This window comes from Grammomys surdaster, unplaced genomic scaffold (genome assembly GCF_004785775.1).
Source record: "Grammomys surdaster isolate TR1022 unplaced genomic scaffold, NIH_TR_1.0 100, whole genome shotgun sequence".
NCBI classification, from domain to species: Eukaryota; Metazoa; Chordata; class Mammalia; order Rodentia; family Muridae; genus Grammomys; species Grammomys surdaster.
In genome coordinates, this window is record NW_021604579.1 from 1,284,520 (window position 1) to 1,348,495 (window position 63,976).

At 43.2% G+C, this 63,976-nt stretch overlaps 1 protein-coding gene, 1 long non-coding RNA gene and 2 pseudogenes across 3 annotated transcripts in view; 3 read left to right on the plus strand and 1 right to left on the minus strand.

Annotated features, from left to right (window-relative positions):
• LOC114637207 overlaps window positions 1–2,121 on the plus strand; it is a 2,612-nt pseudogene extending 491 nt beyond the window's left edge.
• Window positions 1–21,649, minus strand: part of Scmh1 (Scm polycomb group protein homolog 1) — a 112,247-nt gene extending 90,598 nt beyond the window's left edge. The window contains exon 1 of one of the 2 annotated variants that reach the window (XM_028784709.1): window positions 21,561–21,649. The gene's annotated coding sequence lies outside the window, so the exon portion shown is untranslated. The remainder of the gene's footprint in view (window positions 1–21,560) is intronic. The other variant, XM_028784711.1, reaches the window with a different exon arrangement.
• On the plus strand, window positions 2,868–3,192 carry LOC114636678 (annotated as a pseudogene).
• Window positions 21,650–26,925: 5,276 nt separating the features above from the next.
• Window positions 26,926–60,739, plus strand: LOC114636685. Its single transcript, XR_003713658.1, has 2 exons — window positions 26,926–27,458; window positions 60,396–60,739. It is a non-coding gene; the product is annotated as an uncharacterized LOC114636685 (long non-coding RNA).
• The last annotated feature ends 3,237 nt before the right edge of the window (window positions 60,740–63,976 follow it).

The window sequence follows — 63,976 nt, forward strand, 5'->3', positions numbered from 1 at the left end:
CTCTCAGCAAATTAAGATCATTGAAGACAGGAGACCAAGAACCATTTACTTATGCAACCAAGCCAAGCTCAGCCAGACCTCCAGAGTTCATTGAGTCCTATTTATACTCCCTCCAAACATCAAGTGTCCTCCATGGGTCTTGCCTCAGCAAGTGAGTATGTCTCAGCTGACATCACTCTGCCAATCAGCCTGAAGAAGCCGCAGCATACTACCAGAAATTTTTGGTTTCTCTCTATGCCGTCCTGACAAACAGAGCTCAACTGTTTGCGGACCAATACATGCGTGTCCTCGTTAGCAAAGAATCCTTCATCAAGTGTCCTTTCACGTGCTTGCTTTAGCAGAACATCCTTTCACCTGTGTCCTTCACGAGTCTGCCTGAGCCTTTTACCTGTGTCCACTTCAGTGAAATGTTCCTTCACATGTTTGCCCCAGAAAAACACCATCTGACACAACTGACTTTCCAAAGAATCCTTAAGTTTCCACTTCAAAAGGGACTAGACTTACACCTTTTGAAGTCCTTTCCAAATTTGATACTCTAAATCTAAGTCCTAGTTTTAACTATATGCAATACTGTACAACTTGAAGTTATGCACATATATGTGTACAGATTTGTGATTTGTTGTGGGTTGACTCTGCCCTTCTCAAGGATCTGACTTTGCATAGCACCACCAGCTATACCAAATAGAAAATTATTCTTCCTTAGAAAACTGTGAAGCATCTGGAAGCAAAAACATGTACAGAGAGAAAATAGAAAAGTGAAGTAATGTAGATTAAGGGAGACGTGGTAAACTTAGGTTTCTAAACACAGAAGTCATCAGACTGGGTATCCAGACAGACCTTCCCAAGAGCAACACTTTGGTTAGGATTTCAGTTTCTAGGATTCTTCCCTTAGTTTTACGGACTCTAAATATTAACTCTATTCAAAAATAGATTTTTTTATGAATAAAATCATACGTTTGCTCACAATAACAACAGGAACTAGCATAATAATTTATTTCTTAAAAAAGGCCAACCATCCTAAAATTTTCAATGGCCAGGACTGTTCAGTTTAACAATGCATCTATGTCAAATCAACATGAAAAACAGAAGAGTCTTGGGCAGAGTAGAACCAGTTGAGACAGTGACACAGCTTTTCTGTAAAATGTTAGCGGGATCTAGAGAAATGGCTCAGTAGTTAAGAACACTGGCTGCTTTTGCAGAGACCCTGGGTTTGGTTCCCAACCTTCTGGCATGCCAATTCCAGGGGATCTGAAGTCCTCTTTTGGTCTTCAAGGGCATTTGCCCACACGTGGTACACTTATATGCCAGAAAAATATGCATATAAATAAAATAAAACTTTAAAAATCTTTTTAAAATGTTAATACTTTTAGTTTGATGAGCCATGTAGTATCTGCTGAAACACTTCAGTTCTTTTATTGTAGTATGAAAGCAGCTACAAGCAGCACAAAAATTATAAGGCTCTTCTACGACACGGATATGAGCTGTTTTTGCAAGAGCTGTGCCTCTTTCTAAGCCGGCACTCTGAAAAGACGAAGCCATCTTCAGCCCGAGCTCCAGGATTGTGAAACCCAATGGTGAGAAGCCAGACAAGTTTGAGTCTGGCATCTCTCAGGTGCTGCTCGAGCTGGAGATGAGCTCAGATCTCAAGGTGCAGCTGCAGGAACTCAATTATCACCGCGGCCAAGGAAATTGAAATTGTTGGTGGTCGAAAAGCTTCATAATTTTTGTACCAGTTCCTCAGCTGAAATCTTTCCAGAATATCCAAGTCCTGCTAGTTCATGAATTGGAGAAAAAGTTTAGGGTGAAGCATGCAGTCTTCATTGCTCAGAGGAGGATTCTGCCCAAACCAATCCAGAAAAGCCGCATGAAAAATAAGTAAAAGCACTCCAGAAGCTGCACCCTGACAGCAGGGCAGGACCCCATCCTTGGGGATTTGGTCTTCCTAAGTGAAATTGTGGGTAAAAGGATCCGAGTGAAACTGGATGGCAACCGGTTTATGAAAGTTCATTTAGACAAAGCACAGCAGAACAACATGGAGCACAAGGTCGAAACTTTTCTGGAGTGTACAAGAAGCTCACAGGTACGGATGTTAATTTTGAATTCCCAGAGTTTCAGTTGTAAGGAAAATGACTGAGTAAAGTATCATTCATAGTAAAAAGAAAAAAAAAAGAAAAAAAATTAATGGCCATGGTTGTGTTCCAATATTTTAATTCAAAAACAGGTAACAGACCATATACTTATTAACAGAATCTCATTAACAAAACACTAGCAAACAAAATGTAGCCACATGGTCTGAGGATTATTACATACAAATATTAGAAAAAATTATTTCCAGAATGCAAAGATGGTTCACCATATGAAAACCAAACAATGCAATGTATGCCATAAACAGAGAAAGATTTTAAAAAGGGCAAAATTTTTGAAAAACAAATCTCAATTGATGTTAAAAAAGCATTTAACAAGCTTTAACACTTTCATAATAAGACACTAGACAAAGAATATCATTAACGGGGCTGGAGAGATGGCTCAGTGGTTAAGAGCACTGATTGTTCTTCCAGAGGTCCTGAGTTCAATTTCCAGCAACCACATGGTGGCTCACAATCATCTGCAATGGGGTCCAATGCCCTCTTCTGGTGTGTCTGAAGAGAGCAATGGTGTACTTATATACATAAAATAAATAAATCATTTTTTTTTAAAAAAGGAAGTTGTTTAAAACAAACAAAAAAAAAGAATATCATTTACGAGGGCAGTGGTTTCCACAGCTCGAAGCCGGCTCCCTACCTGGCTCTGCTACCTCCGTGATGGAAGCACCTTCCCTCAGGACATCAATACAAGCCTGAAGAAAAAGTCATTGCTTCCTTTAAGCCATGGCTTATCAGTTATACAGAAATACAACTTTGGGGAACAGTCTTCAAGAGAACCTTGATGAGCTCATAGAGTCAACAGACCCCTCCCCCCATCTTGTCCTTCAAGTTCTACTGCAGTTTGAGAAAGCTATAAATTCAGCACTGGCTCAGAGTCAGGAACAGAGTCAATTTCAGGGGCTCTCTAAATACATCCAGGTTCTGCGATAATGACTGGACTTTTGTATTGAACGATATTGAATTCAGAGAGCTTACAGAACTTATAAAAGTGGATAAAGTGAAATCAGCCTGTGATAGTAGAAATACTGGCTCCAATACTATGGAATGAGTAGAGAAATGTGGCTTTTTGATGCCACCTTCTGTTATTTTCATCGCTTTTTAAAGAGAAACATGGTCCTTTTTTTAAAGGATGCAGCAGATAGAGTGCTCCTGTGAGGAACCCACAGTAAGGGCTGATTCTGCTCAAGTCTATCCAGGGCAATCAATTAGGGATGAAAAAGTAATTAAAGGCATCCAGATCCGAAAGGAAGCAGCAAAACAATCTTTGCAGCTGACAGAGCAATACAGTAAAGACAGAATACTTGATTTTACTTACTAGAAAATGCAATCTTTTGCATATGAGAGGCTCTCAGTATTGACCATTTCATAGAATCCTGTCTGGATTGATTATATATTAATGTAAGTTAGATCATACCACTCTCATTTAAAATCTTTTCAAGGCTAAAAGCTCCTTCCCATGGCCTACACAGTGCAATGGGATCTGGCCCTGAGCTACCTGCTCTCTTTAACCCATCCCCTAGCTCCCACCATTCACTCCATGCTCCAGCCTCTATCAAGAGGCCAAGGATCTTTGCAGTACTAGAATGTTTCATCCTTCTATTCACTTGGCTAACTTTTTATTTTCCAGGCCTCCCTCACTTTAAATGTAAGCCCCACAGAGAAACCTTTCCTAACCTCTCACTCAAAAGTTGCAATTCAAATCTTCTCTATATTATTCTTTAGTTATCTACATAGTAATCAGCACCATTAAATATTTTCTACATCTATTTATATGTACCTTTCCCAGCACGGCCTTGTCTTTGATATTCAGCGCTAGATCTCAACATCTGTAATACGCCTAGCACAGAGGAAACAGCATTTATGTATTAAATGAAAGTACTTTAATAACTGGGAAAAAATAGTACACATTTTTTAAAAATCAGGTAAGAAAGAACACAGTAGTCACAATTGAATTTTTAAATTTTTTCTTGGAAGGATTTTTAATTAGACCCATGAGTAGATTTCTGAGAGAAAAATAATCAATGAAAACTGTTGAAGATTGGTTCTAATGTTTTGAATTAATCTGGCCCTCTAAATCAGGAATGTGTGTGTGTGTGTGTGTGTGTGTGTGTGTGTGTGTGTGTGTGTGTCTTTCATTCGAAAATCCAGATAGCTCTCAGGCAGGTGCCCACATGTGACTTGTTGGTAGCACAAAGCAGTTTAGCTAATTAATTAAACAGAAAACCTCCTAAAATTAAACAAAACTAAGCTGAACACTTTAATATTTACCTGTAAGTCACTGTAACTTGATAGGGTCATTGTTTAAAGATACCTTCAAGATGGAAGGGATTGAATAACATAATGATTAGAATTCAGCTTTACAAAGACTTCTGAATATAGTTTGCACAACTTATTGACACCAATGCAAATTCTAGCTAATTAAAATCCATTTAAAAGCCATGCATTCGCCGGGTGGTGGTGGCACACGCCTTTCTTTAATCCCCAGCACTTGGGAGGCAGAGGCAGGCGGATTTCTGAGTTCGAGGCCAGCCTGGTCTACAGAGTGAGTTCCAGGGACAGCCAGGGCTACACAGAGAAACCTTGTCTTGAAAAACCAAAAAAAAAAAAAAAAAAAGCCATGCATTCAAATAGCAAAAGATTTTTAAAATACACTATACAGCTACTTACAGCACTGGAAAAAGAGAAGAGTGTCACCAAAGAGCCAGAAACTTGAAAGAATTTTTGTAATATAAAACATAAGCAGAGCTTTTTGGAGAAAATCATTCAAAGCTGAGCATCTCTCTGAACATAGTAAACATATCCTACAAACCCTGTTTATAGCTTGGATACACTACAAGGTCTAGTTTTCCTGAGAGAGGATGGGGAGAACTAGATTCTAAGCTCCATGTTAACACCCTATTCTGTGCATGAAAGTTACGCTGCTGAGTTGGACTTGAGGCTACTAGGTCCAAATTGTGCAGTGCTGTTTTTATTCATTGTAAAAGTTCTTTAAAGGGGGAAAGGCAAAGACTAGAATTTAAAATACCCATTCTAAGTGAGACAGCCCCAACAGACCAGCTAAAAGTATTCTACAGATTCTACAGAAAGTACAATCATTTCAGTACCAAGATTCAAAAACAATTTTATTTATTTATTTATTTATTTATTTATTTATTTATTTATTTATTTATTGGTTTTTCGAGACAAGGTTTCTCTGTGTAGTTCTGGCTGTCCAGGAACTCACTCTGTAGACCAGGCTGGCCTTGAACTCAGAAATCCGCCTGCCTCTGCCTCCCAAGTGCTGGGATTAAAGGCGTGCGCCACCACCGCCCGGCTTTTGTTTTTTTTTTATTGGATATTTTATTTATTTACATTTCAGATGTTATCCCCTTTCCTTATTTCCCCACCCAGAAACTCCCATCCTATCCCCCCCCTTTTTGTTTTTATACCATTTTAATTACACGAAAGTATTGAGGTCAATTCTAGGTTAAGGAACTAGCAATACAATAGATACAAATAATCAAGGAATAAGCAAAACAATAAACACAAATAGTCAAAGAACAAGCAAGACAATAAACAATGTCCCGTGATCACTCCTGTGATCACTGTTTCAAAGGGCTTAGCAGGATGATCAAAATATCTGAGCCTACTTCCCTGTCCTAGTCCAAAGTCATTTTCATGCCTGAAGCCTACTTCTTTGCTCTAGCCTAAGATTTAGTTAGATTCCTAGGGTTTCTTTATGTAGGCCTGGCTGTCCTTGAACTTGGTCTGTGAACCAACCTGGCCTTGAACTCAGAGCTCCTCCTGCTTCTGCCTTCTGAGTACTGGGATTAAAGGCATGTATCGCCATCACCTGGCTCCATAAATACTGTACGGTGAAAGACTAAGAGAAAGCAGCAGGAGCCACTCTCACATTCCCATTCTTTTCCTCAAAGCTGGTCATAAGAACTGAGGAAGGTTTTCTCACTTTGCCTCAACACAAGTCCTAAGCCCCTCAGAGTAAAAGTTACCTCCTACACCAGGAGGTAAGTAGTCAAAGGCAAAGACGCCAGGAAAAATCTGAACAACCTGTCTGGCCCTAATTGCTGAAGCCCCTAAGTTAGGACCACTATACCCATCCCCTTTGCTTAATTCTATTTCTCCCTGACTTCTTCACCAAACCTGGCATAAAGATACACAAACAAATGAATATCCTGTCCTTACAAAGGCTCAGGTGTCAGTCAGGGTAAAACTTACATGGGTTAAATGAGTGCTTTTCTCTTGTCTTTCATTATGTGGAGATATGCAGTGAGCTATGATAAGGACGGTGAGTACACTAAAAATAGTTTGAATGTTTTACGGAAGCTGCTACCATAAGGCTTACTGAAGGACATCAATAGTGCCAGGGTCTGGTCTTCAGGCAGAGTTGAAGGAGAGAACAGGCACTTGCCTGAGAGCATGCTTTGACTCATCTGCCACACACTGAATACATCTCGATAACTTACAACTCATTCTTTACAATTTAACTGAAAATCGGCGAAAGCCCTCTCTTTCAGCCTTCCTGACTCTTTTCCCTTGGTAAACAATTCCTCTTCTACACGATATTTATAGCTGGTTCATACTTAAAACATTTAAATCACATTATTATTCTCTCACACACATACATACACACACACAAGTTAAATTTTTAAAATAAAATTTAAAACTAAGTAAAATTAAAGTACACTCTTATTAAGTTAGAAAGCACATAACACTAAAACAGTATTTGGATTTTGCAAAGTATATGTTTCAAAGGGAATAAAACAGAAACCTTACACATTTTAACTAAACTGTGCACAACAATGGCAGCTGCCCTGAAGGTCCCTGTTAGCACTCTGTGCCCCAGCTGGCCTCTAGAAGGTTCATTACTTTCATATTACCACTGTGGCAATTTATTAATGTGTTCAATGCAAGTAAAATAAATTGAAATGACAGTCCTGGCAACCAGCATCTCACATTACTAGAGCTTCCTTCCTCTCACCAGTCATGCCATAGGTAAGTCTTCTTAATGCAAAACCATTTTTATATAGTAGTCTGAGATCTTCAACATTGATGTTAGTACTAAAAAGATTTGTTTTTTAAAGTACAAAAACTATAGGTCCTCATGAAGATAGTCAAAGAAGCCAGGCACAGTGGTACCTGCCCATCATCATAGGACTTGGAAGGCTGAAAGCCCTCTCACCACACAGCTAGCTACGTGGTGCTCACCGCCTTGCACTGATGAGCACGGTATCCCAGACAACACTCCTATTTGCCTTCTTAGGGCTGCTAGACTCAATAACAGCTCTAGAGTGTATCATGCTACAAAGCTGATGTTTGATATCAAGCTGTAGACAGGCCTGCATATTTGCTCTAACAGCCCTAGGAAACTAATAATGGTCTTTGTACCTAATCCTGGAATTGAGTTAAGAGAAGGAGCTGAAAGAGGTTTAAGGTCATCAATAAGAAAATATCTTGACTTGATGGGACACATGGTTATAAAATGTGAGCACTAAAGATATTTCTGGTGGGCTCTTGGAAGGAAATAAAATACAAGTTATTAGACATCTTTGAGAAATCTCTGTTATAATAAAGTGGCAGAAAACTTTAAACTGTATTTGGCAGCTAGATTTTTCTAAAAAGTAAAAGTGATTACCTGGGATGCTTATCTCATACTACTAATTAAAGTGTGAAATGGCCTGGAGTCTTCTTGATGCTTAAAGTAAAATGTAGAAGACAAATCAAGGAATCAGTAAGAAAAAGGAACCATTAATTGATCACTTGGAAAATTCTCTGTTCATCTAGAGATTGCACTCTAAAAACAAAGTAAAAACTGAAGCTAAACAATCATTTGTGTGAGTCAGTCAAGCATCTTAGCAAAAGCCAGGTATACACTACATAGGAAAAATATACAAGAGTCTCTTATCAGATGGCTTGGATACCAGTACATTACATGGAAAGTCTGACAAGATTTTGAAAATTTCAGACCAGCAGAGATGTCTTCAAACTGGACCAAAGAGGCACAACTAGACCACTATAAAGGTATATAGTTTCCAAAAGCAGAGTCACAGATACAGATTCATAGGCCAATGAGATCTTGGGGTCAAAGGATAGGGGTATTTTAGCAGCTCAGAAGACACGATTTAACCACAAAATACTATTCTCTTATCTTAGAATTGAATATGTCTCCTACAGAATTCTGAACTTACTCTAGACCAGTTATTACTTTTATTCCCAAGGTCCTGGGGTCATGCCTAGAGGGTTTGGTGAGTTTCTTCTTTAATTTTTATTTTCTTTTGATGGGGGAGGGGTTACAAGGATGGAGGGAGGATATGGGAGGGCAGGGAAATGAGTATGGGATTTGGCTACATGATGTGAAATTCCCAAAGAATAAATAAAAACATTTCTCCCTTTTTTGATGATACTTTCTCCTGTGACTGCCCTGTCATTATATCTTGGAAGCAGGTAACCTGCCTTCTAGGCTTCACAGAGTCAATTCTCTCTCAGGATGAGCCATATCCAGGGGTTCATGCCAAATTCAAATAATTTAGAGTAAGAGTTTGGAATTTTATTTAGGAAAGATGCTGTCACAAAAACAAAACAAAAAAAAAAAGTAAAGGAGGACGGACAGCTCCTGAGAAACAATATTTGAAGTTATCTTCTGACTACACAAACTTATGGCATGTGCATGCATGTGGGTATATACACACAAGCAAACAATGTGGAGAAAAAGGAACTCTGTACACTGTTGGTGGGAACATAAATAAGTATAACCATTATGGGTTGTAAATGAGTTCAGTCAAAAGACAACATCTTTATTCTTTTTACAGATGAAAATTTTCATTATGTATAAAACATCACATTTTCTTTATCCATTCCTATGTTGACAGACATAGTAGCCAATATCTTGAAATGTTTTCTGTATTTCTTTCCTCTAACAGTTTCAAAGTTTCAGGGCTTACATTAAGGTTTTTAATTCATTTATAGTTGAGAAAGGAGGATCTAACTTTTTTTTTTCTTTTGGAAACAGAACCTCACTATGTCTCAACTACCCTGGTTGGCCTGAAACTCTTATCATGCTAAGTGAAATAAGTTAGATACAGATAAGACAAATATCCCATATTTTCTCTCATACACAGAATCTAGAGTTTTAAAAGGTAAAACATGAAAGTATGAGTGGGACTATTTGCGCAGAGGGAGGGGAGGGACCTGCAGAAAGAGAAAGGGTATAATGGGGATGGAAAGGATCTAAGGACATGACATGCATACATGAAATGTCATAACCAATGTACTAGTTTGTACAATCAATGCATACTTTTTAAAAAAGATGATCTACTATATGAGACATCTGCCCCAACTCTAAATATACATTTCAAAGAAATGTGATTAGCATACCATACCACAGAGACACTTCCATGTCTATGTTGAAGTACTATTCACAAGAGTATATACAGAGAATCAAGCTAGGTGCCCATCAGATGAGTGAGTCAAGACAGTATGGTGTCTGTGCTGACGAGTTTTTGCCAATTTTACATAGAGACTCCTGGGAAGAGAGAAGTTTCACTAAGGAATTGGCTCTCTCAGATTTGGTCTGCAGGCAAGTCTGGGGGGTGTTTCTTGATTGATGGTTAATGTCGAGGGCCCAGCCCAGGATGGGTGATGCTACCCTTGGGCTAGTGGTCTTGGATTGTGTAAGAAAGCAAGCTAGCCAGTAATCAGAATTCCTCCACAGTCTCTCTGTGTTTGAGTCTTACCTTCAAGTTCCACTCTTGAGTTCCTGCCCTTATTTCCCTAAAAGATGGGCTATAACCTATACAGTAAAATAAACTCGGAATCCTGTCATCTGCAGCAAAGATAGATAAAACCAGATAATATTTAGTAAGGTAAGACAAACACAGAAAGACAAGTACCATATGTTCTCTCTCATATGTGGGAGATTAAAAAGTAAGAGAAAAAGGAAAAATGGTAGTCTTGATTATAGAGGAGAGGAAGGGGACTATCTAGACAAAAAGCAGGCTAAATTTGGTTTGCAGTATTGAAATACCACACTGAACACCAATGTGTAAAATAAATGCATGCTAATAAATAAAATGAAGACAATTATTTTACATTTACATTTCAAAATAAATTTATCCAAAACTTTCACTGAACATAGTAGAAACTGTTGTTTTTATTATTTCATTCATTCATTCATTCATTCATTCTAGAAATCAAACTCAGGACCTCACAAACACTAAACAAGTGTTCTACCACTAAATTATACAATCTCTGTCTTGGTTTAAATTAAACAAGTGAAATAAAATAAAGGTAGAAAAGCAAAGATAAAACATTTCAACAATTCAACTAGTAGTTCTCAAGATGTCAGTGTAACAACTAAGTATCAAGGTCAACCAAGAAACAACCCTACCCATTGGCTCAACAGTTGGATTTGCCCCTGCTCTGCATAACTGCTTTGTCATTAGTTAAAACTGCTTTAAGTCAGCTGCAGGTGTGGTGGAAATCTGAGAATTCAGAGCTGAAGGAATTGATGAATGGGTTCTTCAACAAGAAAAAAGATAATTTCTAGTTCTACAGATATTTGTTTAGCAACAGTTTCTAAGTTTTCTACAGCAAGAGGACATCTGAGGTCATTAAATAATATTTACAGAATATACCCTGAAAAATAAGATTTCTATGAGTGGGACTGGAGAGATGGCTCAGTGGTTAAGAGCACCATCTACTCTTCCAGAGGTCCTGAGTTCAATTTCCAGCAACCACATGGTGACTCACAACCAACCATCTGTAACAGGGATCTGATGCCCTCTTCTGATGTGTCTGAAGACAGTGACAGTGTACTCACATACATGTAATAAATAAATAAATCTTTAAAAAAATTTAAAAAAGATTTCTATGAGTGATTTTCATTATAGAATCGTAACTGATAATGAAAAATACTTTTAGTAGAACTACAAACTCTACTGAGATGTGTGGCTATATGCATGTGTGTGCACATGTGAACTGGAATGTGTGCACCTATAAGTGCACAAGCCAAAGGTAGATGTCAAACACCTTACTCTTTGGTGGTCCACTTTATTTTTTCACAAAGAGTCTCTCAATGAACCTGGAGCTCATCAGTTGGTCTAGACCTGGGCAAGGCCCTGGAGTCCTCAGTCTCTGCTTCCCAGGACCTGGATTACAAGTGTGCACCACCATACCCAGCTTTTCCTATGGGTGTGGTGAATCTAAACTCAGAACCTCATGCTTCCACAGCAAGCATTGTACCTACTGAACATCTCCCTAGCCCCTGAAAAGGTTTTATTTTTTAAAGTAATGATAAGTCTTTTAAGTTTATCCCATACTTTTCTTTACAGACAAAATCATAACTACCCAAATCATGTTGATATACAAAGATAATAACTATTAAAACATTTTTAAGCACCACACAAACCAAATAAAAAACTATATATGAAATAATTTGTGTTCAGAAGCCAATATGAGGACATATTCTGCCAAATAATGGCACTGTGTTTTCAATGAAGAGACAATATTATATGGTAAGAATTGTTTACATTTGTCTGAATGCTTTCTGTTGACCTGCACTTGGCACATTTTTGACAGCTACATGTATGACATAGATATGAGAAAATTTATATGACATCCAGTTAGCATATACTCTGGCACATAAGTCTATCTATAGATTGCAGTTTGTCAGACCCATAAAATGAGTCAACCATTTGGCATATCATTATTAAGAAATATGTTTTAATTAAATTTCAAATAAATAGTATCTAATCCTTTATTTGAACAGTTTTAGACTTTTGGGAAACTACATAGATACCTTGTACTTTTCACTCAGTTTCCTGGTTATAATATCTTGTATCATAATAATATGGATATCAGTTACAGTTAATAAACCAATGCCAATATTCTATTAATTACAAAGCCAATACTTGAGTCACATTTCCTTAATTTTACCTAACACACTCTTAGTTCCAAGATGACACCCACATGATTACAATATATTTGGTTGTTCTATCTTCTTAAGCTTGACTTGACTTAATAGCTTCTCAGACTTTTTTTTTAATCATGTACACATTTTTAAAGAGTACCAAACAGATATTTTTTAGACTGGTCTTCAGCTAGGATTTGTTTGATGCTCTTGTCATGAGGAGACTAGGGTTATAGGCTTGGTAAGGAAGGACACTGAAGTGAAGCTCCTCTCACCTGGATAAAAACACTTGAAACCTGTGAGGGAGCTCCATCTCTCTCTCTGGAGCACCAGGCAAGTGTGATTACAGTACTGTTAAAATACCAAACATTGTTAAAGTACTGTTAAAACTGATTAAATCTGGGAACTAAGAAGATGGCTTAGTCTATAAAACGACTACTATACAAGCATGAGTTCCTGAGCTTGAGCCCCAGCATCCACGTAGCAGCTACGTGTGGTGATATGTACCTGTAATCCCAGTGCTGGGAAAAGACAGGGAAGAATCCTTAAAGGTTGCTGTCTAGCAAGTCTAGTCAAATCTGTGAGTTTCATGTTCAGTGACAGACTGTCTCAAAAAAGAAGGTGGAGGGCCAATTAAAGAACATACACAAATTAATATCTGACTTATATACATGCACACATCTTCCAATACCTATAAACAGGTATACACACAAAAATATCTACTAAAGTCACAATTCATGTGAGTAAGTTCTTTCTGATTTTATTGCAGGGGCTAGATAGTTCAGTGGTTAAGACACTAATTGCTTTTCCAGACGACCAGAGGTCAGTTCCCAGAACCCATACAGCAGCTCAAATGGACTACAACTCTATTTCCAAGGGATCCAATGGCTTTGTCTGGCATCTGCAGGCACCAAACTCACAAGTTGTACACAAACATACATACATGCAGATAAAACACCCACACACATAAAAATTAATTAAAAAAAAGATCTTCTTGTAAGCAATGCCTGATGGATGTTCACTTTACTGCACAAAGACATTAAGGGATGGGGCAATGTGGCCCTATAATTGAATTCTCTCTTGCTTCCTTGGCTGCTGAAAAGGGGCTCAAACAGCCAGCCGGACTACTCTTAAAGGAACACTAACTGTTTCCAACACTCCATGGATACTTTGAAAAAATTGCATTAGGACTAAAGCTGATTGCTCTGGCTCCTGAAGGTACAGCCTTAGCCAGGACTGTTTGAAACAGTTTGTACCTGTCTTTTTGCTATTACAAGCCTCGGTAAACTCCAGATGATCCTGTAACCATTTCCAACAAAGGCAGAAGGAGCATTTTTCCTGGTGTGACTACTGTGGCAGGTGCTAAAAATACATTGATGAAATTGGTGTAAAACAAACCTTCATCTGAATTCCAGGTTTGCTATGATTGGTGCAAACACCCATTTTTGGCAATATAAGCAAGGAGTTTGGTTACTTGGTAAATTGGCTGAGAGACAACTCCTCTGCCATTGCAAAACTAGGCACAAGTAAAAGCTTCTTGGGTGGCCTCTTCTTGTGTACCTCCAGTGGTAGGGACTGAGCCATATCAGAAAGAGGGAAGCAGCAGAGGAAGGAGAGCAGCAGTGACAACAAGACAGCAGAAAGACAGACAGAGGAGTAGCAAGGACTCTGAGCTGCAAAGGCAGATCTGTCTGTATGGACAAGACCACAAGACTGCTGGTCACAGGCTGCAATGGCAACAACAGTGGTGAAAAGCATCAGTAGTCACCTCCTAAACAGTAGCAATTGGGAAAAGGGGTCACAGTAACAAGAGGGAACTGAACAATTCAAGAGGCCGTCTAGGGCAGAAACAAGGAGAATGGCAGAAGCAGAAAGAGAACAGAGTTGAGGCTGACAACTGAAACCAGAGAAGAGTAGCTGCAGGTACCTTAGTCACTTGTAGAGTTCCTGAGAGCTGACAAGACCTTAGGAACAAGCCAGGGGTCTCAGACACCCCAGGCCAGGAGCTGTAAAATTGACATCTGCCAAGAGCTAGGGAATCTCAATCTCCCAGGCCAGTGAGGGAGCTGGAATACTGTAGAGCTGAGGGCCTGGCTTCCTGAAGCCTGCAGGAAAGCGGCAACACTAGAAGGTACTTTCCGTCTGCTGCTTCTCCATCTGTCTACTGCTATGGCCTCTGGAGGCAAATGCCAACTGGCACCACGCCGAAAACTAACACTTGAGTTTTGCTTTGCCTAACCACTGCTTCTAACCTAAATAGAGCAAAAGGACCCCAGCCAGTGAATTGGTAATAAAGTCACCAAGGGAAGAAACCATCTCATCCTCCTTTGTATCACTGGAGAGTTTGTAAGTGACTGTTTGAGTTGGGAAAGCAGATGCAGACCAAAGGCTGAGAGAGAACAGAAATTAAAACATGAACACTGACTCTTTCAAAAAGGAACGTACGTTTTCTCAACTTCAAAATCAACCTCAAGCTGAGGAAATGACTCAATTGGTTTAGTGCTTGCCATGAAGCAAGTTGTAATCTCCAGAACCCAGTTTTTTTTTTTTTTTAAAGCCAGATATGGTAATGTGAACTTGTAGCCTCAGCAATGGAAGGCTAAGACAGGATGAAGATCCACAGGGTGCCAGCCAGCTGGTCAGCCAGCCTAGCCTAACACGGGAGCTCCAGACCCATGAAAACCTGTCTCAGAAATAAGGTGGCTAGTACTCCTGAGGTTTTCCTCTGGCCTCCAAATGCAAGCATATCACCTGCATGGGTACCACCACATGCAGAAAGAATCTTGATTGATTTACTGAAGCATTTCATTCTTCTACTTAGATGTTAATCAATTTTCTGTCACTCTAACAAATACTAACTACTAATGAAGAGAAAACATTTATTTTAGCTCAATTTTAGAAAATTCAACCCATATTCAATTGGCCCTGTCATTCTGGGCCTGCGGCAAGGCTGATCAGCATTGCAGCAGTACAAAGCTGTCTATCTCATGGTGGAAAGCAGGAAAAAAATAAAAGAAGATACTGAGATCCCACTATTGCTTTTGAGAGCATGCCCCCAACAGCCCAGAGACCTCTTATTAGGCTCATATTCTAAAGGTTCCAATAGCGTCTAAAAGCACCAACCTGGAGACCAAGTCTTTAACAAATGGGCCTTTTTGCAGGGACATTTAAGACCCAAACTATAGCATCAGGATTCTAGTTTGCCTATACTGTTTGATGAAATAATATACACTCGATGAACATATATGTGTTAACTAACTGTCATAAATCAACTTATAAAGTCCTAAAATTGTAGAACTCTGCTAGGGACAGTGTACATGGTAAATGGAAAAGGCAATGGAGTTAAGTCAGGCTGGCCCATGTTTGAAACTGTGGTTTAGCATACATTTCTTAATTGTGGCCAAATATCTGAGTCCCGGGGTCTATTTTTTTTAACATATCAAATAGAACTAATAATACTCATATGCAGTTAGGGAAAATGTTTTCATGTTTTGGTATATCCAGAAGATACCCAAGCTACTCAAGAAAGGTTACCCTCCTGATGAGTTTAGTACCTTATGGGGAAAAGGTGTCCTATAACTACATTCTAGAATAAGACAAGATATGTACAAACACACATAAAGAAGATCTGGTTGCCACTTTGATACACTGGATAAGCTCTTAAGCAATTCCCCATGCTTTCCCCTCCCCTGCCCCATATAAGTAGTTCATGTCTGATATACAGCAGCTAGTCAAATACCTGATAATATTTGAGACAAGAGTCAGTAGAGCCAGATTCCAGCTTTCATGCCTTTGCCAAGCTATTCCTTTCACTGGGCCTCATTTTGTCACTGAACAACTAACAGTCTCAGAACTTGAGTTAGAAGAGCTCTTAGATATCACCATCGCAATGTCCTTGCCTAAATCACAAAACCAGCAAATGGAAGACTAGGATTGAAGAGGGACTTTCTAACTACCAAGTCATACAACTATGTCCAGATTGCTGAGTTGTTGTTTTTTTAATTAGGTGTATCTGTGGAGGCAGGGTGTGTGTGCACACAAGTGCAGGTGCCCTCAGAAGTCAAAGGCATAGGCACCCTTTGGAGCTGGAGTTACAGAAGGCTGGTATCTACCCAGTGTAGGTGCTGCCAACTGAATTAAGGCCCTCTGTAAGAACAATACCCACTCTTAATCACTGAACCATTTCTCTTGACCCCAATTTCCAGATTGTTAAACTCTGCTTTAAAGTTCTTTTCTATCCTCTCAGTTGTAAAGTATTCAAGGCTGAAATGTTTTTTAGAGTATCCACTAAAAACAAAAGGATAAGTACTATTTTTGTTAAAAATCAGAAAACAGAGTAAACAAAATTGTGAATATCAATCTTGATTAGCTAAGAGAAACTATGATTCCAGTCTTCAAAGGATAAAAATTCCTTTCTTCATGTTGATACACCAAGCACTTGAAAAAATAGAGATCTCTTTTGAATAATATCTGAGTCTACTATCTTCTCAAATCAATAGGATTATAATCACTAGTCCAGAGAAGTGGCAGTAAGTTGAATAATTAGTATTCCGAGAACTATACCTCTGATTATCCTGGTGTCCTGTTCTTGAAGCATATGACTTTTTTTAAGTGAATGTTTTTTAAATAATTTGTTTTGAGTACCTTGAGTTTTTCATATTGATGACTATAATTTTTAAACTTATTGTTGTCCCCTTGACATTCAAAACACTATTTCCTACCAATTTTGTTTATAAGTTTATTGATCATATACATAGACTCTGGTCCCAGGCTGCCAGAGTTCAAATCTTAGCCAACCTCGTGACCTTGAGCTGACTGTTTAAGTTCTATGTAGCTGTTAGGTGCTCTACAGATAAGTGATGTTGTACCTGTTCTTCCTCTGAATATCTTCTTCCAAGGCATGTCTTTTGCCAACACTATTCTATTCAAAGATGTCTTTATCTCTTCCTATGGGAAGCTGTCTTTTCATTAACTCTTTCTCAGAGTTCATATGCTGTTCTCACTACAGAGGCTTCCAAAGGTCTCTTCCTCTTCTACCTTGGCAGACTGCTGCTCTCACCTTTGTGTTCTGATAGTAATTTGAATGTATTTCAACCAAAGCATTTATTATACTAGATTCAAAGAGTTCGGGTAATTTAATACAGCCTGTATTAGGCAATTTCAGACTTTAAAATCAGAAATTTTATGATTCAACTTAATTATATCTTTTTATACTTTTGCTATCTTCTTCCCATACTACACTCATAAAAAGGACTATATATTGACATTTAAAACACAACTAGTAGCCAGGCGGCGGTGGCGCACACCTTTAATCCCAGCACTTGGGAGGCAGAGACAGGCGGATTTCTGAGTTCGAGGCCAGCCTGGTCTACAGAGTGAGTTCCAGGACAGCCAGGGCTGCATAGAGAAACCCTGTCTTGAAAAACAAACAAACAAACAAACACAACTGGTGAGACAATATTTTTTTTTAATTTTTTTTAAGATTTTATTTAAATTATGCATATGAATACACTGTAGCTGTCTTCAGACACACCAGAAGAGGGCATCAGATCCCATTACAGATGGTTGGGAACCACCATGTGGTTGCTGGGAATTGAACTCAGGACCTCTAGAAGAGCAGTCAGTGCTCTTAACCACTGAGCCATCTCTCCAGCCCCGAGACAATATTTTTATGAATAATGACTAGATACATACATTCACTACACAGTTGAAATACAACTTAAGCAATATATACCTATTTTCTGAAATTTATACTCAAAATTTTGTGAGATTTACAAAGTCATTTTCCTTATCATATGTAATTATATTAGATAAAGTGTCAATATTTTTATTCTTTTGTTAAAAGACATTTAAACTAGTTTTTGTTTTGTCCTCAAACTCACAGAAATCCACTTACCTCTGCCTCCTATGTGCTAGGATTAAAGGCACGTGCCACCATACCCAATCTTAGTTTTATTTTTTTGCTATAATCATGTATGAATATTTTTGTATGTTTCTTTTTTCCGTTTTTAATTATTTATTTTTGAGGTTATAATATTACATTATTCCCCCTTTCCCTTTTCTCCCTCCTACTTACCTCTCCTTACTCCCTTTCAAATTCATATTCGTTCTTCATTAATTCTTGTTACATATATATATGTATACATAAATACAACCGACTTGGTTTGTATGTTACACAGATGTGTATTTTCAGGACTAACCATTCAGTTATTAGATAATCAATTGATGTTTTCCTCCTTGGGAAAGACTAGTTCTCCCATTCTCAGCATTCTTTGTCTGTAGCTCTTTGAGTAGGTGGAGGTCTTTTGGATTTCCCCACTCCTTCACCTACCATCTTACCCCTCTGGCCACTTTAGCATGCTGATTGTTGTCCCTGCTCAACTCATGTTTAGGTAGGCATGCTGGTGAAACTTTATGGGGGTAACATTTTTCTTTCAACAGGTATAGGCAAACTGTTTCTGCTGTGGTTGTGTAATTATTAGTCTCACCAACAGCACCCAAGAGCTCTTTTAGCTCTTCATCTCCACTAACTTTTGAAATTGCAAGGCTTTATTTTTGCCAACTTGACAGGTATAAAATGACATCTTGTAAGAATTTAATTTATCCAAATGGTTAATAAACATTTAGTCTGTCTTATCTGTCTACTGATTTGTCTTGTTTTAATCCACTAAAAGGGATTTTTATTAGTGTATTAATATTGGCTATTAAGTGTACCACAAGTATTTTTTCTTTTTTTTTTCTTTTTTGTTTTTTCGAGACAGGGTTTCTCTGTGTAGCCCTGGCTGTCCTGGAACTCACTCTGTAGACCAGGCTGGCCTTGAACTCAGAAATCCACCTGCCTCTGCCTCCCAAGTGCTGGGATTAAAGGTGTGCGCCACCACCGCCCGGCCCACAAGTATTTTTTTCAACTCTATGACTTATCTTTTAATTTTTTTAAAATTATGGTATCCATCTTTATCATAGTATAGTGACTAGTTTTATGTCAATTTGACACAGGCTAGAGTTAGCAGACAGGAAGAATCCTCAATTGAGAAAATGCCTTCTTAAGATCCAGCTGTACTGCATTTTCTTAATTAGTGATCAATGGAGGACCCAGCTTATTTTGTGGGTATGGTGCTACCCCAAGGCTGGTGGTAGTCCTGAGTTCTACAGAAAGCAGGCTAAGCAAGCCACGAGGAGCAAGTCAGTAAACAGCACACCTCTATGCCTCCTGCCCGTAAGTTCTGACCTGTGTGAGTCCCTGCCCTTGATGCTTTTGATGATTTCCTGTTATGTGGAACTGTGAGCAAAATAAACTCCCTGCCCCCCAAGTTGCTTTATGTCATGGTATTCCATCACAGCAATAGTAACCATAACTAAGACACAGAGCATGGAGCATAGCAGTGTCTGGACACAAATATTTATTAGATACAAATAAGTATTAGGCAAAATAAATATTTGTTGAATTGGTGAACAAATGAAAGCCTGTAAAAATGCAAGCAACAACAACGTGTCTACGATCAAATAAATATTCTCTTACTTTGGAATTATGACCCTTTATATAAATGTTTATACTCCTATTTTATTTTATTTTATTTTATTTTATTTTATTTGGGAGGACGGGATTTTTCCACATAACACTGGCTGATGTGGAATCTGATTTATTTTTGAAGAAACAAATGTAACATGACTTGGAAACTTTCTGGCACAGTGAAATACTACAAAATCAGAATTGAAAATTTAAACTTCTAAATTATTTGTTTGTGAATAAATATATTGAATTTTCTGTTTCTCTCATACTTCACTGGATACAATGGTTAAAACAGTCTCATTTCCACCATGTTAGAAGAATGTTGATGTGTCTTAGGATTTCTACTGCTGTGATAAAACACTGATCAAAAGCAAATTGGAGATGACAGGGTTTAGTTCATCCTATACTTCCTTATCATGGGCCATTATCAAAAGAAGTCAGGGCAGGAACCTGAAGGCAGGAATTGATGGAGAGGCCATGGAGGGATGCTGCCTGTTGGCTTGCTCACTATGGTTTGTTTAGCCTGCTCTCTTCTACCACCCAGGACCACTTACCCAAGGGTGGCACTGCCCATCAATCAAGAAAATGCACCATCAGCTTGCTCGCAGGTCAATCTGGTGGGAGCATTTTCTCAACTGAGGTTCCCTCTTACCAAATGATTCTCTCTAGGTTGTGTCAACATAAAACTAGCTAGTACAATAAGGATGGTGTAAAGCGACTCTAATAAAACATTCTAAGAACGCACCTGGGAATGTGGCTATAAGCCAAGCAGCAAAAACCACTGCAGATAAAATGAAAATACATGTATATGCTTTCATTTTAAAAAGTGAATAATATTTACAATCAATAATGAGGGTAAAACATACAGCAGCACTTTTAATTCATGATGACCATCAGGAGGAACACTATGAGGTTCAATAATACACACCAAGTTTTTAGAAAGAGGTCAAAAGAGGCAGTGAGACACTCTGAACAAAGCCGAGTGTAGTGAGACCTGGTTTTGAGGAGTCATTCTGACACTTCCTAGCTGTTCACAATTGGGCACATCATTTTCTCCATCTGCACTTCAGTTTCTCATCAGAAAATCCTGTTGACAATGTCTGGCATCCCATTATTAGGATTAGTACATACTTCAAATTTAAAAAGATGTGTACACAACATCTGTCAATATTCTGCCCTTCCCCACATCTTATACCTTTCTACTGTGACCTGTAGCATCTCCATAGCCAAACTGGACATTAACTGCTCTGAGGGCTAATTGCTAGTGCTGTTGTAACAAATGCCAAAAACAAGGTTGCTTAGTGATCGAGGGAGATATGGCTGACAGCTGCTTGTAAAGCTGCATATGGGTAGCTAAACATAGGCTAACACTCAAAAGAAATATAAGGACTGCAAAAGGGTTTGAGTTTTAAGTATACAGGTTCGATTAAACCAAGTTGCCTGATAAGAGAATGTAATGGAGGGCAGGCAAGGGAAGAAAAGTTCTCATTCAAACACTACATGCAGTGATGTAGCCAGCAAGGTAGCTAAACACTGAAGGGCACTGAGTTCCAAGAGGAAATGTTTTAGGGAACAAGGGGTAATCATGAAAGTAAAATACTGCTAATGCACAGACCTGCTGCCTTTCAGACATTTGCCCACTTTTGTACGAAGAAGCAAACTGATGACCTTGACTACAGTAGTTCCTGGGCCTCTGCCACTTTACTATGGTGACTAGGATAAATTCTAAAACCTTTAAATCTGTTTCTTTTATTTTTGAAATAGCAAGACTATTATCTCATGAGTACTTGGGAAACTGATACAAGCAGCAACAATAAGCTAATATATACATGAATGTAACATAGGATGTACAGAGCTCCTTCACATAGATTATGAATTTTTTAAAATTAACAGAAACCTTGAGGTTCTACAGCACCCAACAGGTACTACTACTATGCTTATTTTCAGATTAGGAAACTGAACCTTATTAAGTCAAGACACGGTGAAAACAAAAAGTGAGGACCTGCAAGATGGCTCTTCACGTAGAGGTGCTTGCTGCCCAGCCTGATCAGGACATGAGTTCAAATAAATCCCAAGACCTTCATCTTTCACATGTGCACCAACAAACACCTAAAATAAAATTTATTAAAAAGGTGAGAAAGTGTGTGTGTGTGTATATATATATATATCCATCTCCAGTGTATACAACTTAAGTTTGTATAAAGGGTAAGCAGTTTACAAGATTTATTTCATTGATAAGATTTGTGTGTGTGTGTGTGTGTGTGTGTGTGTGTGTGTGTGTGTGTGTGTAGCAGTCAGAAGAGAGAAAAAGGTTAGAGACTAGGAAAAGACAGGGCTCAAAGATTTAGCTTAGGCAAACACAAGATATAGGAAAACATAGATATGTAATTTAAAGCAACTTTGTGAGAAGGAAAATGAGACAAATATCCTTTTCATGTTATCTATATTTTTAAGCAGTTGGCCATATGTTGAGACTGAGAAGATGAATTAAAAAGGTCAGAAGTCAGACTGAAGAGGTGGCTCAGTGGTTAAGAGCAGTGGCTGACCTTCCAAAGGTCATGAGTTCAATTCCCAGCAACCACATGGTGGCTCACAACCATCTGTAATGGGATCTGATGCCCTCTTCTGGTGTGTCAAGGACAGCATGCTCATATACATAAAATAAATAAATTAATCTTTAAAAAAAATAAAGAAGGTCAGAAGTCTGAAAAAGAGTATTTTTTTTACACAATTCATGACAGAAAATGAAATGAGTATGTAGTAAAGGCCCAGTGGCAGAAAATCCAGGTAGTTTGTCTCAGACTGAGTAACAGTGATGCAGACAAGGAAGGAGGTCCGTTTGAGTCAGCAAGGTTTATGACTTCAGGGACAGAAAAATGGAGCAAGGTACTAGAGGGTAATGGTGAGAGAGTGAATTTTAAAAATATGCTAAAAATTGACCTGGAAGGGGAAGGAGTGATAAGGTCAATGAATGACCTAATGAGGATAATCAAAGGCCAGGCAAAGGAGAAATTCTAAACAAAGCTGGTCTCTTTCATTTATCATTTCAGAGGTGGGCCAGCTCTAGGTGATAAAAGGGAACACAGGGAAGTGGACTCGGTATATGATCTCTTGAGTAGAAGAAACCAGTACTCTGGAGGAAAAAATAATCCATGTGAACATTCAAGTCACTCAGAATGAAGGGAGTAAAGGAGTCATTGTGTGCCATATCCTAAATGGAAAAGAAGGGCAATGTAACAAGGCAATCTAACAAGGGCAATGTAACACTTATTCCAGAAAACCATAGGATTTTAACAAGAAGGAAAAGACATGGTCTGGAAATAGTGGTGACAGAAAAATTAGTAATTCTCAACTCTCCCATTGAGATGAATGTAAATGAGCTATATTTTAAAGGGTTACAGAACAATCAGTACCCTCAACAGGACTCAATGGGCACACACACCACCACCAGTGAAATGGTCAACAATACAGAAAAACAGGAGTTTGGAAGAACATGTTAAAAATGCTTCAGAAGAAGAGAATAAGGCTTCGGAGAGAGAGGAAGAGGAAATCAAACCAGACAAGGATAATAATACCAAGGATGACAAATGACTAAAGAGGCTGGGAGACCAAGAGTTTCTGGGTCTATCCAGTCAAACAGTTATCAAAACAATTGGCTTTAGAAGGTCCTTGATAGCTAGAGTTAGTATTAAAGCTTTGGCCAAGGTATCAATTTCAGATAAGGAAAGAGGGATCCAATATTTCAGTGTCTGATGTGACCAATAACCATCAAGAATTTACTCACTCTCTTCAACCTTATAGCTATACCTTCCCTCATTTTATAAAGAAGCTGAGTATCTGAGAATCAAAGTGATCTGCCTCTATGCAGTTAATATTTAGCAACAATAAGAGATCTGGGCTTTGTTTTAACTCTAAGTCAGTATGGTGGGAAAGAGAATCTTTTACCAATAGGATCCAGAGTTTGACTGAGCCTATCTACCAAATAAGGTCTTTGCAAGGATTAAACTACAGCATCAAAACAAACCATAACTGTCACTTTGTTAATCCAAAATTGGCCTACAGGGAACTTATTTTCTTTTCTTTGTTTCGTTTTGTTTTGTTTTGTTGAGACAGGGTTTCTCTGTATAGCCCTGGCTGTCCTGGAACTCACTCTGTAGACCAGGCTGGCCTCGAACTCAGAAATCCACCTGCCTCTGCCTCCAAAGTGCTGGGATTAAAGGCATGTACCACCACTACCCAGTGGGAAGTTATTTTTCAAAGAGGAATTTACTTCAAACAAAAATCTGAACTTCTGAATTAATGTGTCTAAATGAACACATAGTAAACTGAGACAGGCAGAGAGGATGGAAGTACAACATACTGCTCACTAATATATTTGGAACCAATTCCAAATTTGATAGTGTCAAGGCTTTCACAGAACAGCTCAAGTCCATTTCTCTAGCCACATATCCCACTATTGACTTAAATGAATACAATACCCAAATTTGTGTCAAAGCTAATAATTTGAAACAAAAATACACTATACTTGATAGAGCATACTTGGTAGCTAGATATAATTATCATTTAATCAACTGAAATATCTCCAGGGTCCAAAGAAAATTTATCTTAAATGTGAAGACTAAGTTTACTCCCAATGTTGAAATGACTGCTCTTTCCTACTGTGCCTTTACCTTCCTTAGGTAAGAGAACACTTACTGTATATGCTCAGTAATTTGGGAAGTGGGGGGAGGGAGCTTCGTTTCTGCAAGCAGAGCATAAGCTCGTTAAAAGCAGAAATAAGAAAATTAACATTATTTTACTTATATAAAGGCCAATTGCTTTTCTAGTGTCTCATGTTTTTATGTAAACTTTATGAAATAAGAATTTTTATTTATTTATTTATTCATTATTTATATGTATCAGGGAATTTACAGTCATAAGGTTAGATGTGAATCCCGGTGTTTCTAAATCCACAGCGTAGGCTCTTTCCACTGGACTGTCCCATAATCACGGTTTAATCTCACTGCTTTATCAGTTTCCTACCCACCTACAAGCATCAGAGAAAAATCCTTTGCCATTATATATAGGCAAAAAATATTCAATATGTGGTATTTGCCCTTATTTTCAAGCCTCAAAACGGACTCTTTGGTGCAAACAATAATTGATGTGAGTCCTGAATAAAAATGAAGAGATCAGAACCCTGCCTGTAAGAAGGAAAAGGTAAAAACCCTGACTTATCCACTCCTGCATTTACAAGGCCTCCTCTGAGGTTTGTGCCATCTGGCAGTACCACGTTCTGCCCGACTGCCTCCTGGTTCATCTCCTACCTCAATTAATTCTTTATCTTTATTGCACCTGGGTCACAATCTTCCTCTCTTCCTCATCCCATCATCCTAAATCACTCTGCTGTCCGCACTGCTCCGCCATACTCCACTTCAACCACCCCCGCTTCTGTTGTATTTCAGTTAGCCACACCCCACACACACATATACATACATAACTAGTTGTCACCTAGAGCAGTTTCACATTAGACAACTTTATTATTTATAATAATAAATCAATATTTTATGTTCTTACCACAATCTATTTTCTTCCACATTACTTCCATTATATTTGTCCCCTGGTCTAACTAAAAAAATTACAAAATCTAAAAGTAAGAAATAAAATAAACTTATCTTCAAGTATAAATGCCCATTTTTAATGTTACTCCAACCTTCAATCGTGTCTAGTTTTTTAGTAAGCCTTTCAGTGATTAAAGAACATCCCCTACTGAATTAATTTCACAATGTTTATACATACAAGGTCCACCATGACACAGCCTCTACCTGATTGGAGTGTCTTAATTTACTACATTTTATCTCTCCTGTTACATTACTGGCAGTCACAAAATGCTGTGGGTTTTATGAGGGTCACTCCTTCTCTCACACTTTTCCTTTATTTGTTCTATTTTCTCTAAGGTATATTCTACTCCTCTTGGCCCCCTTATCACTGGAGCCTGGGCTCATCCCTCCCCAAAGCCTTCCCTCAAAGCCTGGTGAATTCAAATGCCCTCACTCTATGTGCAGTGCTTAGCTTTTATTGAGATAGCCTGTGTAAGCACCACATTGATCCAGCTCCACAGTGATTAGAAATGTCTCATTTTTCTGTATGTCCAGCTTAGCACCACACAATAACACAATGCCTGACACATGGTAGTCTGTAAGTATAAAGGTTACAATACAGCAAGTTTAAATTTCATTGTAATGTTCATACCAGTGTTTTCCCAGTTTTGAATCCTTATACTGGAGGGTTTAGAGAATTCTGTACCTATACAGTTCTGTACAGAACAGTGTCACATAAATTTTTAACAAGTTACACAAAAGTGAAACAGCATCTGTACAACATAACAGGATTTAAAATCTGACATGCGTGGGGCTGAAGAGATAGCTCAATGTTAAAGATCACGTCTCTTTCTTCAAGAGGAACCAAGCTTGGCTCTTCGCACCCAACAGTTATCTTACTACTGCCTGTAACTCCAGCTGTAGGGAGTATTCCTCTGGCCTCCATGGGAAACTACACTCAAGTGCAGGCCAATGTGTTCGCGCCCGCGCACACACACAAAATATTAAAATACTTTTAAAAAATTGACATATGTGCTACAAACCTTAACACCACTAACCAATTTAAGAAACAAAGACATAAGAACAAAGATAAACACAGTTCTGACTGCTAGTATGCCCTTGCCTTAGTAGTCGAGCAGATCTTGAACAAGGTCCCAGATACAGAGCTTAGCATTTTATCTACAAGGCCATCACTTCTCTAATGGGCTTAAAAAATTACTTGTTTGCAGGGATGCCTAGGCAAGGGTCTAAGAAACTGGTAAAAGATCCTTTTAAAATACTTTAACCCTATATACCACCAAGGCTAAGTGACTTTAAAATAATTAAACTAAAAAAAAAAAAAGGAATGCTTTTTAATGAGCAACAAAATGTGTTGTTTTTCACAGCAAGTTGAGGCCTTCTGTTGGCAGAGGGAAAAAGCAAAGTTCATTGTAATAAGGGAGTTCTCTCTCCAAGCAAATTGTAAACTGCAGTTTGGCACCAATCTAGGTCTCAGTCCTTTTTAGAGCAAAAATAATAAGCTCTTTTATTTGCATGATATATTACACTGCACAATCTTTTGATATACATTAGCTCACTTGATGAAGTGTTCAATTTTTCGAAGGAAGAGAAACCACAAAACAGGATGATCTCTTTTAGCTTGGGTGAACACACATGCTACTAGACAGCTTTCCCTCACTGCTCCCCACCCCCACTCCCTAAGTTCAACATAGTACGAAAATGAGGAAGGGAGGGTACTTTTTATTTTAAGGTCAGTCCTTTAGGGTCAAAGCTCTTCCCTCAGAAATGATTGAGCTTGGCGCCTCTCTCTCTCTCTCCACACACACACAATAAGCTCTTCTGTGGGGGCAATATGGGTAAACTAGCGCTCATCAAAGGAGCGGATCAAAGACCAGAGTAAAAAGAAAGACTAAAGGAATTGGGAGTTACCCAAAATAAGACTCAGGGGACATGATTACTATCTTCACTCTAAACAGCTGCCCACGAGGGAAAATAAGTAGAAAGACCGGAGACCTATAACCAAATCCATCCAGGACCAGACTGGGTTACTTTGGAACAGTCTTAGGACGGAGAGCCGTCCTAAACCGTTCGCCAAATTATTAGGGTATTATTTGGGATTTTAAAAGATACTTCCATTCCGAATAGGTAAGAGTAGGGGGAAACCTGATGACTCTCAGTTCTCTTCGCTTTGGAGGATGTTTTGGGGTTCACCTGTCTACCTGGGAACCCCTTCCCCTGCTGTGCTCCAAGGTTGTCCGCGGTTCCCCGTCTGAGGTTCGAAACCTGCCGTAGCCGCCGGGTGCTGGCCGGGCTCCAGGCAGGTGAGTTCCCCCCGCCCCGGGACGCTGGCAGACAGCTCCAAGCCCACGGAGCCCACGACTCCCGGTCCTCCGCTGCTGGGACCCAGACAAATCTCTCTGGCGACGCGTCCCACCAGCCCGAAAGAGCCTCGGCACTGGGCCCGAGCCAGGCTTCCCGGTTCCGCCCCAAGCCCTGCTGCCCACTCGGAAGGGGCCCTGTGCGGGGACTCGCGCGCCGCGCCCCCGGCCGAACCCCGCGCGTCAGGCCGCCGCCGGACACTGGGCCCGAGCGGATGCGGCGCAGGCCGCCGGGGTTCGGGCCGGGTTGACACGACCGCCCGAGGGCCGCAGACACGGACACCGGGGTCACCGGGCGGGGACTCTCTCCGGCCCGTGGCCGTATGGCGGGCCCCTCAGGGCACGGCCTCGGCTGGCGGCGGCAGCGAGGCGCTTACCTGAGGGCGACAGCGGCGCGGGGCGCGGGGCGCGGGGCGCGGGGCGCGGGCGGCTCGCTCACTCCCTTCCAGCCGCCATGTTTCCGCTGCGCAAGGAGCGAGCGAGGACGCCGGCAGGGGCGGGCGGCGGCTCAGGAGAGCGGCTCGGCTAAGGCGGCGGCGGGCGACGGGGGGCTCCACCGAGACGCCGGCGGCCGGGGGGCGGGGGGCGGGGGCGAGAGCTGCCCAGCCCCGCCCGCCACAGACTCCTGCCGCGAGGTGGCGCGCGCCGCGGCCGTTGGGCTCTTGCGCGCGCCGGGTGGCGGGAAGGGGCGACCCCGGCTCGCGCCTTCCTGCGGCCTCGCGACCGCCAGCCCTAAAAAGAGCCCGGACCCACTGTATTGCTCGCGTCTCCCAGACAAGTGAATAACGTCCTCTGAGGTCCCAGGTTCGAATCCCGTCGGCCCTCAGCCCCCACCCGGCTGTTGGCCGACTGTGGAGTGACCTTAAAAGAGTTCCTTCGCACCTTTTCTCTTTTTCCAGTGCGCAGGCAAGAGAAATACTATGCGTAGAAAATGAGTGCTCCCCAAAAGGGCGCGACAGCACTAAGGAAAGCAGGCCTTCTATTTTGCCCCGGAGTGGGCTTTGAACCTTAGCGGGCTAGGTACGATGACCCGGGGTTCTTCCAGTGATGCTTTCCCACCCCCCACACAATTGGGTTTCGTGAATGTCTTGTTTTAGCCCGAGGAAACTAAAGTCCTAGGAGGTAGAGTTACTTCTCCAAGGTCACACAATTTCAAAGGCTGTGCTCGTGCCTGAGGGGCAGGTGTTGGGGGAAGAGCTGATTGATTTTTATCAACTTGAAACAAATCTGCACTGATCTCGGAAGTCCGAATCTCTGTTGCGGAATTGTCTCCATCAGATTGGCCTGTAGGCAAAGTCTGTCTCTGCATTTTCTTGATTAAAGATTGATGTAGGAGGTGCTACCCCGGGGCAGGTGGTCCTAGATGTGGTCTAAAGACAGCACGAAGGCCACGAAGAGCATGCCAGGAAAGCAATATTCTCCCATAGCCTCTGCTTCAGTTCCTGTTTCCACGTTGCTGCTCTGACCTCCCTCAGAGATGAACAATGTTGTGGAAGTGTAAGCCAAATAAACTGTTTCCTCTCCCATGTTGCTTTTGGTAGTGGTCTTTATCACAGCTATGGAACTCAAACCAGAACAGGAGGGTCCCAGGAAAGCAGCTCACTCCATCTGGCTCCTAAAGAAAGCTACGAGGAAAGGCGTCTTAGGATAAGGGAAGGCTATCCGGAGTCCAAGAGGCTCTGGGAATATGGTGGTGTAGCTGTTAGAGGGGGAAAGGAAGCTAAAGCATAGGCGTTCCTTGCACATCTAGATTAGAGCTTCAAGCTGTTTTTTTTTTTTTTTGAGTCCATGGTAATGTGCACCTCAAGACTCAGGGTGCCCCTAAGATCTTTTCAGGGGGGTCAGTGAACTGAGGTGCCTTTTTTTTTATTAATGCTTTGTTGGAAGCCCAGTGTGAAGATCCTTGTGCCCACAGCTCTCCAGGAAAAACTAGAAATGTTAAGCCAGTAAGCAGCATCCCTCTATGGTTTCTCTGCATCCACTCCTGTCTCCTGGTTCCTTCTTTGCTTGAGTTCCTGCCCTGACTCCCCTCAGTAACAGGCTGTTGCCTGGAAGTGTAAGCAAAATAAAGCCTTTTCTCCTCAAGTTACTTTGACCATGGTGCATGTTTCCTCACAGGACAGTAAGTAATCCAAGTTTACCCATTGAGTAGCCTGTGATCAAAAGTCTGAGGGGCTGAAAAGGCTAGCCATGGTAGCCATGGAGCACAGTGGTTGGTTATAAACTATGAGGGCACTCTCTCTGCCTTCTGTTTCCTTCACTTTCAAATGTAGAGGCACTCCCAACCCTTGAGAGCTTGAGACAGAAAGTCACCAGCTCAAATCCAGCCTGGGCTACATAGTGAGATCCTGGTTCAAAAACAAAGCAATAAGACAAAGAGTAGAGAGCCCCTTAGGGAGTGTCAGACATACCTGGCTCCAGTTGTTACAAGGCTTACCTCAGAGCCTCTGGCTTCTATCACCAGCCCTCTGCTCAGACTTTCTCTTCTTCAGCTGCGATTCCACTATACAGTTCTGTACAGAGCCCATCAGCTTCACAGTGTAAGGAGTAAAGCAGCAACTTCCCTGAACCTTCTCTGTCTTAGTTCAGCACTTCAGGTACTGCCAGACTGACAGCCATCTGGGGTAAAACTATGGTAGTTGTATTAGCCTCCTTTCTGCCACTGTGACAGAGTGCCTGAGAGAAATCAAAGGAATGTTTGGCCTTAGCATTTCAGAGGTTTCCATGCATTGTTCCTTCACCTAGCTAACTGTGTATGCATTCATGTGTATGTGTTCATATGTATGTGTATGTGCCTGTGAATACCTGTAGAGGCCAGAGGTTGACATCCAATGTCTTTTCCTATTGCTTTCCATCATATTCATTGAGCCTAAGACCTCACTCATTAGCTCGGCTGGCTAGTCTGTGATGCCCAGGGATCTGCCTGTCCTCACTCTCCCAGCCCTGTGTTGGGATTAGAGATGTATGCCAGCAACTGTGCCAAGGTTTTGTGTGGGTGCTTCATGATTTCGCAGCCAGCACTTTACCCACTGGGCCATCTTCCTAGTCCCTACTCATTCGCTTTTATGTGTGCGGTAAGGATGCAATAAGAGAGCTCATTTTTATAGCAAAAGCCTATTCCCCAGACCTATTAAGTTATGAATCTGTCCGCTGATTTATCCATTCATGAGGTTAGATCCTTCATGATCCAATCACCTCCCACAATGTCCCACCTCCGAACATTGCTGCACTGAGGACCAAGACTTCAGTACATTAACTTTTAGGAGTTATTTAAGTTGCAAACCATAGTGGTGGTTTTGAAATGACTTCCTTTCCTTATCCAGATCCAATAAAGTAGCTATAGGGGCTGTAACCTGAATCCAGGTTGTGTCCTGTCCTGCTCGCCGCCCACAGCAGCCAGACCCTGGCAGCATGTCTCCTGGTTCATAAAACTTAATAAGACCTCACTCATTAGCAATGGGCCACAATCCAAACTTCTCAGCCTAGCATTCAAGGCTCTCCGGGGTATAACCACAGCCTTCCTTTCTAAATTTATTCCCCACTATACTTCTTTCTTCTTCTTCGATAGACTTGTTTCTAATTTGTCCTCTGTGTACACCAGGCTTCCCCATAAGCTTTCCATCTTAAAACATGTTTCTCTCAGTCACCATGTGCCAAAGTCCCCACCTGACTCAGTACTGCCTTCATGCAGTTTTCCATGATGTTGAATGTCAAAGCATTCTCCATTGTTTACTAGAAGCCAGACACTCATTAGGTGTTTCACTGTCTTAACTCATTCATGGGACACTGACCTCTCACAGCAGATCTGTGCAGTAAGTAGTGTAACGATTCATATTTTGTAGGTAAGAAAACCGAGACATGCCGGGCAGTGGTGGCGCACGCCTTTAATCCCAGCACTTGGGAGGCAGAGGCAGGCGGATTTCTGAGTTCAAGGCCAGCCTGGTCTACAGAGTGAGTTCCAGGACAGCCAGGGCTACACAGAGAAACCCTGTCTCGAAAAAACAAAAAAGAAAAGAAAGAAGAAAAGAAAGGAAAGGAAAGGAAAGGAAAGGAAAGGAAAGGAAAGGAAAAGAAAAGAGAAGAAAACCAAGGCACAAAATAAGTGGGTTGCCTCAGGGTCTGCCCATACCAGTGTAGCGCTGGTAAGTGGTGGCCACACAAAGGAACCTAAGCCGTCCTGTTCAGAGCACCCTTTCTCAACTACTGTTGGAACTGGAGATGATTTTCCATCTCCCATTAGCTCTCGCTGCCTGCCAGAGATCTTCTCTAAGGGCTTTAATACTTTTTGTCTCGTCTCGTTGGGTAGCATGATTTATTTTTCCTGCATATACAGTAAGTTTCTTAAAAGAATGCTTTTAATCAGTGCCTAATCTGCAACAGAATCTGGTAGGCAATTCATAAATATTTCCAAATGAATGACTATATGGTAGAAGACTAGTAAGAAGAAACGAGTGATCTGGAGCAGGATCACCAAGCAATTGTCCTCGGGCTTAATCTGACCCCTCTATTTGGGACAGAAACTCAAAATGGCTTGACTTTTAAAAATTTGAAATTTTGTCATTGATTTATTTATTGTGTATACAGGGGGAAGAAAAAGAGAGAGAGAGGAAGAGGAGGAGAGAGTAGACACACATGTGCCACAGTGTGCATGCAGAGCTCAGAGGTCAATTTTTAGGGAGTTTGTTCTCTCCCCCCACCCGATTTGAGGCAGGCTCTCTGCCACTGTTTCTATTACTATAGTTGCTGAATGCTGCAGGCTAGCTGGCTTGAGAACTTCCAGCTCACTCCCCTGTCTCTGCCTCCCTGAGGTCACAGCACATCCAACATTGTACACGGGCCTGGGGAATTAACTCAGGTTGTCAGGTTTGCACAGAAAATGCTTTCACCTGTTGACCCATGTCTCTAGCTTTGTTCTTACATTTTGAATTGTTGAAAGAAAAAAAAGCATACTGGCATACACCTGTAATCCCAGCCCTTGGAGATGAAAACAGAAGGATCCGAAGTACAAGGCTGTCTAGCCTTGGCTTCATAATGAGGTCTAGGCCAGCCTGTCTCAAAAAAACCACCTGAACAGACAGAAGGAATCAAGGAAAGAGTAGAACTTTACAGCATAAGGAAGCTCATGTGATGGAATTTTTTTCACAGTTTAGTTATACTTTTCATGTTAAAAAGTAGTATAAAACATTTCCAGAGATCAATCAATGGAGTTTGACTTTTGAATAAAAGACTCCACTTTAGCCACAAAAGATTTCATGTATAGGCAGTGTGCTATGGGGAAATAAAAGTCCTGAGACTCTAGCTCTGCTGAGATTGCTGTGGATGTAAATATCATTCAGAATCCAACTTCCTTGTGGGGGACTGAAGCGTGTGGGGTGTGCTTGTGGGATGGGGTGGGGCACACATTCACCAGTGTGCCCGTGGAGGCTAGAAGACAATTGGTGGAGTTGTTTCCCACCTTTCTATAACTTCAAATACTCATCCGAGATTTAGCTATTTCTACAAAAATGAGCGTACCCCTCTTGCTTTTATCTCTGATAAATGATAAAATTATGCCTAGCAAAGAATTGCCACAAAACAAACTTATTTATGATGTAAATGTTTGATTCACATACCTATTTAATAGACTTATCCAGGGTCACATGATGATTTTTCAAGCAAGAACAGATTGCAAGTCGAAAAGGTTTAAAACCATGCAGCTCTCATGTCGTAAGATGTGTACTGATGGACGGAGCCTTGGAAAAAGTCCATCTAACCCATGCTTGGGGCACTCAAGCTGATTACTTGTCTTACTCTGTGGCCAGGCCCTGGCATATCCTCCCGGAGGGAGGACGGGTGCTGTTCTCTGTCCAAGGATCCTTCTGTGTAAGGTGGGTAACCCCCATTCTTGGGAAAGCAGAGTAGACACAGTGTGTCTGGATATCGATCTGCATCTCTGAGTCTTACATACTCTTTCATTCAGTGGAGATTTAGCTAGTATCTACCACCTAGGTTACAAGGATAGTTACAGCCTGAATCTGAGGAACTCCTTGCCAGGAGGCAAATCTGTAAATAGCTATGGCAACAGTACTGTTGCTGCATAAGCAGTTAACACAAATTAGCAACTTCAAACAATGCCTACTGATGAGCTCCCGAGGTTAAAACTCGGGCCATTGTGACCAGGTTCTCCTGAGCTCCCGAGGTTAAAACTCAGGCCATTGTGACCAGGTTCTCCGCTCTGTGTGTCCAGGCTGAAGCCAAGGAGCCTCAGTGAGGGAAAGGTCTGCTTCCAGCACCTTCGAGTTGTTGGCAGAGTTTGTTTCTTTGTGGTCGTTACTCACTGTTAACTGAGAACTGGTTTAGGTCCTTGCCATGAGCGCTCTCTCATCAACAGAGCCTCTTGTACATTTCCTTACCTGCATCCTTTGAATTTCTCTGATCTCCTGTAAACTGGCTATGTCTGTAACCTCTCTGTCTAGGCTGAAGGCTGCTTCAGAGCCAGGCTCCTCATTCACACCTGTAGTTCCAGTGCTCACAGAGCAGCAAGGAGGATTCTGAACTACTTTGCTAAAAAGTCACTAAAACTACACATCATCCTTTTGGTCCCTGCTTTTCTCTCAGATCCAGCTCAAAACATCTCTGACATGTCTTTTTACAATAGTAAAAGAGAGGCTCCCTGCTTCCTCCTCTGAGTGGTCACTTAGTAAGCACCGGTGGCTTATGAAATGTATTACATTGTAGTATTTTAAGCGAGACTGGTTTCCTTGGACACACGAGTTTCATTTATACTCCACTTAGTATCCCAGGATACAGCCATCATAGATGTCATTAATTGTTTAATGTTTGGATTTTTTAAAAGGGAGATCAATGGGCTTTAAGGCTTAGGAAGCAGCTGGAGAGAGAAGCTGGACAGATGCTGTGACCTTGGGGTCAGAAGTAAGAACACAGGCAATAGAGAATGTGGGAATGAGAGAAATTAATCAAGCTCTTAAAAAAACCAAACAAACAAAAGGAAGGATGCTAGGAAGCCATGCTATTTGTATTACATTAAAGAATTAAATCTGGCAGCGCCTTCTAGAAGACTAGCGAACAGGAGTGGCTGTTGTGTTATTGCCAACTGAAAGTCAGCATTTTACTTTGATTGTGTTCTTAACAATCTCAGGGCAGAGCTGGCAAAGGCAGCAGAAAAGCATGGCTTCTTCCCTTTTTAAAGAAAGGGAGTAGGGGAAGGAGAGGCCTGGACACGAGCTGGCCTCCTTCAGGATTCTGATAATACCCAGCTCACATCTTCCTATGTGTCTTTTGTGACTGCTTTTCTGCTTTGAGGCTGTCTGAGGTCATTACAAGGGCAGTTTAGACCTATCATCTGCTTTCCAAATTTGGACTTGAAGGAGGGTTGGAGGTTTTTAAAATATGATTTACTAGGAACTCTGAACCTACTGTCTCCTCACAGAAGACCGTGATGTGACCTGGCAGGTCCAACACAGTGGAGAGTGCATTAGCACTGACTCCATGATATACTACAGGACAAGAACAAGCACCTTATTAATGCCTCTCCAAGCCCCAGCCTCTCTGTGTCTGCTCATCTATAAAGTAAGAACAGTGTGCCTACATCACGATTTGGTAAATGTGACCAAACAGTGGCTCTCAGTTATTCTTTGAGGGACCATTAGGATGGACTGTTTTGTTTGGAAGTACTCTCACTGTGTAGGCTGCCCTTGGACTCTCTGTGGAGCCTAGGTTGCCTTGAACTAATGATCTTCCTGCCTCTGCCTTCTGAGTACTGAGATTGCAGGCTTGTGCTACTATAGCCCTGATTTTATTTTTTATTACACCCATTAGACTCATCCCTCCTTCTCCATCTATACCTCTCTGCCAGCTTCATCCTCAGGCTCCCATCAGAAACATGTAGACACATCCTCTGTCAAAAGCTAACCAGATTCTGATGCTGGAACTGGATGTGGCTTGGACTGCCAATACGCATGCCTGAGTTTAGGGACCTCAGAGCCCACATGTTTACTGAGGAGCTGATCCTCTCAGTTACTACAGAGTGGCTCCATGTGTAAGACCCTCAGGGGAGATGCCACCATAGCATGTATTTTTCAAGGAGTTTAGAATCCAGTAGAGACAGACTATGAACACAGGGAAATGTAAGTACCACGACAGGTATGTAATCAAAGTGCTGTTATATGTAGAAGAGAAACCCAAGAAGGGTTACAAAGACAGGTAGGATTTTAAATGGACCTTCAACAATTGTGAAGAAGAGTTGATTAGGGGCTTGGGGTGGAGTTAAGAGAGTGGGGCCTTGTGTGGAGAGTTTATAATAAGAAACACAGAACTAAAAGGATCAATTAGAAGGTGACAAGAGGATTTATGTGGGCAGAACAGAGGGTCTGGGTAGAGGAGACCTAGAACCAAGAGCTAGTTATGGAGAATCTCAAATGTCAGCTGGGAATTCCAAAGGTAGAATGAGTGAGCAGTGGGATGGGCAGATGCAGGGAACAGATGTGTATGGTGTTTGGTTAACTTTGCCAGGCTCTTGTTGTTGCCTTTGCCTGGAATGCCCCTGATCATCTCTCCTGACAACACTCTGCATCCTATGGCCTACCACAATGCCATCTCTCTCTTTTAAGAAGCCTTGGCCTGTCCTCCAAGCCACCCAGGCTCTCTCTTAGCTCTCAGTGACCACAGCTTACCATCTGACTCTTTCCAATAGCTTTATCACAGTGAATGTGGCAGGCAGGGATTGTAATCTACCTTTTCCAAATCCTACAGGTGTCGGTAAGTGATTTTAAGCCTAACAGAGTCCTCTTGAGTACTCTGCCTACAACTTCTGGGTACAAGGCCACCATGATGCTAAAACGTCACTTAAGTTAACCAGTAAACGTGGTAGACAGATCATAGATTTGGATATCTTTACTCGAGAATATCATCTATTAAGGGGTACGTTAGAATTCAATTTACCAGTGAGGCCCAGAGAGATGCAGTAAGGTCGTATGGTAAGGTAATGTTTGGAAATAGAGCATGTGAAAAGTTCACCACGAGGTCTAACATACACCAGACACGTAAACCTGTCTACCTCCCCAGACTCTTGAACTCTCGACCTCAAGCTGCTTGTAATTCCTCCTACACTTAAGCAGACTTCATTCCGTTTCTGCATTTGCCATGCCTGGCTGGAACTTTTCTTCTTTCAGCTGTCTTCACTGGGTTTACGCCTACTCATGAATGACGAGTGCCTTCCCTGGAAATGTTGAGTGTCTCTTGCATTCTCACCTGGGGATGGGGCAAATGGCTCGCCTCTTGCTGTCCTGGTAGCCTGGACACATACTTCCATTGCTTAACTAAAATGTGCTGTCTGTTGTTGTTTCTGTCTTCTGCTATGCAGGTTCACTCTGTCCCTGGCACCTCACACTTGGAATAGCATTGTTGCTTAGTAGACGTTTATGGAATGGAGGTACACAGCAGGACCCTCTGCCTCCCAAGCCACAGGCCAGAGAAGCAATTTCCTTATTGTTGTCCTGTAACACCAACCCATTAGATATGTAGACTCAGATAACAGGACTGCTTAGTAGAGACAAGCCAAGCACTGGGTCTCACTGTTTACCTAAAACAAACACCTCTCTCTCTCTCTCTCTCTCTCTCTCTCTCTCTCTCTCTCTCTCTCTCTCCTCTTATACAATACTAAATAAAAATAGTTCCAGGAAGCTATGTGGTTGAGAAACTCCAACGCTGCCTAAGCTCTTAGATCAAGGCTGTTACTGTTGGGCAGCTGGTCATTAATCCAACATGCCTTTTCTCTGTGCTTTGGTTTTGTCCCCTTCTAAAGATACTGATCCTTTTTGTCCTTGGTTGCCCTCAAGTCTGCTGCTAGCTGGTAACTGGAAAAAATAATAACTTGACAGCAGTTAATGTTAAAATGATCTACAGTTATCAGTTGACTAAAGGTTCACTGTGCTCCAGGCTTGTGATGGTAACCAGATGGCTAGAGTCTTCAGCTATAAAAAACAGGAGAAAGAACACCTACCTTACCAGATTACTGAGGAGTGAGAGAAAATAAAACAGGGGCAGGATTCCACAGGGCCATGGTATAAGACGTACTCCCTCCAGGTCACAAATCAGAGTCCTCACACTCTCCTCTGCCTGGCTGTGCTATGTCTGGGTCATCAAGTGTTAACCTAGGTGTCATATATAGAAAGAGGAATAGTGACCAATTGACACCTGGAAGCAAATAACCAGCTAAGAAATCTGGACATGAGACTTTCTAAGAAATAGATGAGCTATTTGAGACTATTTATCCTGCATAACTGAGTGTAGTATGGCAAGGCCTAAAGACTCCAAAAAACTGAAAACAAATGTGGGAAGGATTCAGCTTGTTCACTTCTGTAGACATTAATGCTATTGGGCGCTGGGAACTGAGGATTCAAAGAAAAGTGAAATACAATACCTGTCCTTGAGGCTTATAGACCTCAAGGACCAAGACAAGGCCAAAGAGGCTCTTGCAGAAAGCCATAGAACATACTACAGAAAGTAGAGAAAAGAGTATTTTGCTAGAAGAGAATGAGCAAGCTTCCCTGGAGAAGTGACATTTGAAGAAGCCTTACAGGAAAATCATGATTTCTTTAGGCAGAAAGAGAGAGACAGGGCATGACGGCAGCAAGCACAATGCACACAAAGACACAAAAGCATCCTTTTGGGAAGCCTCGGGGCTCTGGAAGAGTGGGGCAAAGTGGGCACATCAAGTCTTTTTAGAACCCAGATTGTCAAAGGTCTTCGTTGTTCAACTAAACAGTTTGGACTGTTTACCTCAAGTGGCTCTATTCAAGAGCCATCAGAGGTGTTCAGCAGGATACTTGATTTTAAAAGTGAAGCTTTAGCACAGACTGCTGTCAGGGCTGTTCAAAAGAGCTACATACCAGAGACAGGAAGGGCAGAGAACACACAGTGAGCCTTGGACTTGTCACAGTTCAACTTGAGCCTGTTCTTCAAACTTTCTTTTTTTTTTAAAAAAAAACTATTTATTTATTTATTTACTTATTTATTTATTTATTATATGTAAGTACACTGTAGCTATCTTCAGACACCCCACAAGAGGGCATCAGATATCATTGCAGATGGTTGTGAGCCACCATGTGGTTGCTGGGATTTGAACTCATGACCTCTGGAAGAGCAGTCAGTGCTCTTAACCACTGAGCCATCTCACCAGCCCCTCTTCAAACTTTCAAAACCTCTTGGGTTTTCGGCTTATATGTTGCAATATGGGGAGAACGCACCCAAGCTGAAAAGATGAAACAGGCTTCTGAACACCAACATGATATTTTAAAAGTTTCACATTCTAGAGTTCTGGATTAAGGCTGCCCAACCAGGAAAGTCCTTGCAAATATTCCAAAATAGAAGAAACTCTGAAGTCTGAGACTTCTGTTCCCAAGTATTTTAGATAAGAGGTATTCAGCCTGTATGACACCCACTTTATCAAGTACTCTACAAAAGTGACGTGAGCTGCCCCTAGTTTTGGTTTTGTTGCTGTGCTAAAAGACCTGGACAAAAAGCAACTTAATGGAGAAAGGGCTTATTTTAGCTCACAATTCCAGGTCACACTTCATTACTGGGGGCTGTCAAGGCAGGAACTTGAAGCAACTGGTCATAGTACACACATAAGCAAGAGTGGAGAGAACTCAGTGTGTGTATGTGAAGTTCTCAGTGAGCTTTCTCTGCTGCTCTTCAGGGCTTCAGGGCTTGGAACTAGAGAAGGGTGCTGCCCACTTCAGGCTAGGTCTTCCCATGTTAATTAAAGCAGTCCACGTAATTACTGCTGGACGTGCTCACAGGCCACCCTTTCCATTCCTGCCAGACATAACCACAGGCTAGTCTTTTCCTAGGCAGTTCCTCACCGAGGCTGTTTTCCTAGGTGATTCAAGGTATGTGCTCAGTAAGCGAGTATCACCTCCCTTTCCCTTCCTCCTAAAAGGCAGATCAGACAGAGTTCTGCTCATTGAAGTTTAGAACTGTGGCCAAACAATGGCAGACATTCCCTTGGAAGGGCTGAATACACTCATGAATACACTCAAGAAGGGTACTTATTTTGTAGAAAGGGAGTTGAACAAGATAAATCTCTAAAATTCATTTCTTGCTCTTAGAGTCCATTTCTGCCACCTCAGAGTCCCAGTACTTGGGAGATTGCCAAGAGCCTGGGAGATTTCAGTGTTGATCTTGGACCAAAGGGAACTTGTCTTACTTGAGTGAGCATCCATGACTGTGGTGTAGAATCTGGAAAGACCCACTGTAATCTTACCAGTCTCTTGAAAGTAACAATAGTACAGAAGCAAGAACGGTGGGTTGGGCTTGAAGGGCTGCACTCCTGAGTTGGAAGTTAAGCTCTGTGGGCCTGAATGGGTTGTGGTTGTGTCTTGGCCTTGATTTCTCCATCAGAATCCAACTTTGATTCTAACCATTTGGGATTCTGGGAATCTAAGTTATTAAGATCTGAAACTCTGGCTGTATAAACATCAGATAGTCCCAAGTGTTCCTACAGTAACTCTATGGCTCCTAGTTTATACGTGTGTCTCAGCCTCACAGAGTTCATTTCTATCAAACACACTTCCAAGATGTGTCGCACACACTGGGGGCAAGACTCACTTGACATTCTTCTTAGAATCAAAATTTGGGAATTCAGTGTATTTCAATTCTCCGTGTTAACTTAGCTGCAAATAGGATTATTTCATATTTCTGGTTGAGAGAGAAAGCACTTTCTCCAGTATGGCACGAAAATAAAAATGTCAGTCATCTGTCACAGAAGGGAGAGATTGCTTTATCCCTGAGCTAACTTCAGGGCACAGAAGCTGCCTCATTTGGAAGCAGACAAAGACACAGACTAGGTATAGGACAATGTTGCTTTTGTGCTACACTTCCCTTCCTGCTCTGGAATATTCCTGCCAGCTCCTCTGATGGAAGCTGTCCCTCCCCATCTCTGGTAGAAAAAACATCTCCATTTGCAAAGCTTTCCTTGCACTTTTGAATGTTACAGCATTGATCATAGCACTTGATGGTTAGTGCCTGTGATTTCAATTCTCCTCGAAAGGAAAAGGCCAATAAAGTTTGATGACCTTCGGAATCCTAGGTCATGTTATGCCTGTGGAGTAGCTGTTATTTCCTGTTTAACTAAGAAAAATAAAATGGCTTGGTCAAGGTCAAATGGCCAGTAAGTAACTGAGTCTGGCTTTGAATTGGGCTGTTTCGGGTTATGAAATGTGATTGAGATTATTCATGCCCTTTTCTTGTTTTCTTGACATCTCTGTAACCTGAACTCTTAGTATTTGGCCAGCCTTTGGTAGATATCAATTACCGTTGATGAATGACAACCCCATTCTGCTCAATCAGCCAACAGAGATTTCCTGAATGGAGCAAAGCTTTCAGGGAGCTACAAAGGAAAGCGTAATTAGGTGGGGATCAAGCTAGCCTTTCCTTGACTTGCAATGAGCTAGAGATATCTGCTTTGAACTAAATGCTCTCGTTAGCCTTTTTGGTGTCTCTGCTCAGTAGGAGGCTGTGGTACTCTTTTGACAGGGCCGGCTGGCACGGTAGACTTGTTTAAGCCAAATTAACTTCACATCTTTCTAACAATCCCACTTTAAGGTCTTCATGTGATAGGAGAAGCAGGAGTCAAAAAACAAGTGTCACTCATTTGAAAAGAACTGTGATAGGCACTGCACAAGACTGAGAGCGGAATGGGGGGGGTTCATTCTGCCTTCAGGAATTAGAGGTTCAGCTGTTGTTTTAAGAGAATTAAGGAAATATTCAGGGGGGAGGTGACATTTGAGCTAAGATTCAAAGGACAATCAATTTTGTTTATTTTCCAAGGAGAGAAAAGAAAAGGCCATTCCTGGGGGGAACATACAAAGGGAAGGGAGTGTCCCCTGGAAGCACCAATGTTCTTCTTTGGTGACACATCAACTATGAGGAGACACTGGCAAAAGGAGAGAGAAGGATGTTTAGTCGGGCCAGGGAACCTGGAGTCTTGAATGTCTAAGGACTAAGATAGATTTTGTAGATCTCCAAAGACATTCCAGTGTCCCCTGAACTACAGCTTCTAAGTGTCACCTAAGTTTGTATTTTTCATCCCCAAAGTCCTGACACTAAGCAGAGTTAGCAGCAGTGGGAATGTGGTGGAAATTGAAATTCTGGATTCTGTCTGACAGGTCTATTTAACCCCATTGGCTGCTGCCTCTCCATAGGCTTTCTCCTAAGTAAGGCAAACTAGCATCTATATGTACACGGGCCTGGATGTGTATATGTGTCACACATACACACACACATTGAATGTGCCCCAAATATGCTTAGTAGTTTTGCCAGTGAAATCCCCTAGAAGGTTTACCTCAGCTTCTGCAGTGAGCAGGTTGTTGAGTCAATCACATATCATCTCACTTCTTTGTTCTGCAGTCATAGCTTGTGTCATTCCTTCCCTGTCAGTGTGTGTGTGTGTGTGTGTGTGGCTTGCTTCTAACTGGTAGACTCAGCATACGTGGAAGGATGGAGGGGTAACAAAGTCATTTCCCATAAAAGCATGGTACCTGTCTTTCAGAGTCTTAACACCTGTCTTAACGCCTTGTTGGCTTTGAAGAAGCCAGCTGCCATGTGCTGGGCTGCCTCTGATGGAGACCTCCTAGGCAAGGAACAGAGCTGAAGATGGCCAACCTGTCAGCCAACAAGAAGCCTGACCTGTCCATCCTGTGATTGGAGGAACTGAATTCTGCCCAAACCACAAGCACCATGGAAGCAGATCTCTCCTTAGCCAAGCACAGAGGAGATTCCAGCCCTGGAAAATGCCCCCAGGTCACGGGCATGTGGGTTAAGTTTCTGAGGTTGTGGTAGTTTGTTGTAGAAGTGCATTCAATTTCTGACCAGCGGCCTAAGGGTTTGTTTATAACTCCATGCTGCCTCCTTGTGGCAATCTCCAATCAGTAGCTATGTGTATCTCTGTGTGTGTGCTTTTAGGTTTTGTTATTTTAGTTTTTTTCTTTGTGTAGTTCATATCTACTTATGACAGCCAATGATATGTGTTAACTTGATGGCCTATAGGATGCTCACATACCTGATTGAGTATTATTCCTGGGTGTGTCTATAATGCTGTTTCCAGAAGAGCATTTGGATTGACTGAAGCAGAGCCACTCCCACCCCATCCTCCGCCCCGCCCCGAGTGTCTGGGCAGCATGCATGCTGTTGAGGGTCAGAAGAGGACAGAGAGGCAGAGGACGATTACTTTGGCTCTCTGAGCTGGGACACTGATGTTTCCTGCCTTTGGTACTCTTGTTCCTCAGACTTTAAGATCTGGACTGAAATCTCCACCTCAGGTTTCAGGTTTACAAGACTATGAGCCACACAAGTAGGAGTCCTGGGTCTCCAGATAGTGCACAGTGGAGTGTGGAACTCTTCAGCCTCCAAGATCTAATTGGTCAGCCTATATACCTGTCTGTTTGTCTGTCTATCCTGTTATTCATCTACCCATCTTCCCTATTGGTTCTATTCTCTGGAGGACCCTGACACTTAGGATTTATGTTCGGTATTTACATTTAAAATTCATGCTCATCAAGAAATATTTAGTAAATTTCAGCGCACTCAGAGACAGTTCTCATAACACTGAGAAGAACCACTAGTAAGAAGGAGCTAGCTGGGGAAAGGACATCTACCCAGTGGCATGTGAACGAGTTAGCTTTCAGAGTGTTCTGCTTGGTTTTCTCAAATCTCTGAGGCTGGTTTCGTAGAGGGGGCAACAGAGCCCTGGAGAGGTTAGGGGACTTATCTTTTATTACACACATCATGTTAATTAGATCCAGGCTCTAACTTAGTTCTTCTAACTTCAAATTGCTTAACCCACTAAGACTCTCCTATGCGTTTCCATGTGTTAATAGAGTCTTTCAGAAGATCTAGCAGGCAATCTCACCCCTAAAGGTGATGTGGGCAGGAGGAGTCTGTCCGATTCCAACGTCTGTACATCACTGGGCTTCTAACATTACCTCAGGAATAGAACCAAGATGGAGACCCTGGGTTCCCCTACCTAGCATATGGCAGGTATTCAGGAAATAGAGGCAGAATTTGATCTTCTTTGATGGTCTAACCTTTGCTGTATGTAGCTGAGGTGTCCCTTGATATGACAGAGAGGATAAAAAAGTTGTGACAACCAAACTCAGAAACTAAAGTATCGTCCTAGGAGACCTGGTAGAAAATGCAGATGCCAGGGTCTCCCCCTATAAACTCCTGACTCAGAACAGCCCAGCAAACATTTTCAATAAGATCCTCTGATTGACCAGTAGTCACAGAGCACATGAATATTAGTGGCAAACTCATAGTTTGCCTGTTCTCCGACAGGAGTTGTTCCCAAGCACCCCCACTCATATTTATTATCCTTTCTCATGGAGAGAAGCCGACGGTGTGCTGGCAAATGTTTGAAAATCGAATCTCTTTAACAACCCAAAGTGAAAAAAAGGAAAAGAAATCCTGTCCGTAGCATTTGCTTTCCGCTACAGTGGAAAGTCATACACCAAGGCTGATGTAGCTACTGCTATGCCTTCCCCTAACACCAGACACGTGTGTCCTTGCCCCTTGCAGAGTAGAAGGGACTGGCTCCCCTCCCTCTGGTGGGAATCCAGATGGAAGCAGGGCCTCACTTCCTCTGGACCCAGTTTCTTTACAAGTGTGCTTTCCTCAGAACAATGTTACATGTTAGCCTGTGGGTTATGTAGAGTGCTGGGGGAGGCTGCATTGAGGCAGTAGAGCTGCCTGGACAGGGTGGGCCAAGTCTCTCATCCCTCTTTCTGGGAAAGTGGAGGTGCTCATATCCAGAATAGAGCAGACAGGAGATGAGGAGGCAGTCCTGCTTGATAGACACCTCCTCCACACTTAACTCTGTGCACTTATTTCCTTGTCTTCTAGCTGGGAGACAGATATAGTACTCTACCTCCAGGGTAGTCACGGAGGAATAAATGATACAGACTGGCAAGCAGACAGGTTTCTACAAATATTTCTCTCTTCTTGTCCTCATTTCTTTTCCTGCTCATGAAAGTTATTGCCTAGCCAGGCAGTGGTGGCGCATGCCTTTAATCCCAGCACTTGGGAGGCAGAGGCAGGTGAGTTCGAGGCCAGCCTGGTCTACAGAGTGAGTTCCAGGACAGCCAGGGCTACACAGAGAAACTCTGTCTCAAAAAAAAAAAAAAAAAAAAAAAAAAAAAAAAAAAAGAAAAAAAGAAAGAAAGAAAGAAAGAAGAAAGTTATTGTCCAAATCTTGCTAGAGACTGGTTAGACCAGGGGCACCATTTCTCTAATTTCCAGGTTAGTAAGTGACCCACTCTGTATAATTTAAAGAAAAGAGCTTGTGACAAAAAAAAAAGTGCATGTGTATGTGTTTTTATCTATTCCTCCATTATTGTATGGTACGGGGATGAGCATCTGTCATTTAAATCTTTTCTAACATTCCACAACAAGGCTTCCCAGAAACACCTCCTTTACTCAAAACTGCACAATCCCACACTGAACAAAGGACATGGCACACCGTGGGAGCATGTATTGGCAGAGGGTGGAGGTAACTCTATAGTTAGTGGTCTTTTAAACTTTTATCTACGAGAGGGAAGACAGGAGCAGGGCTGAAGCTGTAATTGGTAGAGCACTGGAGACATTCCTTTTGCTCAGGGGAGGGAGATGGTTGATCCTTTTAATGATTTTGACCAGTGTCCTGGTCTCTGTCAGTACTCAGGCAGTTATAGGGTGGTATATTTTGTCTTTATGTATTGTAATAACAACAATCTTGTCTGGCTTGGTGTTCTGTGAACCCCTGAATATTCCATAGGAGAATCCTGCAGCCTGGCTGTGAGTGCTGGGCCAGCAAACCACTGGCATGGCTGCCTTTTCCTCCGTATTTGCATGGCATCAGCTGAGGTCTTAGGCACAATTACACACTTCACCACATCTCAGCCCCATGATTACTCTTGGAGGACCTTTGTCTCTGTTGTATGGAGTAGGGTGTGAAAAGATTAGTGGCTTTTCCAGTTCACGCTGTTCCACAAATGGCAGTGTCTAGCCAGGTGTGCAGCTCAGTGGCCATCAGGTATAAAGGACTATTTAAATTTAAATTAGTTAAAAGCAAATACAATCAAACTGAGCACTGTTGAAGTGCTCCAGAGTGGTGGTGCCTCTTGGTCACTGTACAGTGTGGCATAGACACCAGATCTCGTCTCAACCAAGGAGGTTCTGCTGGCCTGAACTGTTCTGAAACCAGAAACTCTGAGGAAAGAGGCTGTGTCCCTGCCCAAGGCAAGGTGTCCACCACTCTCTCTCCATTCACGAAAAGACCCCAAAGAATAGGTAGAGAGAGTCATCATTCCTCAGCATTGGTAATGACCATGTGTGTATGAACATATCCGTGTGTGTGTGTGTGTGTGTGTGTGTGTGTGTGTGTGTATGTGTGAATGTGTTCATGAATGTGGAGGCCAGAGAACAGCCTGAGGGATTTCTGTTCAGGCACTAGCTGCCTTTTTTCATTTTTCATCTTGTATTATCAGTGGTAGTAGTTCTTTGAGACAAGGCCTTCCAGTGGCCTTAGCTTGCCAAGTAGGCTAGGCTAGCTATCTGGCAGCTCCAGAGCCTGCTCCATCCACCTATCTCCAGCTCCCTAGATCGGGGATTGCAAACACACGCCATCACACCAGCTCTTACTTATCTAGGTTCTGGAGATGGAACGTAGAACCCTGTGGTTTCAAGACAGGTACAAGTATTAAATTATCTCCCTAGCCTGATACCTGTCATTTGTGACCCAGGAGGGGCCAATACCTTGTCCCTTTGCCAGTACACACTGTATTTTGACTTAGCTATGTGAAAACCTACTTAGGACCTGGTACACAATAAGGGTCTTTGTGAGTACTGGCTAGTCTAGTCCCCAGCTTCACAAACTGGATGCCACATTAGCCTAGTTTAGGATTTGGGTTTTCACATAGCAAAGGTATCATAAACGACGAAGCTTAGGATAGAACAATGCTCTTTGGAGATCACTTTGTCTTAAGAATGTCAAATTTTATTGACATTGTAAATCCTGGTGATCTTCTGAGGAATGAGCATGTCAAGCAAGTGACTTCAACAGCTGCTTTGTCTGCAGCCCTGTGTGCCATAGCGCTGCAGATTTGCCTTGCAGGAATTAACCAGTCCTGTCTGTAGTGAGCCGGGCTTTCACATGGTCAGTCAGTGGCTTAGCAAAAGAAATTAGGTAGCATGCAGACTCAAGATATTTTTTATAATGAACACAAATTATCACCTATTAAGAATGAAACAGTTTTCAGAGGTTCTTTTAGATGAAGACTTTCATATTCTTATTTTTGAAGAGAGGAAAATGTATGCCAAGAGGAATAACTTGTCCATGGTAGCACATCTCTGGGATAACAAAGACTGGCTTGTCTGGCCAGTAGCTTTGGAGGTCACAGCCAAGTGTTTGTGGTAACCTTTGAGGCCATCTGATCCAATCCTTTTGTCCTGGTGATGCTGAATACCACTGAGGGTCACTAAGATTACTTGGCCAGTTCTAATGAGAGAACGTGACCCAGGGTATGGATCTCCTGACCTTGCTCAGTGACCTCCTTGCTTCCTTATTTTAAAAGAGCCTAATACGTAGAACGACCCACTGAACCGCTCAATGTCTAGTTTGTGATTAGATGCAATTGTGGGAAAAAGAGCAATCTTGGACTTGGGCCAGAGAGGTGGCTCACAGGGTGAAAGGGTGAAAGGCACTTGCAAATAAGCCTGACTATCCGAGTGCAATCCCCAGAGCCCACAAGATAGCAGAGAACTGACTTCTGCAAGTTGTCCTTTGATCACCATATGTGGACTGCACATACGCACACGTGCACACACATACCACAGACACAAATAGAGCAATAAATAATAAAATAATAAATAAGCAAGCAAGCAGATTTTATGTATTTATTTATTTATTTATTTATTTATTAGATCCTTGGACTTGTGGAAAGAGGTTCTGAAACCAAATCTTTTTTTTTGGGGGGGGGGTTTCGAGACAGGGTTTCTCTGTGTAGTCCTGGCTGTCCTGGAACTCACTCTGTAGACCAGGCTGGCCTCGAACTGAGAAATCCACCTGCCTCTGCCTCCCAAGTGCTGGGATTAAAGGCATGCGCCACCACCGCCCAGCCCCTGAAACCAAATCTTACCTCGATTGCTCACCTAGTAATCTTAGTAACCTTAAATGAATGTCACTTCCTGGTTTCAGCCTCCATTTTTCAGATAAGGAATAAGGCCACATGCATCTTAAGGACTGAATTAGAATGCACCAGAAGGGGAGTGGATGCTGAAGACATGAGTCCCTGCACTCTGCCTTCTGCCCTCAGGGTGCACAGCAAGGCTGGCACACAGTGGGAGCTGGAGGGCAACAGGGAGCAGGCTTTGTTGACAGGCCAGACAGTGAATGTTAACAGATAATGTGTCTTTGGCTCCATCTAGCTGAGTGCTCTTCTTAAGGCCATTTTAGATTTAAGCCATTTTCACCAGAAAGGCTGGCCTGCAGAAACAAATGATGAGCAATAGGTGGCAGTAGAGACCTTCCAGGAAGAGAAGAGACCAGGAACCTGTCTTGTTGCTTCTAAGAAGGGAGGGGTTCTGGGGACTGTGGGTCAGGTCATTCTGCTTCTGGAAAAGGGGAGGCACACTTTTGACAGACTTCGTATTCAGAGCCACTCTCTCAGGCCTAGCTCTGTATCACACTGAGTGGAGTAAGTTAAATCATTTCCCAAAGGGATATAGTTGCAAGTTGGCTCCAACCAAGGCCACTGCTTCCAAATCCCACACTCATCCCAGAGAGTTCGTGCCTTCCAGCCAGTGACTCACTCTTGCAACACAGTCTCATGCTCTTGGAAATGGGGATATCTGTAGTGTTTGAGAATGATGTGTGTTCTCTCTCTGTGGTGGCTGATTTCAAGCTTCCATAGAACATCACCGAGCTCAGGCTTGAGAAGTCAGCAGTCATTGCTCAAGAATCTCAGGGGTTCAGCACAGGGAGTCCACATGAAGAATGAAGAAGTGTGGACCAGAACGGCTTCTTCAGCCAAAGTGTGGATTTACTTTTCTTTTTCCCGTTCATCCTTGAGTATGCATTTCAAATCCCCCTTTAATCCTGGAAAAGTCTTAGTCTTTACCGCTTTAATTTTGCTTCTCTGGCAATCCCTCGGTTCTGGAACTCCTCCATGGCACCTGCCAACCTGCATCTCTGAGCTGCTAGGGCCATACAATGCTACTTGCTTCCCAGTGCCTAACCTCACTTTCCTTAGCAAATAAAATCTATCCTTTAATTAGGCACATGGTCTCTTAGAATAAAGCCACGCTCTCAATAGTTCTAGGCTGAATGCAACTAAGATCCCTGGGGAAACATCTTAATGCAAAGGAGTATGCTGGCCCTTGGCTTGTTTCTTTTTAATTGAAAGATGCATGAGCAGGCTGGAGTTGGGGCAGCACTGGACTTTATGCAGTTGTCTTAGTCCTACACTACATAAGGCCAGACCACTCCAGAAGAAAGTTGCATCCTAGTTAAGCTATGGTTTTTTCTACTTATCTGCATTCCGGTTTCCAAAAGCAAACTTTGGAACAAGGATTTACATGCAAGTGGTTTATTCAAGGGATGGACCCAAGAAACACAGCTAAAAAGTCCCATGAGACAGGAAGGAAAGACTAACAAAAGATTGGGGCATGAGCAAGTTTTTGCTGGATACAACTGACACTTATCCTGACAAGACAAAGATATGAACCGTCTTAGGATTTCTATGAAGTTGTGAAGAGACACTGTGACCACAGCAACTGTTATAAAGGAAAACATTTAATTGAGGCTAGCTTCAGGTTCAGAGATATAGTCCATTATTGTCATGGCGGGAAACATGACAACGTGCAGGCAGACATGGTGTTGGAGAAGGAGCTAAGAGTTCTACAGTTGGATCAGAAGGCAGCAGGAAGACAGTGTGATCACTAGGCCTGCCTTGAGGACTTGAAACCTAAAAGCCCACCCCAGTGACACACTTCCTCTAACAAGGCCACAGCTACTCCAACAAGGACACATCTCCTAATCCTTTCAAATAATGCCAATCCCTATGAGCCTCTGGGAGCCGTTTTCATTCAAACCATTAAAAGGACTCAGTGCCAAATGGGCTACCTAACTATCCCACCAGTTCAAAGGAAGCCAAAGCATTTAGCCAAGAGCTGATGTCTTCTGCTGGCCCAGCAGCTTCTCTAGAGCAACCTGCTTTAGCACTCTGCCTCCCCTTTATAAACTGAGCATGGCTTTGTGGTCAGAGATGCTGTCCTGAATGACTGCTTAGGTCATTCAGGGGAATGTAGGCTGTTCACTGACACTATGTATAAACCAACCTTCCCCAGAACATTCTTTATTTCCTGTGTCCTATAATTTGACTCTTGCATCCTAAGTGAAATCTTCAATTCTTGCCTCCAAATACTTAATTCTACCATTTACCATATTCAGTTGAATTTGTTCTGTCTCCTAATGTTATATGGTATACACATATGTCCTATTTGTCACTGTCAGTGTTTTAAAATGGCTTATGCTTGCTGTTTACACATCTTTAATTTATATTCTACTATTATTATTATGAATGGCTGCTATTACTGACTTTTTAGATTGTGTGTGTGTGTGTATGTGCGTGTGTGTGTTTGCTATAGCATACTTGTGCAGGTCAGAGGATAGTTTGTAGGAATTAATTCTCTCCTTCACCATGTGAGCTTGGGGATCAAACTCAGGTCATCAGGCTTGGCAGCAAGCCCCTCAACACATCGTCACTGAGCCATCTCACAATCCCTGTTCTTAGCTTTATTTTGAAGTTGTTTCCATATGACCCTATGACTTGCCTTTTGTCTTCAATGGAGTTATTCCCAAGCCACTGATTTTGTTTTCCCCTTTTGTTCTGGAACTTTCTTTTGCAGCTTTTCTGAGGTGGGATTAATGTTTTCTGGACTTCAAGTCCTTTCTGTACTCCTGGGTCTCTTCTAGTCTTTTCCAGAATCAAGTCCTTTCTGTACTCCTGGGTGTCTTCTAGTCTTTTCCAGAATCAGGTTTTAAACAGAGAACTCAATACTCTTGTCTTGGGTGAGAGTAAGGATTTCACACACCAGCTCCTAACGGGTGTGAGCTCTGTCCAGCCTTACGTGCAGCTTATGTAACCTCACTGGCCCTAAGGGAGCAGAGGCCAGAGGGTCCCCTGCTACTGGAATCCCACCCTGGCTAAGGTTCACTCTCTGTGTTCCTGGTCCACAGAGATGTTTGTCTAGTTTTGAGCAGGGTGCTTCCTTCTCTCAGTCTGTCTTTTACATTGTTGCTCTAAGTTTAGTGCAGGGGGTAGAGAGTATAGGGCTGCAAACATGAATTTGCAATGCCATTTGACCAGAAGTTTATGAACCCCTTAATCTGTAGAGGGAAGACACCTGTGGCCAAGGGCAGGATTGTCCCAGGAACCTGTATGCAGTCAGGGAACAAAGGGTCCCGTCTCCCACACATATTTTTTTTTCTAGAAATCTCTGTTCTAGTACCCGGGAAGACAGGTCTGCAATGCATTTGAGCCTTCAGACTCCCAGGCTTGCTGGTTATTGTATCCCAGCTCTTCATAGTACTCCTAGCCTGGGCTTCTTACCTGCACTTCACCTCAAGGTCTCCTCTCACTGGAGCGTTAGGTGGCCATTTGCATTTTAAGGAGGGACTCTAGAGTGTGTTTCTGTCTTTCAGATGTGCAGGAATGAAATGTAAGCAGCAAGCTGACAGGATGTGTGTGTGGTTGGTTGGCTGGGTCAAAGCCATCACACCTGGCTGGCCCGGAGAGCCTCCTGACAACAGGAGCTGTCCAACACGGGGTGTGCTGCTGTCACTGGGGGAACTCAAGCGGTGGACAGCTGACCTTCCTCCAGAGCCTGGGGCCTGGCAGAGGGAGGCTTGAAGCAAGAGTGAGAAGCAAAGGAAACAGCTCGATGAAGGCATGTGGTGCAGTGGGGCAGGCCGTCACAGATGCCATTGATGTTCCCAGAGGCCATGCAGCTCCAGAGCTGGCCGTGCTCCCCATGCTGATGGATTTCCAAAAGCAAGGCCTGAGAACTCGGGCACTGACTTCTCGTTGGGGGGTCTCATCTGTGAATGAGGGAGTTGGAACTTGGCGTTCACAGAATCTCTCCTATTGGAACTTGAAGACAAGGCACTACAGGGTACCCCTACTGCCAGGGTCCTCAGCCTATTGTGCCCACTCATCTTTGTGGACAGTCTTCACAGGTGGCTCTTCTGCCAGTATTAGTGTACTTCTAAACAACGACCACAGATATGTTTCTGGAATACTAGACAGTATTTAGGGAATTTTCCTGAGGGCACTTCAGATGTAGCTATCCTGCTTAGCCCCAGCAGGTAACAGTAAGGTGCTCTCAGGCCAGGGCAACTGTCACGACATACGACTATCTTGAGCTCTGAAGGGACTCATTTCTATTGAGCATAATGTGCTTCACAAGTGCTGTGAAATCTATGCATTTCACAGATGAGGACTCCAGACCCAGAGAGGCGGAGTGATCTGCCCGAAGACACACAGCTAAGAGGCAGAGTACACTTCCTTCTCAGCCACTTTTATTCCAAATCCCCCAACTGGTTTCTGTTCCCACTTCTCTTCCTGAGGTAACTTCTGCTAATGTGAGAATCTCTGTGTGGATTGTAACCCTTAGGTCATGACAAAATAATATTTTAACTTTCATCTATGTGATGATTAACATCATAGGGTAACTTTTCCAATTATAAAATAGGGCATGTTCTATTTTGGGTAACTTTTTAGTTTAAAATAATTATACATTCACAGGAAGTTGTCAAACATGTACAAAGAGGTCCCTTGACTCTTTGCTTAGTTCCCCTAAAGGCCCAAATTAAAACCAGGATCCCAACATCAACACAATGTGTGTGCCTTATGTCATTTAATCACATGTACAGATGTGTGCAAACACTACTGCCATCAGGATGCAGAACCATTAAAGTACTTCATAGGTCCCCCATGTGCTGGCCTCTCTTTCTCTGTTTCTCTGTCTCTTTTTGCCTGCCTCTCTCTCTCTGTGTCTCTGTCTCTGTCTCTCTGTATCTCTGTCTCTCTGTCTCTGTCTCTGTCTCTGTCTCTGTCTCTCTCTCTCTCTCTCTCTCACACACACACACACACACACACACACACACACACACACACACACACACAGACACACACCATCCCTAGCCCTGACAATTGTTAATCTGCTCCTCAACTCTACATTTTGTCATTTCTAGAATGCCTTAAAAATTGGACAGTACTTGCTAGTTCCAGGACAGCCAGGGTTACACAAAGAAACCTTGTCTTGAAAAACAAAAAGAAGGAGGAGGAGAAAAGAGGAAGGAAGGAAGGAAGGAAGGAAGGAAGGAAGGAAGGAAGGAAGGAACTGGACAATATCATTTAAAACCTTTAGAGACTGGCTTTCTTTTCTCAGCACACTCCCCTGCAATCTACTCAAGTAGTCACCTGTTAGTGTATTTCTTTCCATTGTTAAGCAGTATTCCATGAGAGATCCTTTACAGAGAGTACTTAGAATACACACACACACACACACACACACACACACACACACACACACACTACAGAGCACTAAAAGAAAACCCTTCCAAGCCCTCCTATTGGAGGAGGAAGTCGTCTGTTGGGTTCCCCTTTGGACAAGTTGAGTCAGGACTAGCCTTGGGCTTCCTGTGCTCACCCTCTGCATACCAGGTCAACAGAAAGCAGACATAGGCCAAGCATAAGGCTATGCTACTCAGCCCACTATGCCCAACATGCTCCTCACAGGCCCTCCCTCTGGCTGCCACCACCTCTCTGTGTCTGCCTTTCCCCACTTTTTCTTGCTCTGCGTGTTTCTATTTGTATCTATGCGTGAGTCTCCCTTTCTCTCAAATCACAAAACATGGCAGAGTGCAATTGCCATTGAGAACAGTCTTGTGTCTGGATTGTTATGCATTTCCAATTGCACAATTCTCCTTCTTTCTCTTTTTCTCCCCGAGACTGTCTCCCACATAATATGAACATTTGGGGGCCTGCTTTTGACAGCTCTGCTTTCGAATACTTTGGAAAGTAGAGCAAGTGCTTCTTTCAATCCTGTACCACTGGGGGTGCATGGTTGGCAAGTTCCCTGGGGTTCCTGATGAGTTTATTCTTTGAGGCCAGTCCTGGGGAGGGAGGGCCTCTTGCCTGCACTCCCATAGTCAGGGCATTGGTCACAGCATCTGCCTTGAAAGGAAATAAGAGCTTTCTGATGGCCAGTTCAGGCCTTCTCCCTCTGGGTCCAGACTCCCTCCTCAGGCTGTTTAGACTCTCAACCCAGTTCATTCATCTATCTGTTCTTTCATTCATACAGACTGGGTAGCATGGCTTCTTGCTCCAACAGCTACTGAAGTTTTGGAATGGACATAAGAGAGAACAGTCTAAAGATTAACCAGTCTATAGCCATACTATCCTAGATGTATGCCAGGTTGTATCTAAATATCCAACAGGTAGAGAATGGCTAAATTTCTGTGAGATGTCCTAGAGAATCAGATATTGCACAGCTGTTAAATCATGGTTGAGGAGCTTTGGGGATATGACAATATTTATCATATACTGTTAGATTCCTAATGATGATGGAAGTGTGTAAGTGTAGGAAAATGACTCCAAAAACCCCACACTGCTAACCATTCTTATATCTGGATAGTGGGATCATGAACGACTTACTTAAAATGTTTTTTTGAGGCTGGGGTAATGGCTCAGTGGGTAAGAATATCTGGTACATAAGCATAAAGACCAGAGTTTGAATCCCAGCACTTATGTAAAAGAGCCAGGTGTGGTTTTGTAACCCTGATGCTAAGTTGTAGGAAGGGCTGAGACAGTAGGGCTGATAAATCATGGACTTGCTGGTCACTAGGCTCTCTCTCCTTCAGGTTCAGTGCGAGAGCCCGTCTGACATGCACAAGGCAGAGAGTTACAGAGTAGGTCACTGCCATCCTTCTCTGGCTTCTGCACATACACATGTGCACACATGACATTTTCTTAATGTTTAGAATAAGCAGTTTTTCTTTATAACTGGGAACTAATATGCATCATTAAAACTAAATGAGATCTGTGAGATATAAGAAGTCACCTCTACAGTTTTCTGCTTCAGTGGTGTTACAAAGATCCTACTCCTCCCCTTGGGCAGTAACTCTGGGAGGCAGAGTGTTCAGACACTTGGCTTTGGATTCAGCCTCTGCTGTGGGGCTGGGCCGATGGAACCGTGCTCTGTTCTGAAATGGAATGGCTGCTTATCTCTGTCCTCTGAGCGTGTTTTCAAATGACATTTGTGGAGTAGGCAGGTTCTACTTGATGTCCCTACCTCTCTGTGTGAAGCCAGGCACTACCTGTGTCATCCCAAGTAGCTGCAGGGTGCCTCTGATACTTCCCATGGCCCTTTTATGGCTAGGACCAGGTACCATACAAAGTGCCTTACACTGGCCGTGCCTGAGGTGAACGTCAACTGGCCTTCCATATCTTCTAGTTGAAACACAGAGCTCTCAGCTGCCAGTCCATGGAGAGTTCAGGAAGCCTCAGCTCTGCCACTCACTCCTGTTGGAGGGAAGTGACCAATGGTCCTGTTTGCCTGTGGGGAGTTATTGGGGGGCACTTTCTGTTTCTTTAGTGCTAGAGAGCAAACTCAAGTCCTGGACATGATGCTGGCCACATGCTCTCCCACTCAGCTACATCTCTGGGCAATTGTTTTTTGTTTTTTGTTTTTTTTTTTTTTTTGGTTTGTTTTTTTTTCAAGACAGGGTTTCTCTGTGTAGTCCTGGCTGTCCTGGAACTCACTCTGTAGACCAGGCTGGCCTTGAACTCAGAAATCCGCCTGCCTCTGCCTCCCAAGTGCTGGAGTTAAAGGTGTGTGCCACCACTGCCCGGCTTGGGCAATTGTTTTTGACAAAGGGATTTTAAAGCCACATCTGGGTGTCCTTTAGGCTATGTCCATGATGGTTTGGGGAGAGACAGTCTGTCTTGGCTAGGATTCCACCTCTGCCAACCTGAACAATTTTCCTGCTTCCTCTTTGTGTCTCAATTTCTCTTGAGAAAGGAGGAGTGATGATAAGATCAGCTCTGTCAGGTCCTTGTGAGAGGCTTCACAAGTCCGTTCACAGAGTCTGGAGAATTGTGCCTGTCCAGGCGTAGCACACAGCGAATGCTAGCCATCGCACTGATTATTTCGAGCTGTGTTCGTGGGAATGAGAATGCAGAGTATCTGACACTGGGGCTCTCCCAGAAAAGCCCAGATGTGATGAATACCAAATGAGGATCACCAATTAAAAGCCCTGCATTGAGTCTGTTTCTTAGTGAGACAAGGTATAAAGAAACGCATGCTGCTCTGTAAGGAGGCCTGGAAAGAAGAAAGTGGCCAGGGGCAGTCCTCAGGAGTCCCCCACCCCCACACCCCACTGCCTGTGCTTCCTCTTGAAAAAGGACAGGAGGCAGATGAAGGGGCCTGGCAGGAAGCGTGAGCACCCCTGGGAACAGAGAGAGCTATGTTATAGTTATAGCGAGCTTCTTCAGTAACTGTGAAATCTCAGCTGGGGTTGGGGGTGGTCTATGGATGAGACTCGAACAAGAGATAATTTTGAATCTGTCCCTGCAATTCTCACTCTTTCTCAGATGCCATTTTCTCTACTACCTACAGGGTAGGTCTATATACAAATAAAGCAATGCAGACTTGGCGTGGGCAGTGGCTCGGCTAGCTCAGGACTACACCTGGGATGGGTGAGCAGGTCTGGGATTTGAACCCAGCACTGTGCATTACAAGTTCTCAGTTCCTGCTTTGACAGGACAGTAGATCTCTCCTCTGCAGAGGTGGGACTGGGAAGGCCAGAGGCCTCAGAGGGGACATTACGACTGTAGGGAACAGGAAGAGGTGGAGGGAGACCTGGTCCCAGGTGTGTGAGAGACCCAGAGCTGCTGGGCAGGCACATGGGAAAGAGCAGAAAGTAGGTCAGTCACACAGGAGACAGAGCATGAAATTAATGAGCACATGGGAGCTGGAGTAGTCACCTTCCAGGAGGGCAGTGAAGGAGGTGGGAAGTCCCTCTGGGAGAGATTGTGGGGCCTGAGGGGCTGGAGCAGGTGGGAAGAGGTTGGACCATAGGGTTTCTTTTCTAGTCCTGGGCATTTGGAGGGGGAGGGGTACATCAGTCTGGCAGGAGAAGGGAATGATGGTATCCTGAGGGGCACAGACTGAGGTGTCAGACATGAGCACTGTGGGAGCAGGGGCCATGCTTGCTCTTCAAATGCTAACATTCTTACTGCCCAGGACAATGCCTAGCACAGGATGGGCGTGCTGAGGGGATACAGGAGGAGAAGCCACTCTCCCTTGTACACTGCTGTATAGCTAAGGGTGGAGGCAGAGGAGAGGTCTCTGTTCCTTATTTGTGTTCAGAAGCATCAGCTGAGGTCAGTAACACCTGCTGAGTGGCTGCCAGGTGCCATCTCTGACCTGGTGTTGAACACAAGGGTTGTGTAAAATAGGGGCTTTCTTGTGAAACTCAGCATCTAATAGAAAAGCAGGCTGCAAATGACTTTAATATGTGCTAAGCACAGAAGTGGATGGCTGATGGGGACCAAGGGAAGGGTTGTTCTGTAACATTGCTCTGGGATTACTAGGGATATGGAGGCTCTCAAAGCTTAAGTGCATATACCAACACACACATGCACATGCACATGCACGTGCACATGCACGCATGTGCACACACATGCACAGACATGCACAGACACACACATACACACTCACATGTGCGCACACACACTTAAAAATATATGTCCAGGCATAGTGGTACATCCCTGTAGCCTTGGGTCTTGGGTAGTAGGAAAATAACAATTTCAGGTTCAGCCTTGGCTACATAGAGTTCAAGGCCAGCTTAGGCTATATAATAACACCTTGTCTCAAAACAAAACCAACTAAATACTATGTTTATTGACTCTGCTATGTCTTGTATATTGAATGTCTTCCAAAAGCCCATGTGTCAGAACCTTGGTCTTACACAGTGGTATTAGGAGGTAGTGTGGGTCCCTGAGGAGGGGGAGCCTAATGGGTGTTTCTTAGAGCATGGAAAGGCTGACTCCAAAGGGAATTGTGTGGTGCTGGCCCCTTTCTCTCCTCTGCTTTGGCTGCCTGGGTAGTGAGGTGAGTGATTTGGCTCTTGCACACACTCTTGTCATGCTGGACTTCCTGGACCCCCAGGCCTAAAGCAGTGGGGCTGATGAATTAGGATCAGAACTTCTAAAACAGTGAGCCAAAATAAACCTTTTATCCTCATGAGTTAAGTACCTCAGGTTGTTCTAGCCTCAGTAAGCTGTCAACTATGCTCCCTTCTTCCTTCCTACATGATGAAGCTATTTGGGTGTCAGGGTCTTCACCTTGAACTCTTGGATGAGGGAGAGGGTGGTTAAGTAGAAGTCTTCAATTCTGTGATGCCTTACCCTGGTGCCCCTCAGTTCCTTTAGGAATGTATCTCCTACAAGAGGGGCTGTTACAAGTGTCAAGTGGAACTGTGAAGACATTAGGACAGGATGCAGATCTGGTCAGGCTGCACTGGGGACAACAGTGGATATGATATGTTCCACAAGTGTTCACAACAGGGTTACAAGCAAGCAAATATGCCAAGCACTGCCCCACTCAGAATCCCCACTCAGAGACCTTGAGCATCTGCCTGGGTCTCAGATCAGGCTTACATGCTGCTACTTGGTTTGGACCCTGTGTCTGGGGTACCTTTGGTGGTTCTGGCTTGACCAGGTCACGGTAAGCAGAATTATCCTGATAAGCTGTGCCCTCTAGCCAGGCCCTTGCAATCAGAACTCTCCAACCTGAAGCACCCAGCTTGTCCATGACAATTCAGCCCTCAGTGTGGGCTTGCAAGCTTTTGGGGCAGGTCAGGGATCATGGTGCCAGTTTACAGATGAAAAGGAAGACTAAAGAGACTCACTAAGGCTAATCAAAGAGGGTGTATATGGAGAACTAAGCTTGTAGTTATGTCAGGCCAATCCCAAGGCATCTGAGAGGGGGTGTATAAAGGCATAGCAGGAGCTGGAAACTTCAGGAAGAAACAGAAACACATACACACAGTATGTGAGTCCTCCTTTCCTGGGGACACTTCTCACCTCCAACCCCAGATCTGTCAGCCTGTCAATGAGAAGGTTCTGTGAACTCTGATGGGTAAAGCCAGAGGGTTTTAAATCACAGGCCCAGAGCAAGGCAGACCCTGAGGCTTTCTAGTTTGGTCCACATCCATCAGTAAGCACTCAAGGATATAATTCCAGGTAGCACACTGGGCACTGTGTGTGTAAAGGAGACTCCAACATACGCACACATCCTGCTTTTCTAGAACTTGGTCTGGCTGGATTTTCTACCTTGTCACAACTGACATTTCAGGCGAGGTAATCCTTGAGGGATGCTGTGCAGCATAGGAGATGTTGTAGCATCTCTGGCATCTGCTATCTCTGGATAGTAACATCCTCCAGAGGTGGCAACCAAAGCTGTCTCCAGACATTGCCAAATGTCCCCTGGAAGCAAAACTCCCCTGGGACACACATGCTGACACAGTTTACTGAGAGCTGCATCAGAGATGGGCCCACAGGGAACAGTGGCTAAGAGGGGTAAAATCGGCCCCTCAAAATTGACCAGTGGAGATAGAGTTCACTTGCCTCAGACTGGGATTCAGTCCTAGATTCTCTATACCTGGCCCAAGTGCTCCCCTGCTCACACCTCCCCATGTCTCTCCAAATCCACCCACTGCCCTCAGCTCCCCCAGGAGGCCAGATTCTGCTCTGGGAAGCCAGCCCTGGTGCTTTGAGCAGCTGGTCTTCTCAGCCCTGGACTGGTCTCTTAGCCTGCCATAGAGTTGGTGCCTAATAAGCTTTCCTGCATGTTAGGAAAGGCTCCGTCTGTCCCCTGAGATGGCCCTCTGAAAGCAGACTGGGTGGCCACTTAAGTGCTGTGCTTATGCGAAGAACAATACTTCAGCAGAGTGCTTCGCTGTAAGTGCTTCCAGGTCCCCCACTCCATAGAAGCTGCAGCGTGGGAAGGAGATGGCTCTCTGGCGGCTGAGCCTACAGACTGGGCTCTCAGCAATACCCGGACCAGCTGTGGGCCCCTCTCCAGCCCTCAAGCCTGTGATGCTTCCACTTCATTATCTACAGGGGTGAGGGGCACTGCCATCCCTTCCCTTGTCTCCTAGTGCCCAGGGGACCAGTGAATGCTCAAAGGCAGGAGTTTCACAAATGAAGCATTTGCATGTTAACTGTTTTCTGAGTTTCCAAGGGCAGTCTGTAGGGTGGGTCAGCGTTCTGTTTTTACTTTCTTTTTAGAATTACTACTTGAATAGTCAACCACACACTTAATGAGTGTTACTCTGTGCTCAGAACTCAGCAATGCCACACTGAATGAAGGCAGGGCATGAACAAAAGTACATTCAAACAAAGCCAGGCAGGTGCTGAACTTCAGGTAGGGAAGGCCTCTCCAGAAGGTGACATTTAATTAAAACCCTGAGGGCAACCGGAGGAGGGTTACACAGAAGGTACTGCAAGCAGAGGCCAAAGCAAAAACTCCCCCTAGGGTCCGGAAGAGTGGTGAGGTGGCCAGTAGCAGTTGGGGGTATAGATGAGGGACAGTGGGTGGGAAGGAAGGATGGTGGGGAAGATGAAGGTCAGGGAGGAGGAGAGGAGGGGAGGGGAAAGTGGAGGAAGGGAGGGAGGCAAGAACGTTGGCTCTTGTCCTAGACTGGTGGGGGAGGAGCAGGTGGCCCCAGTGGTTGCTTGGAAGTGACTTACATGCTTGCTTTCAAATTTTATTCAGGACAACACAGAAGGAAGTTGATCCCCCTTTGCTACTTTTCTGGAACTTTCTCCTGGTCAGCAACTGGAATCGCACAACCAAGTCCTTGATGAAGCCAGACCCTGGTTTGTCCCCTCCAAGCCCTGCGGTCCAAGCCCTGTGGTTTCCATCAGGCCATTCCCACCCACAGCTTACTCCAGTTCACTCCAAATCTTCATGGACACAAGCAGAGAGCATTTCCTAGTGATTTAAAATGACTTCTGTGCCACCAAAGAGTATTGTTAAGTTTTACTTTTAATGGGTGAATGTCCCTCTACCCAGATGTCCTTGGAACAGGGAGACAAAAAGAAGAACTTGCTAGATCAGAAGGCCTGAGATCTGGTCCGGATTATGTCGTGTTGTTGCTGTCTGACTTTCCAGTTTCCTGTCTTGAATTTTCTTAACTGCCCAGAAGTCAAATGGAGACCGGTAGCCAACCAACCCTTGTCTGCTACCTTCCTCCTTCCTTGTATCGTCACACTACAGTGGAAGCCAAGGGCCCCTAGGTGGCGCAGTTTCCTAGGCTCAGTCCCCATGAGCAACTGCTAAAGGAGGCTAGAAGATTTGGGGGAAATGGAGGGCCAAAGATGATCCAGAGATGAATCAAATGGGAGATTGGGGCAAAACCCCTAAGCCAGAGATCCTTGCTGCTCCTTCACTGGGCCCTGTGGGAGTTGGTGGCACAGGGCGCCTCTGCCACTATGGCTATCAGGTCCTGCTGGGGGACCCTAGAGGCTATAGCCCTTACAGGCAAGGTGAATGTCTTAGGATAGATATGAACCAGTACTCATTCTCTTTCATAGATGAAGATGCTGAAGACAGGATGAAGGGCTTGCCTGGTCACCTGGGGAGCCAGAGACACAATGGCTGTCTAGCTGGCCTCTGCTGAGGAAGGGCTCCGTAGCAGGCAGGGTCTTGGGTTCAAAATGTGGGGTAGCATCCCTTGATTTGCCCATTTCTCTTAGCTGGTGGCCTCCCTTCACCATTGATCTCTTCTTAGGCTTACTCTCTTTCCGTCACAGCCATGGCTGTTGCCAGGAAATCCTGGGAGAGGAGTTGTTTGCTCCTTTTATGCAGAGCTGTGTCTCAGGGTAGTTTTAGGAGATTGGGTGAAGGTTGGGAGACTTTGGGTGTTGCTTGCTCCCTCTGGCTTTCTTTCTCCTTATAGATAAGAGAGAGTTCAGGGAGAAGGAGTTGGGCTAGATACTGCCAAGGTCACTGTCTAGTTTGAACCTTCTGAGTTGTCCTTGAAACTCCCCTATGTCTATCAACAAGCAGGAGAAGGCAGGCAGGGCTCTGCTTCACTCACTTAAGAGGAATGAGGGGTGTGGAATAGGTGCTGTGTCATCCTGTTTCTGACATCTGGCTTGGCACAGATGACAGGCAGCCACCAAGGCCAGAGTCCTCCTCTCTGAGCTTCCATGATGACCACCTTGTTTAGAGAGATGCAAACCTACCTCTCCAGAGGAAGCCGTGCAACCCTTGCTTGCTTGCATGAGCCACCAGGAAAGAAGCCCTCCCCTCTACCTCTGCAGGCATCCTTCTTGGGTTCCATTACTAACTCTCTGACCCTCTGACCCTCTGACCTTGGGCTTTTTCCAAAATCAAACCCTAAGGAAGAAAACGGTTGCCACTGTAGAAATTCAGAGAACAGTGCTAGAGGAGAGAGATGTGAGGGTGGAAAGGAAAGAGTAACCACTTCTCTTCAATCAGCCATGTGCTCGCTACTCTATGTTCCTCTCTGTATAGTAACTCACAGCTTGCTGTCAACCGCAGATGAACTTCTGTGCTCTCTTGCTCTCTGAAGATGAGTCTCAGGGGATCACATTGTGCAACTGTGAGTGTTCCATAGGCCACTCTTGTCCCCCTGGAACATAAGAACCAGGGAGACATAACAGGGCATGGGCCAAGAGAGCTAATAAATTGTGGTAACTCACTCTTTCCAAATGATAATCAAATCAATGTCTGATTTCATTCCCAGATCAGTCAATAGTCAGATGAGGAAACCAAAGCTCACACAAACCAGGGGCTTGCCTACTTGTGGTCACATGGTAGCTTGGTTGGCTTTGAAGCAAGTCTTTGATCCCAAAGTCTAGGCAGTCCATAGAGAAATCGACTTCTCTGACAAGCTAGGTTTCTCTTGCATTCATTTCTTCATCTTGTGGCAATGAGGGGGTTAAGAGTAGGTCAGTGGTTCTCAACCTTCCTAATGCTGCACCTCTTTAATTCAGTTCAGGTTGTGGTGACCCACAGCCACAAAATTATTTAGTTGTTACTTCATAACTGTAATTTTGCTAGTGTTGTGAACAGTGATATATTTGATATGTAGAATATCTGATATGTGACCACTATGGGGATGACAATACACAGGTTGAGAGCCATGGGTCAGCTGCATCGGTAACCAGCTTAGCTGCATCGGTCACCAGCTTAGCTGTATCGGTCACCAGCGCTTCCCAGACTCCTTACTAAGAGACAGGAAGTAACACTCAGTGAAACCAGAAAACCAGTAACTTGAGTTTTTTTCCTCAAGTTTACTAAAAAGAACATTTTGTGGACTGCGTATGTAGCTCAATTGGTAGAGTGCTTGGCTATCATCCAATAAGACTTGGGTTCAATCCCCAACTAGGCACGATGATGCATGTTTCTAATCCTAGCACTTTGGGAGTTGAAGAATCAGAAGTTCAAGGTCGTCTTTGGCTACATAGCAAGTTTGAAGCCAGCCTGGGCTACGTGAGATATTGTCTCAAAAGAGAACATTTTACCTTCCAAAATGTAGAAGGATGTACTTTTAGCATAAAGTAAAGAGAGAAAACCAATGATGTCTAAGAAAGAAATTCCTTTTTTCAAAGCATATCTAACATAACACCTTGATGAGCCATTGTGTTTGTAGTAAACACTTGATACCTGGGCCTGGCTGAAGTGAGCAAGAGGCAGACAAAACCAGAATAATTTTTTTAACAGACTTAATTAGTAGTGGGGGACTTGGTTGGATGAGCCAGTAGATAATTTAGAAACAGAACTGTAAGAGACCCAAAGACTATCTGCAAACAATGGAAGCCAGAGAATGAATGACCCAAGGGTTTTAGGGGAAACTATGGCCAGTAGCTAGCTTTGATTGGCAGGTGTCTTTTCCAGCACCTGCTGATCCAAGGGATGTTTGTGAGCCCTCTCTGGATGCAGCTTTGGCTGTGCAAGCTGTCAGACCTCACTTTGAGACCCAGCTCTGTCACTTAGAGGTCATAGGCACTGTGCAAGGTCTGATTTCCTTTTCTGTGAAACAGATCTGACCTTCCTGGTGGGAGGCTGACAGAGGAAGTAAGTGGGATGGAGGACCCAGTACAGCACCCAGTGCTCAAACCCTCAATAAACAGCTACTCAGCACAGCACCTAGTTAGTGCTCAAACCTTCAGTAAACAGCTACTCAGCTGCCGCTTACGATTAGGCAGAATTATTTGGAGATTCACTGTGGCAAGCATGTAGGAGGGTTTTGTTTGAAGAGGGGGTAAGTTTTGCTGCTGTTAAATCCAGCACAGGATCTGACAGTATATCATCTGGGGGGGGGG